This window comes from Teleopsis dalmanni, chromosome 1, assembly GCF_002237135.1.
Source record: "Teleopsis dalmanni isolate 2A chromosome 1, ASM223713v2, whole genome shotgun sequence".
Lineage (NCBI taxonomy): Eukaryota > Metazoa > Arthropoda > Insecta > Diptera > Diopsidae > Teleopsis > Teleopsis dalmanni.
In genome coordinates this window covers 58062792-58134880 of record NC_051846.1, presented here as the reverse complement: position 1 = coordinate 58134880, position 72089 = coordinate 58062792, and the positions used below count along the sequence as shown (strand labels likewise).

General features: G+C 26.7%; 2 protein-coding genes across 5 annotated transcripts; both read right to left on the bottom strand.

Annotated features, from left to right (window-relative positions):
* Window positions 1-19585: 19585 nt before the first annotated feature.
* LOC119682012 lies at window positions 19586-21907 on the bottom strand. The gene is made up of 3 exons (XM_038095344.1): window positions 21634-21907; window positions 19726-20943; window positions 19586-19653 (listed from the first exon to the last, which is right to left on the bottom strand). Exons 1-3 carry the CDS (start codon window positions 21905-21907, stop codon window positions 19586-19588), a joined length of 1560 nt encoding a protein of 519 aa, XP_037951272.1.
* Window positions 21908-25341: 3434 nt separating this feature from the next.
* On the bottom strand, window positions 25342-58888 carry LOC119672497 (glycogenin-1-like). Of its 4 annotated transcripts, XM_038083555.1 has the most exons (7): window positions 58594-58888; window positions 36254-36564; window positions 35837-36126; window positions 35594-35774; window positions 35343-35387; window positions 29489-30106; window positions 25342-26291 (listed from the first exon to the last, which is right to left on the bottom strand). In XM_038083555.1, the coding sequence occupies exons 1-7, from the start codon at window positions 58598-58600 to the stop codon at window positions 26067-26069; spliced, it is 1677 nt and encodes a 558-aa protein (XP_037939483.1). In that variant the 5' UTR covers window positions 58601-58888; the 3' UTR covers window positions 25342-26066. The 4 variants fall into 4 exon arrangements, with proteins under 4 accessions (XP_037939483.1, XP_037939484.1, XP_037939485.1 ...); XM_038083556.1 differs by lacking the exon at window positions 35343-35387; XM_038083557.1 differs by lacking the exon at window positions 29489-30106 and having other exon boundaries at window positions 58594-58881.
* Window positions 58889-72089: the final 13201 nt, after the last annotated feature.

The window sequence follows — 72089 nt, the reverse complement described above, 5'->3', positions numbered from 1 at the left end:
GGTTGAATAGTCTTTCGTTAAAATTTTTTTGCAATATAAATTTTGCTTTCTCATATTTCATCTCAAAAATTTTTTCTCTTAAAATAAAAACAACAAAAGTGACTTGAAAATATTTAATTTTAATTATATTTGACTTATTTGCAGTATTATTAACAGCATTTTATTATGAGAGCAATATTAATTAATATTTGCATTGTTTTCAATTATCAAAGAGTCGTTACCATCGATATTCCTTTTGTATGGAACTTTTATTATATTTTTCATTGATATTTGAAATATTTAAATTATATTGTAGTTTATTTCATCTGTAAAGCGGAGTGTATTATTATTAAACTGCATTTCTACGAAAATCGAAATATTAAAACTTAAAAAAAATGTTTTTGACAGGCAAAAATAAGGTTAGCATCTTGGAAGGCTCCTATTACCAACAATGCTTAACAAATATGCCAAGGACAAGTTTGCAAGTACGACATAAAAGGATATAACATTTGGGCTTGTACATTTTAAGAAATCGAACAATTTCAATATGTTTCAGTTGACCCACTTACAGTTTTGTTAATAATAGAATAATAGAATTTTTTTTGAACCAAAAAAAAATATTATGCATTTATTTATTTGTATATTTGTATATGCAAATCAAAATTTAAGTTTTTGAAGATGGAACGTATCATAATGTTTATTGAGAGAAAGAGTGCTAGAGTTGAATCAAAGAAGTCCAAAGTAAAGTGCAAGAAATGCATTTTTATAAACAATGTCTTCGTTATTGTTAACTATTCATAAAAGTATCGCTTCATAAAGTTCTTTTAGTGGGAAAAAAAGTGCGAACTCTTATCTTTTAAAAAAGAAAAATTTAATTTCTTTGTAGAATTTTTTCAAATTTTACATGATACCACAATTTATATGAAAATAAAATAACTGATTCAGTTGAATAAGAGCCTAATGTGCGATATTTACACTTTCAAATGTATGTATTCTCGGCTTGGTTAAGATGAACTTATAAAACGATCATCTACTGCTTAACTAATCCGTACGCAAAAAATAAAAAAAATAATTTTATAAAACCTCCAACAACAATCTTGATTATTGTAACAATCTTGAATGAAGAAAGCACAAGTCGACTGTATATGGCTGCTCTTTATAAGCCTTAGTTACACATTTAAGTCGAAGATATAATAAGCCTGTTTATCTTAATTCTGTTTCATACACTGCCCTCCGGTTGAATGATGGAAATCTTGTCCATTCTTTCCCAAAATGTAGTTTTAGTTTCACACTGTGGGTTGTCAAAAAAAAGGCCTATATTTCTTATAACATTCTATAATTGTTTTTGTAATTACAATTCTAAAACTATTGTGGCAATCATGCTTTTAAAAATATATTTTTTACTCTACCATTTAGGCTTTTTTTCTTTATAATTCAATAACTGAAAGTGATAAGCAAAATGAAAGCTTCTACTAGAATATTTCTACAATACACAAAAAGATAAAAAGGGAACATTATTGTTATAAATATTGATGAAATTAAACAACTGCCAATATCAATGACTTTATAAGAGCATTGGGCAAAAATAAGTTGTCTCCAACTATATCAATCGCAAAGAGTGCCCTGAGTTGCTACATGATGGTTATGATTTAGTCAGCACCGTTCTATGCCATGCAATTTTGAACCATCATTGCTATTTAGAATCAATTTTGTGTTTTTTATTAAAGAGCCTTATCTTCATCTATTGCTACTTTCTATCGTTTGTTTCCATTTAAATTGCCTTGCTGTTCATTAGGCGTAATTTTTTCTTTCAGAGTTGTAAAAAACAGCATTAAGTCTGGTTGAAGTAAATTGGCATCACTTTCAAAATATGTTAAATGTTTATTTTTAATATATGTATTTGGTGATGTGATGTAAGGTAGAAGTATGGATGAGGAAATAAGTGATGTGATGTTGAATCTAGCCTAACCTGAATCTAAAATGTTGAATCTAAAACAAATAGAACTGGAATTTGTTTACATATTTTATACATATGACATGCCTTACTGATTATTACGAGATCTTCAATATCTCCTATGTACAGTTTCCTTATGAGAAATATTTAGTAGACGTCCATATTTTGTATCTATAGATAAGAACTGCTTTCTCTTATTGGTGTTAAATATTCTCAATTTTGTTTGGCATAGAATAAATAAAACTAAGCAATATTTTTAAGGCAATCCAATATATTTAATAAAATAAAAACGTTCCAACTTTAGCGAACAATTGTCTAACGTCTGGTTTAAAAAAATTCAATAGAATCTAAAAGTGGCTATAAATCAAGATAGTCACTTACTTATATTAAGCGGTTCATATACCCATGTACTTATGTACTACGCTATTGTCATACAGAAAGAACGAATTATTTTTATCTGACTTCAAAACTACAATGCAAATGAAATATATAGCATCGAATGGAATGTAAAAAACCGAAGATGATGTAATTTAAGCTGACTTAAGTGTGTAATTTCTCATCCTTGTCCCATTTTTTTTTAACCAGCCATTTTGAACATTTTATGGCACAACATGCCTACTTGCCTGTGAATAATTCAATTCAATGGATTATAAATAAAAGAATATAAAGAAATATATTTGTTTATTTATTACGTTTTTATTATATTCCTTTTCGAACAAATGTTTTTCAACAAATTTAATAACTTTAAATGTGACAAGATGGTTGTAACGAAACGGAAAATCCATTTTTTTCTGTCAATATGCTGACAAAATTGGCTTAGCATTCGCCGCTTGTTGCGTAAAGTAACAAATATATAAACGTTTCAGCAGTATTCAGCATTACAGGCTTACATAATAGTAAATGTGCAGATACAGATACAGATACAGATACAGATACATTGCAGATATGTCGAAACAACAAAAAGTTACTAAAACTTTTTTACACTTAATATTCTTTGTATGCTTTTGGCATTTTTTATGTCATCGACCAGACCCATATAAGCTTCCCTACAAAAACGCGCCAAAAATAGAATTTTTTTCTACAATTTTAATGGAATTCATTTACTAGAGATTTCATGTTTGGTTCAGCATCTCCAAACTGAATTTTTTCTTTTCAAAAATATTGTGATTTCATTTTGAAGTTGTTTATATAAGCTCGATATTGTTTGCTCACATTTAAAAATGTGAACAATGAACTTTTTTAAATGTTTTTTGAAATAAATAAAAATTCATTACAAATAGTTTCATATGGAATAATAATATTTTCAATTAAAAAAAATAAACTATATATAGTAAAGTATATCATTGATTGCTTTTGAATTTAAAGCCCGAATGTAATGTAAACCACTGAATTGCATTTGAAAGAAAATAACTGAAAATACAATTTGTAAATAAACAAACTATATTTGTATAGCTGAAATATTTGTTTAAAATTTTTTGAGCTTAATTTTATTAATTAAAGTAAGATTAAGAGCCATTTTATTTTTTAAACTGTATAGGTTCAAAATTTCGTTGATATCATAGTTTAACAAGAGAAGAAGACGATAACGCAGAAGATGGATACATTGAAAGCACCTATAGTGTCATCAACTGAAAAGAATAACACAAAACAAACAACAAAAATTTGAAGCTAATGTTTGACAAGATTGCGTCTATCTATAGAGTCTTCGAAATACAAAAAATGACGGATAATAGATAATGAGTATTCTTCTAGTAGCTAGAAACAGATTCAAACTATTCGATATTTTCAAACTATTCGAATTATTATTATAAAGTAGGTTACACTATACACCATGACCCAGATAGTCATTTGTATCAATCCCAATTCTTCTGAACCATCATTAGGCTATTATTGAACATTTGACGGTCTTGTAGTTTTAATACCAAAAATAACATATCAAATCGCATACTACCATTTATTTTCATATAATACGAATTTCTCTTATTTGTTATTGGTGAGATCAAAAACTGCATCTGAAGTGAATGGGAGAACTGTTATTTGAAATAGATGATAGATGATAATTGCATGACATATAGAAATCAACAGATATCGTCTAAAAGGTAATTATTGATAGGAATGGAAATACGAATATATAATAATTTAAACAATAATATAATAATTAAAATCATAAATCATTATTTACTAATGTGACTCATGTGTCCTTGGGGGAAGAATTTGATTAATTTAAGGGACTGGTTAAAAAGGGACTGGTAGACTGGTACGCAGACTTATATGCAGCTTCTTGATGTGTTATACTGCTGTTCTAAAGGACGTTTTTAAGCTTACAGAGTTTTAAAGTAAAAGATAAAACAGAAAAAGATCTTAAAGTTAGAAAAACCTGTGTTTACTGTTGAGATTAATTCACTAAGATAAAACTTTATAGTAGTTATTTTTGATTAGACTAAAAAAATTAAAAAAAAAGCAAAACAACCTAAAAAAACCCAAATAGTCATGATATATTTTATAGTGAAGGATATAATTTAAAAAAAAATAAATTAATGCATACAAATGGATAGATAATAGATATTCTTATAGGATATTTTCTCTAATCTTGAGAGATTGGACTGATACCACACAGAAGTTATATTTTAAAAAAAACAAATTAATGCATACAAATGGATAGATAATAACCTTATAGAATATCTTCTGTAATCTTGAGAGATTGGACTGATACCACACAGAAGTTTCAAAACACGGTAGCGACAAGAAGAGTTTCAGATAAGTACAGTCCTTTATTGTAGCCAGAAATCGCCGCATTTTTTGATTAAGTAGCAATGCCATATTCTTGATGTTACAGAGGCACCTCAGGAAGTTGTCCTATTTCTGCTTTGTCCAGGAAGTGCCTGAATTAGAGTGACCAACCCATTACTTTGGTAATTATAGTTGAATCGGCGGAATTTAGAATACCGACTGTTTTGGATAAGCAAGTCATATAGTAAATATTGTTTAGCATATATATTTTTTTTGCCATTTGTGGTTCGGTATTTCAAAGAAATAGTGAAATTGTTCATAAAGTTAATTTGAATGTAAACATAAAGGTGTGTTTACATATTGTACGTGTACAACTTTTAGTCTGTTTATGGATGCATGGTTGCCAGAAATTACCCTATGATACGTGGAGCATATAAGACTTATAAGTGAACACTAGTTGTGACACTAGGGTGGCTCAGAAAAACTAAAATGCGATTTTTGATGAGCGCACCCCCTAGGAATATGCCATTGACCAAAAAAATGATATTCCCAAAGTTTTCGATCAATAGGATTAAAAATGACGTTGCGCCACTCGAACAAAGTTGGGTTTTCAGTACAGAAAACAGAAATTTTTCAATTCAAGGTCATTTTTTATCTTTGTTACTTGTTTTAACAGTTATTAATATATACTCATTTGATAGATAATTAAAATATCTTTTTAATAAGATATTGATGAGCAAAATCGGTTAAAAATTATGCGCAAAACACAATAATTAGTTGAGCGACTGTGCTCTGTTTTCTATTTCATACCTTTTAGCTGCCATGCACAATGCAATCACAAATGTTTACAAGAAACGGAAGAAACATAAATAAAAAATAAAAATATTATATTTCTACTTAATAATTTATATAGATATTTAAGTAGAATTGAAAATGTAGTCAAAACAAGAATTTTTTCGTAAGCAAAGAGAAATATGACTGAAGTTAATATCCTTTTAGCAAACAAAGCAAGAGCGGCTAAAAATTCCATTGATTTTAATCGGAATAAATTCGATGAAGAAATTTGTCTCAAAATGGAAGCTGAATCTTTAGTCACAGTTCAACAAAATTGGGATAACACAGACAGAACGATTCAATTTATCACTCCTAGTTTAGTTCCCGCCCTTGACAAATGCAAGGTTTCGGATCGCTACGCTATACATATTTTGTAGTAGTAAGGTAAGATTCTCGATGATGGCGAAAATCATGTACTTACTAAAAATGTTTATTTAAAGAAATCAATTTACATATAACTCAGATGATTTGTACAAGATATATACATTTTTATGGTAAGCAAATGTGTGAAAATTTAAACCCACACTAGATTAGGTTATATTTGGAAGGCACATGCTGACAGTTGTCAGCACATCTACTCGGAGACATATATTGCCCATAAGGATGCCCTCAAAAAATTTTACCAGGAGATGCGAGTTGCTAACCTTTGTTATCCTTGTTAAACCATTTGATTTTCCAGATGAAGTTGAGGAGATCCGATAAGTTAGCTTTCGTTATCTATTCCAAGCCAGTAAAAAAAGATCCTCAAGACATTAAAGTAGCTTTGTCTGAAGTACGGACAGAAACACAGGAAGTGGTTGATAGATTTTACCTCCTCATCCTCATGGCAACTCCTGCATAATCCACTTGTTGGAACTCGTCACCGTTGGAGCATAGGCGCAATGGCACAGTGTCCTTTTAGTACTCTAGAAAGCATATGAACTGCAGGTTTGCTGAAGTCTAAAAGGCTTTTCGTTGTATTTTTGTACAACTTAGGCCATAAGATTCTAGCGACCTTACAGACTTCGCGGTTAGTCTATAAATTTTTAGTCACCGTATTGATTTCCTCTATTATCCTAAACAGTTTACATATCGGTGTATGTATTGAGACATCGGCCTCTCTTGTATGCAGTTCAGAACCTTTTCTGGGCATCTCATCGCTAGTTCATTCCTTTCAATATTGCTATGTCCAAGTATTCGAAATGTACTATGTCCAACAAAAAGAGACCTTATGATGTTTGATACTCATTAGTGCATGGCGACATTTTAATACTATCTTGGAATTTAGATTCAACTATCTACAATTTCAGTGCGGCCTATCTACAAAAAATCGTGATATTCGAAGGACGAATTGTACTTCGTTGTCTAATGTTGATCTTTTTTTCGATAGCATATATCTCGCCGTGAAAGACGCTGTAAGTAGCAGGGATTCGGTAGCACTGTCTTATCTGCATATCTTTCGAGAAGATACCTGCTCCCGTATCGATTTCCATCCAAGCTGCTAGCTATCTCTGGTTAGATAAAGAGTGGGAACCCACTAATGAAGTTATTTTCCTCAAAGAATCTTATTGATTTCGTGACCGAAGAGATAAAAAATTTTTTGATCGTTTTTACCTATCTAATAGTTTTATCAGTTTCGATCCTTCGCCATGGATGGAGACGCAAGATTATAGAGATGCACTTGGATTCTGTGCCAGACTTCATATGATAAATGATTGTATAGAAAGAGGAATTAGGCTTATGATGGATTATAATTCGATTTTGACAAAATATGAAGAGGAAAAACAATAACATATGTTCTGCAAGTAGTCGAACATTATTATAAAAATTATCCTTCACGTAGTCAGATTTATGTTATAAAACATAATAAACACAACATATTAATTACTGAAAAAAAGGGTTTTCTTGATATTATAATTTTTTATAAATAATTAACTAAATCGTAGCATATACCTATTACGTAATTGTGCATGCCAGCTAAAAGGTATGAAATAGAAAACAGAGCACAGTCGCTCAACTAATTATTGTGTTTTGCGCATAATTTTTAACCGATTTTAATCATCAATGTCTTATTAAAAAGATATTTTAATTATCTATCAAATGAGTATATATTAATAACTGTTAAAACAAGTAACAAAGATAAAAAATGACCTTGAATTGAAAAATTTCTGTTTTTTGTACTGAAAACCCAACTTTGCTCGATGGCGCAAACGTATTTTAATCCTATTGCTCCAAAACTTTGGGAATATCATTTTTTTGGTCAATGGCATATTCCTAGGGGGTGCGCTCATTCAAAACTTCATTTTTAATATTCCCCCTTATAACGTGAGCCACCCTAATGTGACATACTAAAAAAAAATGACTCATATTCTATAACATTCTATAGTCTAGTCTAGTCTTGATGTAAACATACATTAATATTTGTTTAATATGTATTAGAATACCAATTGAATAAACATTTTGTTTGTGTTATGAATGTTTTTAATTAAAGAACAAAATACGATAGTTGATCGGTTAACAAAACTAAAGCTGTTTCAAGCATATATATTAACATATATATATAATAAATATATTCCGATAAATTTTTAAATTAAGTGGTTCTTTATGACTATACGAAAGGTACTGCAAAAAATGTCGAACAAATTGTACAGTCTACAGTCAGGTGCTGTAAGTGAACATCAGACCTAGGTATGATTTCCCCGATTGCTTCGCCGAAATTTTAATATCAAAAATATACCTCGTTCTGAACAGCCCACCACTAATATATTATTCATACAATTTTGTAAGTGGTGGAACAAGCTCTATGAGAAGGGAACAGAGACACCACTAGTACCCTGGTATCTCTGGTATCTCTGCTGATGAATAAGCTGTCAAAAGAGACTAAACATCAACCATAACGTATGACAGTCCGAAATTATTCAAAAGAGCAGACTGTGCAAGGATACTCAATATTAAGATATCAAATTAATTAAAGCAAACAAGTAGGGTTGAGGGAATTACCATCAGTAAACCGCTGTTGAAATACAACGAAGTCAAACCTTTTTGAAGGAAATCATTATGGATGATAAAAAATAAATTAAATACAAAAATTTATAAAACAAGTGATCAAAGTCAAAAGTCAGTGACACTCAACAAAAAATTTCACTACTTAGATTGACGACAAACAAGGTTACATTGGGTGTTAGGTGGAATAGGATAGGAATTGTCTATTATAAACTTCTCTAGCTTGGTATAAAACTTAATTACTGACTAGCAATCAGATGGTAGTTGCAGTTTCTGTTAATCTCTTTCAGTGATGAAAAATAGACCGACCAAAGAGCCGTTGAAAATCACCTTTCAAAGTTTTCTTGGCAGGCCACTAAAATTCTATGCTGATAAAATTAAGAAACTACCCGAAAATTAGCAAAACATCATGATTGATTTGGTTAATTATAGTGGCAAGCAATCAGATCACTTTCCATACATCTCAATTAGCGATTTTTCGCCACACTCGTCGCACGAAATTCTTAGATAGAAGAATACAGACTTAATCTATCCTGTCGAATTTAGATAATTTAAAAGTTCTTTCGTCTTTTCCGCTAAACAGTCTGATAAGCAGTCAAAGCAATACCTTCCCAAAAACTTATTTCTTCTGGACGCTAAAGCTTGGTTTTCACAGTGAAAGTGTTTAATGGTTTCTTTTTCGTGCAGGTTTCCATAACTTCTGCACTGAAGATTATGAGGAATGTTCACTTTTTCTATGTGGGTTCCTATACACCAATGAACAGAAGGAACTGCATTTAGCCTTATAATCTCTTTTGGTATAAGCTACCAAGATTAAGTTTTATTGTAGGCGGACCATGTCGACTGGGAAGTTGCATATCCCGTCATAAAGCAAAACGTCATAAATAATGATCATTTTCAATAAAAAATATTTGGTTCAACATTGGATCAAAACAGCCTTGATTGGATCTCATAATGGTGGAAATATACTACAACCACGAATGTTACTCATTCTGACGGGCATGTCATTGAAGTCCAGAGGACTTCAATTCCCAATATGCCGCTATGACTTTCAACAAAGCTCAACGATTTTTGCAAGAGTACGATGTGGATTTGGTCAATGAATGCTGTTTCCATAGACATTGATTATATGACCAATGTCGTCCTTATTTCTATGCAGAAAATCTGTATGTAATCCATTTTTTAGTTTAACAATAAAACCGATTTTTAGTGATTAATATTAATTTTGATGTATTATCTCGGTAAATCTATTTTTATTGAAATACATTTATTTACTTCTCTTAAAATTTATATCTGACTTAGTCACTGTAAAGTCTGGCTGAGTTTGTCTAGCCACTATTTATGTGATTTTATTTTAATGTTTAAGAAAACAAGAAAATATTAAAGTTAGTTTTCCTTAAGTACGAAAAAAATAGTTCAAGTATTTATTTTATTCAGTTGGTCGGAATCCAAATATCATTTCCAGTTGCCGGCACGCGAGACCTGCCTTTTACATTTATTCTATGCGCGAACTTTTGTCGGTTGACAACGGTTTTCAGTCCGTTAAAGAGTTAGTTGCGTCCACAAGAAGATGGTTGGCATTTTATTTATAAAGGGATTTCCTTTGACCGGAAATCTTAATCTCTTAGCACTTTGGTATAGTACACAAGATACAGAAATGGAATAAAAAATATGGTGAGTAAAGCATGTTTTCATTTTTTTTTTTTGAAGTCATGACACTGTACCAATAAATCACAAGTGCTTACCACCATTAATGTGAATTGACAGATTTTATTTAAATGGAATTTTTGGATTTAAATCGAATGATAAATGAGATAAGCACAACACGTGTAAAGCAATTTATTGACATGAAACAATAAAAGGACATGTGTGTATAATTAAATAATTAATCTGAAATTTATTCATGAGTTTTTAAAAATCAAATGCTGTTTATAGTACTTCTTATTTCAAATCCATAATAATATGGATAATTTTGATATAATATTGAAGTATCATAATGTTCATACTTCAAGGCCTTTCATTACATTTTTAGTATTTAATAATCAATCAATGAATAATATCAACACTTGCAAAAATATCTACACATGTAGTTTAAAAGAGTTTTGGTCCGAATTGTAAAAAAATTTGAACCGTAGTAGCAGTTTTGAGTATCAGTTTTAGTTTAAGACTAAGGTAACTCAAAACACGTCTACAACATCGTGACAGGTGACTAGTCATGGATATATGTCTATGATCTTGAAACAAAACAGCAATTCACTATTTGGGTCTTTCAAAGTGAACAGAACTCGACAAAAGTTTTTCGCGGACAAAGCAAATAAAAACAAATAGGCTCATGTTTTTTCAGAAAAACCGGTCATATCCCAATTGTACCACTTGAACAATGTAGAACGATCAGTTCTGTTTGGCACACAACCACTTATTTGTCGCACGTCTTCGTTGAATTAAGGAAAAGCAGACATCGAAAGAAGATCATCCTCCATCACGACATTACAAGCTCCCACACATCAATGTCGAATGGACGGATCCCAACTTTACACCTTCTTGTTCTCAAACATGCCCAAACAGGCTGTTAAGATATTCAAAGCCCTGATTATGGAGATACCTACTTCAGAGTGGCAAAACTTTTTCAAAAATTGGTTCAATCAAATGCAAGAATATATTAATCCTCATAGAGAATACTTTGAAAAGTAATAAAATCATTTTTGCTGATTAATCAGAGTGTTTTCATTACTAAGCGGAAGACTTTAAAGGCAATCCTCATATTGAGGGAGATTTTATAATGGCTGTCATCGATCTTTACAACACACTACAGAAAGTTTATTTTTGAAATTTAGTTTAAGGATTTATTAGATAGTGTGCCATATTCCCTTGAATAATACACCTGTAAATTAAATATTGAATTTATGAACACTATTTTCAAAGCTCCAAAAAGTTTAATATAGACGGCTAAACCATGTAGTGTACTTGATATAAAATTGAATATTTTTTTTAAATATAAGTATCAATGTATATAATTTCCATTTGAATTAATATAAAAATTTTAAAATAATAAATAAACAAAGCACTAATTTAAAAAAAACTAAATTCCTTTGAACTACCATTATTTCCATATGTATACTTAATAAAGAATAAAGTCTTTAATTTATTATTGATATAAAATTAATTTGATGAAATATTAGTCATAAACAAAAAAATCCTTTATATTGCAATATATATGAGTTCTACATATACTCAATTTTATTTGTGAGTCCACACCACACACAGGCCATAGAAAATCTAATGGAGGTTTTGTGTCTGACATTTATTAGTTTAATTTATTTCCACTCCTGCCTTAATGACCTTTAACTGTCATACTAAATATAACACAAGAATATATTTTGTTTATTAGAGAAATTCATGGGCATGGAAGTAGTACAAATGCGTCTAGGTTTTTATTTTATTGAACCCTGAATATTTAAAATCTTTATCAAAACTATAAAATAAGCAAATATTTATGTATCCATAATCTTTGCGAAAAATATATACGAAAAATATAATTTTGTAACTGCATTTTTAAACATTTTTATTGAAAAACGTGCTAATCATATAATTTACTATTAATATTATTAGAACGTCAGTTATTTACATGCAAAGTTCATCTATGCATTTAATTGTCTGCACGTGTTTATATTTAGTTCTTATATTTATTACAATTTGTTTGCTTTTGAAATTATTAAATTACTGTTCACACTTTACTTCTTCAGTGTATTAACTTATATAGTCTTAAATAGTCTAGGATCGAGCACATGCTTCGAAAACTTGCAAGCTACATTACGAAACAAGCACTTCGATGCAATCCTCAGGGATCTCGACATTCGAGTGCTCCAACCCATACCTGGCGCAGAAACATTGACTCTGAGCTTAACACCGCAAATTACTCCTGGAATAAAATTTGTTATTATGCTTCCAATAGAGTAAGATTTAGATCTGTTTTAGTGACTCTATGCTCCACGATGGGAAGAGGACTACAGTAAGTAAAGTAAGTAACTATGGTTACACCATTTTCGCTTGAGATTCTAAAACTTAGCAATAATTGTACCGAAATTTTTATAAAACCTGTAAACGATTTTTAGGTTGATGGTAAGTACTTGTTTATTATTATTTATTGCAAAATTAAAGATTTTTTGGTTCTTTTCGATTGGTTTATCAGTTGCATGTACACTATTAGAAAAACTGTGGATTATATTTCTAATAGTCGAATAGAAAAAATGTGGGTTAAACATAAAATTCAATATATATAAATACTGCTTATTATTTAAATAGTATGTAAACACTATCAAACTCATATTATTAACTTTGACAGCTTATCAATAAAGCTGAGCCGATCAAAAGGTTATTAAAACAAAAAAATCCCTGAAGAAAGTGACCTAATTATTACCGAACATATATACCATAAATACTTCTAATGAACATTAGTTTAAATTTTCAACTTTTTTTACATTTCATTTATTCAGCTTTACAAAGCCAATTAAAGAAATACTTCCTATTGGCACTATTTTGAACTAAAAGTTACTAAAAGTACGTAAAAAAATCCCCAGAATATGATTAATATTTTTAAAATAACATCTTCATTGTGGCATGACTTATAATAATTTTTATTACCTTCCATATATTCAATTAACATATCGAATTAATTTGACATTATTGATGGATGTTCAAAACTCTTTAATGTTAGCAACAACAAAAACTTATAAGGTCTTCCATTTCAATTAGATTTCAATTAATTTATTAGATATAAAATTTTAATAATTTAATTGAATTTAAAACGTGATCTTAAATAAAATAATTAAAACGTCTATTTTAACCAAAGAAATAATAAATCTTTATTTGATAAAATAAATTGATTTGTATATTTAATCCTTAAAAATATTCTTATATTGTTAAATAATTGAAGATCGGTTTAAAATTCAATTAATTAAAATAATAAAAAAAATTTTTGATAATAATTGATTTTTTTTAACAGACTAATTGGTCAATAGTTAAATAATAAACTTTAAATAATATCTTTTAAAAACAAAAATTTTTTTAAAAAGTTTATTATTAAACTATTCGTCAATTAGCCCGTTAAAATTTTTTTTTTTTAAATATTGGTCATTCATACAATAAATTATAAAAAAGTTTTTGTGGTTGCAATTTTACTAATTTTTGATAAGAATCTCTCTATTGAAAACAATTGTTTATATTAAGAATTTAGTTTCTTTCGTCAAAATGGACGAAATTAAATCAATTTAATTTAATATTTATTTTATATTTAATATTATTTAAATATTATATTTAATATTTATTTTTTGTGTAATATTTGTGTAACATATTTTAAAAAAGGAAATTACCAAACAATCTACTAGGCACATTCTTTTAGAAATATCCAAATTTAGTTTGGTTTTAGTTTTTAATACTCCCCAGATATCCGTACTTCGTTTCGAAGCAATGAGTGTTTTAAAATTTCAAATATTTTTTATTAAAAATCTTAATTTAAGTGTAAAATATTATATACGAAAACAACAGAAAAAAAAAGTTTAATAGCAACATTAATATTGTGATTAATTTCTTAAATAAAAATATAAGACAAACTATATGAAATAGATTCCTTCAAAATAAGTTTCTGACTATGGAATTGTCTTTATAGGACTTTAACCCTTTTGTTTTTTAATTTTAAATAAAATGTTTTATATTAAAAAGAATAAAATTCATATTGACACTCTGTTAGCGTTGCCAATCAGTTGATAAACAAAAAAATTTAAATTTTTACTTACTTGGTTTGCAGCACAACTCTTGATACCGTTTTTCGTGGACACAGGTTTTTTGTGCTGATATTTTTAAGCATGTATTATGAAGACATAAAAAATAGCGGAAAAAAATAAATGTTATTATTCACAACACATTCACAACTTTTTTGTTGTTAATAAAATAAATTTAATAATTGAAGAGAATTTATTACACTTTTTGCACAAATAAAAAATAATTATTAATATAACACATATAACACACTCCCGAAATTTTTAATTTCAAATTTTACCATCTTTTATAATATTTCAAATTTTACTTATGTATCTTAACATTAAATCAACACACTTTATTATATTAAACAAGTGTAATAATAATTTTTATAAATAAATGCACAACTTTTATTTTATTTGTAATAAATAAATTATTATAATATTTAAAATATTTCCACTGCATAATTTTATTAATCTGCGCTTAATTGAAATTGAAACCGAACTGATCAATAGCATCAAGCGCAGTTAGGACGAAAACCGCAATTTAAGACAAATGGGAATGAAATGATATTGGAACGAGCTTTTATGTTTTTAAATATACCAACAACAATTGGATATCTTCTGCATATACCAAACATAGAAATTGTATTGATGCAGTTATTAATTAATACGTCACTTATTTTGTTTATTTGATTGATAAAAACAAGATTGGAGTACTGAAATGCGTATGAAGCGCACATTTATTACCAATAATTTTAAATATTATATCATTATCAACATATAGTTTCTTTATTATTAGTATATATATTAATAATACATATATTATTATATATAATATATGACCGTATTATTATATATATAATAATTTTATATAAAATACGGTTATAATGTTAAATTTAGTTTTATTAATTTATATTCACTTACTTGGTGTACCATAAAAATAAAATAATGTGGTTTTACTAGTACACCTGATCTAGATGATGTTGAAGTAGATTTAGTGAAGTTTTGACGTGCTTAAGCTATTGTTTGCAATTCGGGGTTCAACCTTAACTACAGAAAACAGTAAGTCAATTTTCGAAGAACTAAAACTGAAGTCAAATCTTGATTATATTCACCAAAAACTTTATAATCAACTAAAACAAATATCTAAAAAATATTTTATTGCTAATATTAATAATATTAATAATATTAAGTAAAAATATAAGATATTATATTTTGAATTTTATTTCCATTTTCGTTATTTATTTTCATTATTTATTTTTATTATTTTTTTTTATTATTTTTTTTCATTATTTATTTTCATATCTTCGCAAATATTGGATATTAAGTGTTCCAAGGTCAGAGACGTAGCTAAACGATCATATATGGGCGGTATTAACCCTCTCCAAAAAATTGAATAAAAGTAATATTTTGCAATAAAAATAAGTCCTATATGGTGATAACGATCCACAATTTTAGAAAAATATAGTTTCGCAATATAAATTTATATAAGTAATTTTTTTTTATATTTTTTCCATATAATTTTTATATTCATAATTTATTTTCATAATATTGTTTTATTTTTACAAAAAAAGAAAATAGCTTGTGTCCTAAGATCAGAAGTGTAGGAGATATATGGCATCGTTTCCTTCGTTCCAAAAATTGTGTTCAAAGCACTTAATATTTTATAGTGAAATCTGGTACCATGAGACGGTATTCTCTCACTATTAAATAAAAATATAATTTGCTTTTAATTTTTTTATATTTTTTTTATATTCATTTTTATATAAAATGAATCCTAAGATCAGGAGCGTAGGTAAGACGATATATGGCATCGTTAAAAATAAGTTTTATGTGGTGATAACGATCCACAATTATAGAAAAATATTAAAAATTGTGTTCAAAGTACATAATATCTTATTGTGAAATCCGATACCTTGAGGTAACCACAATGGAAATAATATAAAATAGTGAAAATAGTGCGGTTAATATGTTAATATGATTTGGCCACAGACTTATCAAGAAGTTTCTAAAAAATTAACGTGATTCACTTATTTTTACACCTACCTTTATAAAAAGATAATATTCAAAATACACAAATGTGGATAAATTTCAATGAAATCATGTAAAGATAACAATTTTTGTAATTTAAATATATTTCCAAAATTTTGTTCGCAGACAGAACTCAAAACCTATACATATCTGCAAGCGATTATAAAGATCCCATTTTTAGCCTATTATTATTTTATTTTTAGAGATATCACCAATATGGGGATCTAACTTATAGGTTCTTAAATCTCTGGAACGTTTTTAATTTAATTTAATTTAATTTAAAGGTAATTTTTTGAATTCAGTTATAAATAATTTCTAATGTTCTCATACTCAATTTTAATGCTTTTATGAAGCAAATTTTTATTTAAAAACTAAATTTTTTATTATATAAGGAAATTATGTGTATTAAATAATTGTAGAATGTTTCTGATAATATTTCATATAAAATAAATAAAACATGAAGTAATTCAGTTGGTGTTGGTATTAGCGTTTAATAATACATAAATTGGGAACGAACACATTTAAGTGTGTTTTTTGTAAAACAAAATATATAATTTGTATAACAAAACTTCATTAAATTAATATCATTTTTTTACATCAATATTCCTTTTTACAGCAGTCGATAGAGCAAAAAGCTTCAATAAGATACTCAATTTTAATGCTTTTATGAAGCAAATTTTTATTTAAAAGCTAAATTTTTATTATAAAAGGAAAGTATGTAACTGAAATGATTGTAGAATATTTCTGATAATATTTCATATGAAATAAATAAAACATGAAGTAATTCAGTTGGTGTTGGTATTAGCGTTTAATAGAACATAAATTGGGAACGAACATACTTAAATATATAATTTGTATAACAATATATATAATATTTTTAATTTATTAAATTAATATCAACAATTTTTTACATCAAAGTTCCTTTTTACAGCAGTCGATAGGGCAAATTCCTTTCATAATGTATGTGTATTTTCTTTATTTCTCTTTCTCTTCCATCACTATTAGATTATATTGATTCTTAGCAACTCAAGCTTCTATAGGCATTTAATATAATTATTGAATAAATCCTATTGAATTAAGGATAAGAATATTTAATATTATGGAATATTGAATAAAATAAAGTGAAATGTAACAAGCCCATAAATATAGAAGAAATATGACAATATAACTACTGACACCATTTTAAAACCTTCATAGGTGGTAAGGTTACCATTACATCATTGCTACTGAGGGGATTGCATACATATAAGTCAAGAAACACTCTCATTTCTTCAAGATTTCAAGATTTCTTTAAGAGATAAGTAAATTCTTCTTTGAACAAAATTGTACGTAAAGAGAAATTGTACCATTTTGAATATTTACCGAGATAGAGGGTTTTCAAAGATAAGCTTATCAAAACATATCTTCTGCTCATAAATTTTCCAATAGTATTTTCCAACTAGTATTTTACATCCTCTACTTATTTACATAAAACCATTTATTAAATTGTACATCCTCACCAAAATCGAGTGGGTCCGGAACATAGACTTATTCGCTTATTATGCTCATGAATAGTTCATTAATAGTATATAATTAAATGTAAGATAAAATTACATTTAATTTAAATAGATTACTATCTAGATAGATAGATTACTAACAGTTGACCAAAAAGAAAAACATGTTAATGATTTTGAGAGCTATTTGAAGTTGTTAAACCATGACACACAAAAATTTTTGCATTGATATGTAACAAAACTATCCAAAACTTGTATCTATGACTTCTCTCCACAGGCAAATCTCGCCCAAACCGGTCAAAAATGCAACAGACATCTACCAAGGTTATGTTGTCCCTATTTTGAAATGCGCCTGGAATTTTGACTACTTAGAAAAAGGCCAGACCACCAATAGCGATCACTACATTACCTAACTAGTGCATCTGAGGGTGGAAATCGCGAAACAAATGCCCTATATAAAAAAGAAAAAATTCTTCTTTCACCAAAATAATGAGCCGTGTCAAAAGCCGTAGGCAACCATGACTAAATTAAACAAATTACGATTCGATTGCTTGCGCACCCATCATATTTGCCTTTTTTGACCCCAGCGATTAATGTCCCTTTGCATACTTTAAAAAAATATATTATATTTGGCTCTGATAAAAAAGTCATTGCCGTAACTGAGGCATATTTTAAAACCAAATCTGGTTCATTTTATAACAGAGGAATCAAAATTTAGAAAAAGCGCTTTAAAGATTATTTTACTCTTGAAGCAGACTACGTTGATATCAAGAAAATGCTACAGGGAAATAGATTTTACTCCGTTGAATAAGCCATCGGTGAAGTAGAGGCATATTTTAAGGCCAAAATGATTTATTCTATAAGAGTTCTATAAGAGTGATATCGGAATTCAGAAGAAGCACTTGTTTTACTGTTAAATGAATCTACGTTGACCTCAAGAAAATGCAACAGAGCAAGAGATTTCGCTCCTATGGAAAAGTTGTCGGCGTAACGGAGGTATGTTTTAAGACCACAGTTGAATCATTTGATAAAAGTGGTTTCGAAATGTTATAGGAGAGTTTGAGTGATTGTATTACTCTTGAAGAAAATTACGTTGATGAATTAAGTGGTAATCCAAAAGTGTTTATTGATTATTCTACGGTCTTATCAGCCCATATACTCTCTCTGACAAATGTTCTAAGACTTTTTAATGTCGAGTGTACTATAAAAAAATGAAAATACAAAATTATAATTTATTTAAAATATGAACAAAACTTTATTTAATACAAATTCTTCAAATTTTTCATTTTAAAAATTTTCTTTTAATACAAACATGAAACATATGCGAAGATATATAAATATATGTATATTATATATAGTATATAAAATAATTAAATTATTATATTTTTGTCGTTGTCATACAATTCATTTTAAGGCAATAAATAACTACAATAATAATTAATGACAAAGCTTACGAAAATCGGTACTATAACACCGGCGACAACGTTTACAACTCCATATTGCTGAAATAATTTTGGAAAAATTTTTTACTGTAGTAAATCCAAACTGTATTTAATTGCTGGCTATAGTTTTCTTTTGTTTTTGCATTGCATTTGCAGCTTACAATAGTTAAGTATGTAATAATTGTGCCGGCATTACAGCATTTTACATAAATGTGTATAAGTGTGTGTGTGTGTATTTGTGTACTTGTGCATGTGTTTAAGAGAGTGTATGTTTTGTGTTTTCAAAAACAAAATAAAATAATAAAATAAAATGATTGATTTTTTTTTTTATTTTTTGTTTCTTTTTAGCAGCAAAAATGTATGCGTGTGTGGTTGTTGCAAAATTTAGTGGCTGATGACCATAGACTTCTTTACCTTCTTCTCCTTCTTCTCATGGGTAATAGTTACTTCCTCTGTAAAATGAGATGAAATCATTTGAGTTAAATATCTTTTATTGTATTACTGTGTATAGTTATCGGACTTACCTTCGAACTTCTTGGGTAGCTGTTTGATAGTTTCAATAGTTCTAATATTTTTCTCGCCTGGTTCAATAATTTCTTCTTCGTATTCTTCAACAATTTCTTCTTCATCAGTTTCATCATCGTTCTTGCTGCTTGGTACAGGATCGTAGATAGTTTTAGTTGCCTTCTTGACAATACCTTCGGCAGTGACGGTGGTATAATGATATTCAGTGCCACCTTCAATTTTGATGGTTTCAACAGTAGTTACATCGCCAGGATTTTCAGATGGTACAACCTTCTTGGTGCCTGATTCGGATCTAAGTTTCTTAGTGGTGGTAACATTTTTATGCTTTTCAGCATCCTTAAGAGTTTTCTTGTATTCTCTAATTTCCTCTTCAGTTAATTCAACTTCTTCTTCTTCATAAATAGTTTTGCTGGTGGTGATGGTTTTACCAGATTCTAATTGAGTTGAGTAAGTGTATTCAACGCCACCGGGTACACGTTTAGAATCTACAGTGGTGGTGTCATTTTCAATAAAATCTGGTGGTGGTGGTGGGATATTAGACTTAGACTTCTTCTTCTTCTTGCCATCGGTAACGTTAGTATTTTGTGTAATAGACTTAACGTTTTGTTCTTGTAATGAATTTTTGCGTACAGTACGATTATTTTCAGTAATTTCAATATTTTGAGTAACTCGTCGTGACTCTTCAACAGTGGTGTTCTCTTGATAGTTCGATTGATTTTTCTTTTGCACAATTTTACGTGAATCAGTGGAATCGGTCGATTCAACTGAAGATTTTCTGGTAATAGTTTTCTTTTTGTTATCTTGCACATTCTTCTTGCTGGAGGGTGGTGCTTGATCAGGTATTTCAGTTGGTACAGAATCAAAGAAAGTTTTTGTGCGCATACTCCTGGTACCATCTTCATTAATGGTAGTGTAAACTTCTTCATAACCACCTTCGATCTCACGTGTTAACATAGTGGTGTTCTTGTCAATACGTACCTCTTTGCCGAAACGTTGTCTAATCAGCTTCTTGTTAGCAGCTTCTTTACGCATATCTTCTTCACTAACTGGTTTAGGATCCCAGAAGGTTCTTACTTGAGTCTTTATGGTACCATTGGGTTGTGGTGTGCTTGTTCTCATTTCATAACCACCCTCGATAACCTTATAGACAGTGGTCGCCTTGGTCTCGGGATCGTATTCGGTTTTGCCATCTTGAATGTCAGCGGATGTCAAGAGTTCTATGTTTTTGTAGTGTGATTATGTTTAAAAAAGAATAAGAAGAAAGAAAGTGTAAAGAAAAAGTATTTGTGTGGGTGTAATGTGTTAGAAATTCATATCAATATCTATGTAAAGAGTGGAGTATATACATTATTCATGTTTAGTAATTATTTGTGCAAGCTTTGTTTATGAATATGTTTGAGCATTTTTTAATTAATATTCATTAATATATACGACGATGTGCGCTCCCATCAAAGTCCACTACAAATCCACTTTCTGCTGAAGTAGTTTAAGCTAGCAATTTTCTAAAACTCTTTATTATAGTTTAAGCTCATAATTACTTAATGTTTTTTTTTTTTGTTTTTTGGTGTCTCATCTATTTTAAACAACTAAAACCTTACATATTTTTTATATTTATTATTTTTAAAACATTAAAATTATTTCTATTATTTATGAACTAAATTAACTTCTCAATTGAAACCTGTCAAGTCTTAAAGCACAGAAATTTATCATCCTAAAAATCTACTAAATTCGCTATTTTGTACAATGTGCGTGTCTGCGGGAATTTTGTTGGATAATTGCTCACATTTGTACACATCAAACATGTACGGGTTCAGGAAACGTTGCCTCGGCCAGCTCATCAATTAGACTCGCCGGCAAAAGGCAATTGTAGAAGGTCAGCATTTTAAGTAATTGTCATTTGAACTTGCGCATCGCCTTTTGTTTAGTGGACTTTGAGGAGGTCTGTTGTTGCTGTTGGTGTTGATGTTGGTGATGGGTGTGGGTGTGGGTCTGAGTCTGAGTCTGGGTTTGTTGTAGATGTTGTGCGTGCGTCTGTTGTTGTCTTTGAGTGGTGGTCTGTTTTTGGGTATCTGTGTTAGTGGGTGTTTTAGTTTCTGTTTCGCTAATGACATGATTGTTTAGTTGCGCCACCGGTGAAGGATTCTGTTGATTCAACAATTTCTTTGCAGTTTGTGTTAGCATTATATTAGTTGAAGCACTGAAACCTGTAAAATGATGTTTAATATAAATAAATTGTTAATTTAACTAAAAATTTAATAATTCGTATAATATTTTAAATAGTGTATGCAGTTTCAAATATGTCATTAAAATCAGTAAAATTCATACTGATGTTATATTAAATGTTTCTATAGGACCCAAGCGAGTTACTTAAATATAGTTTAATTTTAAAAAATAATGACAAAATTGGACGACAGTCTTTTCATCTAAGAACATAGATAAATTTAGTAAATTATCCATATAGATAAGAACATAAGGAGACTAAAATGTTAAATAATCTTTATAAAATACAATAATTAATTCTGTTTCATGTTTGGAAAACAGTAATCAAGATATTTTTTTTTTAAATATTGAATCAACATTTTAGAACATAATAACATTTTATATAATAAAATTAATATTTTAAGGGAAATATTAATAACAAAACAAGCTATTTATTCAGTTTCTTAAAGTATCACTTATTTTTTTTTTGAAACATTTTTTAAGAAATGGCTATAAACCAAAGTCAAAATTTTGAAAATTGGTTTAAATAAAAACACTATTTATTAAAAACTTTCCAAACTCTCTCTAATAAAAACTTTATTTAAAAATAATTAATGGTATTTTAATTAACTGATAAATTATACTGTTTCATAATTAATATATAAATTTGTTCATTAAAATAAAGAGTACTTAAAAAAACAACATGTACTAAATAATTATATTCATAATAAATTGTTATATTAATAACAATTAATAACAATTAATTGTTAATTAATAATAAATAATTATATTTATAAAAAAAAACCTATATTTTTAAAATAAAATAATATTTATAATAAATAATTATATTAATAATAAATAATTAAATTTATAATAATAATATATATAGTAAATAATTATATTTATAATAACTATTTATATCTATAATACAAAATTCTTTGATATTATTCAACAAATAATTATATTCATAACCTTATAACCATCATAACCTCAACCTCAACCTTGACCTAATATTTTTTTGACCGGGCCGTAATAATTTTATATATATATTAAATAATATAAATAAAAATTATTAATGAATTATAATGTTATAATTATTTACTATTATAACGTTTTATTACTTAAATATGTAGACTTTAATTATTATTTGAAATTAACAAATAAAATAAGTATACATTTTTTATACTATTCAGTATACCTAGAAACCAGCAAAAACATACAGATACATATAAATAAAATAAAAAAAAAATAACTTAAAATAGAAAAGAAAAAAATTCAAACAAATATATAATATAATACATAATATATATAATATATTAATACTAACTTGCATTAACAGAATGCTGGGGAAGTTACTTTACTTATCTTTTTGTGTTAGTGGATTTCAGTAAAGAAGGACACTGAAGCAACAATGAAGTATATAGTGAAGCCGATTTGACCTATTATATTATATGTAATTCATTGTTGTCCAGTGATCTTTCTCAATGAAATTGACTATATAAGATTAAATATTTTTTTTTTCAACTTTCAATAAATAAATAAGTAAACAGTTTAAAAAATTGTGTAAAAAGTTTATCTTAAAAGACATCCTATTACTCCAGAACGTGGCTAATCGTAGAACTAAATGTATTTCCAAGCTAATAATAATATATTTTGAATTATCGTTTTTTTATGTATGTGCATATATTTGTGTACAATATATAAACCATGTGCACACAAGACAATGATGAAACTTAACTGAAAAATAAAAAATTAATTAGAAAAACATATATAAATTGAAATAAATAATACATTTTTTATGACCCCAAAAGCTTGTGAATCATAAATTCTTAATAGATAAAATTAAAACCAATCTCAATTATTCAAATCTTCGTTCTCCAGAAAAGCAGGAGTAGAGATTTGTATAATCGAGATTTTTAAAAAATTATTAAATGAGAAATAACAGTTTCACATTTTAAAAGATTAATTGATTATTAGTTTTAAAGTATATTCGAAACAGGTATTCCGCATCTGTCTCGAAATACTTTCGAATCATAGATCTCTAATCTCGGGGACTTAATTGTATAAAATTCACAACCGAATTATTCACATGTTAGAATCTCAAAATTATTATGAAATTTTGTTTGGCAAGATTGATATGTCCGATTAAACTGAGATTTTCGAATCTCAGTTTCTAAAATTATTTTCGTATAAGGGGTTTCCGATCTCCCCTTATACGAAATTATACGAATTATAACCGAAGACTTCCGAATCTTGGTTTTTCTGTGTTTCTATAGTAGGGCATTACACGATTAAACAAATCTATCCAAATCTCAGTTTTTGCATATTTTTGAAATAGAGATTCCGGATATATTTTAACATACTTTTAAATTATATGTTTCTGATTTCGAATAAATAAATAAAAATATTTTTCAACCGATAATTTTCGAATTTGTTTTCATTATTATTTTTTAAGTAGAAATTTCAGATTAAAAAGTGATATTGGAATATCACTTTTTAAGTAAATTTTTAACAATGGTTTCGAATCTTATTCTTAATATATTCGAAACAGATATTCCGTATCTGTTTCTACATATGTTTTAATTACTTTATTTACTTTAATACATTATATTTAACAACTTGATATTTCGGATTTAGTCATATATTATTGAAGTAATGGTTTACGATTTATAGATACATTTATTTCTGAAATCTCTGTTTCGAAACTATTTAGAAACAGAAATAAGAAATATATTTATGTATCTATAAATCGTTAACTATTACTTTTATAAATTTCAAATTATGGATTTCTGACCTCGACTGTTTTAAATTTTGAAATATTTTGCAACTTAAGATTTCCGAATCTCAGTTTAATTTTTATTTTCGAAACAGAAATTTCAGATTTAATAAAGATATCTGTGTGTCAGTTTTTAAATATTTTGAAATATATTTCAAAAAAATATATAAAAAATTTTTCAGAGATTCCAAATCTCTTTTTGTTATCAAAAGGAGATTCTCGATATCTCTTCTCTCAATTTTACAACCTAAGACTTTCGAAACTCAATACTTCTATATTTTTGAAGTTAAGAGTTCCGTATTTATTTTTTTTTTTATTTTATTTTCGAAGTGGAGATTTCCGAGAACTCAATTAAGATTTTCGAAACTCAATTCATCTATATTTTCAAAGTTAAGAGTTCCGTATTTAGGTTTCATAATATTTACGAAGTGAAGACTTGCGAATCTCACTATCTCTATATTTTCGAACCGAAAACATGAAGTCGTTTCAGATTCTAAATATTGATCGTAGAACAATGAAAACGCATTAAACATCACACGTTAGCACTCCACGTTTTAACAAAAATCCACGACAAATAGTTAAATAAAATAAATAAATTAAAATTCAAAAAAAAAAAATTAAAATAAATTAAAAATGCACATTTAAATGAAAACAGTACAAATAATTTTTAATCAAAATATGTAACAATTTTTATGCATATAAATATTTTATAAATATATAAAGCCGTTTTTCATTTTGCTTGATGCCAGAAAACACACACAAATCCATAAAAGTGAAGTGAATAATCTTTATTTTTTAGTTTTTTTTTAATTTAAAATTCGTAATTTATTAAAAAATATTTATAGAAAATATATGTAACAACATTACAAAATGAGTTATGAGACAAATATTTATAAATCGCTTTTTTTATTTTGTATATATAAAATAATTAAGCACTTACAAGATGAATGATTTTATTAGCCAATAAAGAGTGTAAATTATGTTTCCGTATTTTATACAAATTAAATAATTATTTATAAATTATCATACCAATGATATGTAACAAATAACAATTATATTAATTATTATTATTATTAAAAATATTTATGAGTAACATTTTAAATGGCAATAGACAAATTTCGTTGCACATTTTTATTGATTTGGCACATTTTTCTGAAGTTAATTTTGTGTAATTACACAAAATAATATTGTGCATTTTGTAAAAATGTGCAAAATTTTAAAAATTTTTATTAGAAAATTATTAATAAAAATGTGATTCTAATGCATGTGTGTGTGTTTATGTTGTACTTATAAATTTATCATATACATATATATATAAAATATAGCAATAATTTCATTGTTGCGTTATTGTTTATTTAATGTGCTTTATGAACTACCAGACTTATCATCCTGCTGCTCAGTTTCAGTTTTTGGCTTAGATTCCAAAGTTTCGGTTATTTTCTTCCAGATATTCTCAAAGGAATCTTTGCCCGCATAATCAATTTGTCCGGCTTCCCAACATTGACGTCGCATAAGTGCTTCATATGCGTCTTGTTCAGGTGTGCGTTGTTCGCCGAGGCGCAATTGTGACAAGGCACCAGCCAAACCAGCCTGAAATGGATATCAGTAAAATTAATTAAATATATTCTATATAAACCGACTGATAAACATTTTTAAGTATTTAACATTTATATGCAAGAAAGTTGTTGGACAGTCACATAAATATATATACATACATATATATCTAATTTTTCTCTATTAATAATTATGAATTTGGTGCAATTGGGACACAATTATAAGCATAAACATAATTTAATAACTGCAGTCCTATAATTAAGATTATACATAAACAATATAATAGATTACAGATTCAGTATAATAGCCGTGTTTTATTATTAACGCATGTTGTTCTAGTAACCCGTTAGAACCTGCTTGTGTAGTTTCTTTGAGTGGCGCTTGGTCGTCGAGGTCAATGAGTGGCATCGGGACGAAGTCCCGATCGTTCCTGCAACCATTTAGCGCACACTGAAATCTGTATACTTTTTTCTTCTGGAGCTTTGCCACTATCATGGCCTCATAACGTGCCCTCCATATATTGTCCAATAATAATTCATGGACAACAGTCAGTGGTCACTGCAAATTCCCACCTTAGATATATTTATCCCTTACAACTTTCTAAAAATGATGGTTTATACTACTCACAATAAACTAACGCAATTAGTGTAAATATTACTAAATTAACTAACAAATGAATAAATAACTATATAAATAAATTATTAAATAGATAAAGTACCCATCGTCATTCTATGTGAAACTAAAGAAAATATCAACAGATATTTCAAAACAGTGTTATGTTCTCAATCCTCTAACAGTTTCCACTTACGCGATAGTACAAGTTTATTATATACATTATAGTATTCACTTGTTTTGAGAGATGCTTTAGACCTAAAACTTGCATATTATACTCATATTTCTAAAACCAGAGACAAGCACTTATAATTTGATTATAAAAAACTAACTATATTCTATATTTTTTAGAATAACTTTCAGAAATACTTTCAAATATAAATGTCAAAACAATAAAGTAGAGAAACATCCCGTTTCATACTTAATATGTGTGAGATCTTGTTCAGATCCGTTACATTAAATTATCTGACACTATCTTCAACTAAAATTCTATAGACTCTGTATTTTATATACTATAAGATCACATTAACGATGAATGTTAGTAAATTATTGCTTTTTATAATGCCATAAAAACTCCAGTGACCACCACTCATCAAAGATAAATTAAGTGGAATCATACCAGATTTTAAATTCAATTTAAAAAATAAATAGCAAATTGATACACCCGCAATCAAAATTAGGAGATGTGGCGGATTAAGTGGAATCATACCAGATTTTAAATTCAATTTAAAAAATAAATAGCAAATTGATACACCCGCAATCAAAATTAGGAGATGTGGCGGAAGACCGAGCTTGAGATCGAGGGATCTGATTAAAGATCTCTAACCGCACTGGATTCACAAGTCTAAAGAACAAAAAAAAACAAATATGATGCACTGGACCCCCTTATTTGTAAAATACTAGAAAATATTAGACATAGATCGCATTTCTAAAACTTAATATTCAAACTAAAATGGAATTTCATTTTTAGAACCATGTTTTGTTAAAATATCCACTATATACATACTATGGCAGAGTATGGGAGAGAGAGAGGCAAGGAGAGAAAGAGAAGGAAACAGAAAGAGAAGGAGAGAGAGAAAAGGAGATGAGAAGAACAGAGAGGAGAGAGAGAAGAAAAAAAAAGAACGGAGAGGTGGAGAGTGAGAGAAGGAGAGAGATGGAAAGAGAGAGAAAGAAAAAAAGAGAAGGAGGGAAAGGGAGAGAAAGAAGAATTATAGGACAGATATAAAGAGAAGTTAATAACGGAAGCGAAAATATATGCAGTTTTTACACTGCTTCTAATAGGGATATAAAATTCCTTTTCTCTTGAAATAATAAATAATAAAATAATAAATAGTATTGTATTTATCGCATATTTAAAACTTTCAATGTTGAATGTAATTTTAATGGCATATCTCTAGGCATGCGTCTTATGACGAAAAGAAACTAGAAGGATTGGCTGGCCATACAACGCTGTTTCGAGTATTGCCAAGTACTCATCGTCAGTGATCTTAAAAATGAATTCGAATTTTAATTTAATTAGTTTCTAGTCCCTACACAATTTCTTGCACTGCAAGTACCAGGCTTAGAACTCGTACCTGTTAAATTAGAAACGATGACTAACTTTCTTTAGGGCTTTACAAGCTTTCTATGCACTCCAAGGTTTTGGTCACATTATTTGTGACACTAATCGAAGCAATTGTCATGCTTGGAAGCACAAGTTCAACCTAGTTGCCTATTTTTTATTTTAAAGCTGTTCTTTTGAAGGATGTCTCTTCTGCATACATTTACTTACTCATTAAAAATTATTTATAATTATACGTATATTATATATTGTAAATAATATATTATTACTAATATAAAAGAAAGGCAACTGTATAATACCTATAGTAAAATAATACTGTTTTAATATAATATAATTTGTGGAAAGAAAGTCAATAATATTATAGTGATGTCTTTTAACAGCACACTATTTGTTTATACTTATTGTGTCCCATTTTATTAAACATTTATACACTATAAACAAAAATATACATAATTGTTAGAAGCAATATTAAATAGTAGCAAATTTAAATAGTAGTAATATTAAATTGTAGTAATATTAAATAGTAGCAATATAAGATAGTGTTAGTTTAAAATAGCAGTATATTAAATGTAGGTTCTCAAACTTTCAATTAAGTGGATTCTATAGTTTAATATTTAAGATTTTAGTGATGATAGCACAAAAAATGTATATGTTTACCTCTTTGGGAAGATTACTATGAGATAATATGGAACTAATTTGGTGCAATGAAAATAATTAGACAAACTCAGCATGCAAACTATGATGATTGCGACAGATTTCTAAAAATAACAAAATAATACTGGATGTGTTTATTATCGCGACCAGATCCATTAAGAAGAATAAGTGATTATCACAATGAACAAAAAAAATAAAAATAAAAATAACGAATCGCACAAATGTGATGAATGTGGAGGAAGGAGAGATGAAGACGACAGCACCACGATTTTTATAAAACAAATTTTACAGATTTGCATTATTCGTTTTCGTCCTACATGTAGAAACCACGCCCATATATTCTTACATGCAATTCTTTGTAATGTAATAGAATTTTCGTATATTTCACAAATAAAATTTTTACCTCGTTTTCGTTTTGAGTACTTTGTGCTTCTATATTTTCAGTATTAACTGTACAGTTTGAGTTAGAATCTAAATTTTGTACCAAGTCTATATTATTATTGGCAGTGTTTGCACTGTGATTAGAATTTTCATTACTATAGGTGTCCGTATTTCTACTTTGATTCGTACTACTATTTGTAGACGCGTTTGTTTGTTGCTGCCAGTCTGTATTTTGAGGGTTCACAGCCTCTACGATTAACTCTACGATAGGCGTTGAATTATATTCTTCTATTTTGTGCTGTTCATGTGATTCATTTGGAACAGTTTCGACTGTTGCAGTTTGCAATACATGACTTTCATGTGATTCTTCAACTTTGTGCTCTTCATATATACTCTCTACTTGCATTTGTTTGTCCAATTTATCATAGTAATCTTCCCAAGGATCGTGAAAATCTTTAACATAATCATACTCATATTGCGCATCATGATCTTGATAGAAAGGATGTTGGTGATCAGATGACTGTTGATGGAAAAAGCTGTTGTGGTAGTGTTGTTGATTGTTCTGGTGGTGATAGAAATGCATTTGATCGTAATAATTTTGCTTGTAATAGTTCCATTCCAGGACTCCACGCCAATAATTCTTTGTTTTGATTTTAGATTTAGCGTTTATTTTGTTTTGTTTTTATTTTTAGAAAATTTTTTCAAATATGATTTGTTTTGAAAGCAACAACATTATATTTTGTAGTATTTAACCAATTAGAAAGAGTTAGAGAAAAATATAGAAATAAAAATTTACAATTGTTAGTAAAAAGTATATAAAATATTAGTTGCAATTGGAAAATATCTAAACAACATGCAAGTTTCAAATAATTAATTAATTACAATATCTAATGAGGCTTATAATGCGCCTAGAAATGTTTTTAATCTAAATTGATCACTTTTGCAATTGCAAACTGCAATTTATTGGGAGAAAAAAATAGCACACTTTTGTCAGCGATTGCCTATATCTATTTATTTTCTTAAAAATAATTAAATGTGTTGATCTCTCATTGAAAATCTTTATAAATTGGAACATTTGCAATTAAATTCAAAAGAAAACGAAGACGAAGACTAAAACAACATTTTGGCTCAAAGCCAATAGTGCACAGAGATGAATACACAGAACCAATGGGAAAAAAATTAAATAAGATCAATGATCGTGGTGCTTCTTAAATTATATTAAAATATCACACGAAAACACATGGAAACTTAAAATATTTAAAAAAAATTTTAAACTTGGAAAATGATCTCAAAATCTGTTACTCACAGCTTTATATCTACAAAATATATCTGCAAAATTTTTGGGTGTGGCGCAAGAAAACAACAAAAATAATATGCAAAAATCTCAGGAACCACTTTTCAAAATTTTTTATATAAATTGTATGTACATATGTATAACAAAAATAAAAAAACAGATTTTTTTTTTAATATAACATATGTATAACAGAAAAAAAAACAATAAAACTGTATTCAGGGAATGCAATAAAATTTTTAAATTGCCAATTTTTCCACAAATATTGTTTTAATCAAATTAAATTTTAAACAATTTTATTTTTTAATTTTGTAAAATTTTCTTTAATTTGAATTTTTTTTAGAATTAATTTTTTTTCATATTTTAAAAATGAAAATTTCAAAAATAGCGCTTAATTTCTAAATAATTTTTTATTGAAAAAGCTGACAGATTTATTTAAGAAGAAAAATATTTATTTTTGAAATTTATAAAAAAATAAAAATTTATGAATTTTTAATAAATGGCATAATTTTGCGAATAAAAAAATTTAACTTAAATTCAGTTAAAACTGCAAGATTAATGGTTTGAAATAGAAAATATTCTAAATTTTTGGCAAATAAATTAAAATCACACACATACAAACATATATAGCGCATTTAATAATAATAATATTATATAATACGCTACATACTTTAAAGACCAAAATAATAAATAAATAAATTGGAATAAATTTTTAACCAGTAAAAGGTTAATTATATGTTCCAATTAAAGCTTGCTTAAAAAAAATGATATTTAACTGGATTTGCCATAAACAGAATGCAATTATTTTTGCAGCCAAAGTTTAATACACTAAAGGCTTTAGAATTAATATAAAAGAATATTTATATTTAAGTATATATAAATATATTTAAATATATAAAAAAAAGTATCTATATGACTTTTACATTGAATTGATTTAATTGGTTTGTGTCAGACAGAATCAGTTTCTGTCAGATCTAATTTGTTTGTGTTATAAACCATAGCTGTCAGCTTTTCAGATTTTAAACAAAAAAACTGAAAAAAGTGTGAAGCACTTTTGATACGGTTATTATAACCAGCTCCAGAAAATAAGATGTATTGGGTTTTTTGGAAATAGACTAATTTCTAGCCTATTCACACAGCACAATGTCATTTTAACTATAATCTTGTTCTTTTGGTTTGCTTCGCAAAAAACATGTTCACACAGCAAATTATAATCTTATCTTAATTTTGTTAAGAAGGTTTAAAACCTTTAAAATCTGTGCTATTCAATATTAAAGAGAGGTGTTATGTGCTATTTTTTATGCTATTCACACAGCACAAGTGAATGTAATTTTGACTTTTATCTTCCTTCTTAAGTTCCCTTCACAAAAAACATGTTCACACAGCAAATTATAAATTTATCTTAATTGTGTTAAGAAGGTATCAAAAAAATTTTTTATTTAATTAATAACTAATTTATTAAGACTTAAGAAATTTTTGAAAAATTTCTTGAAAGAAAAAACTCAGTTTTTAATTAGCATATAAACAAATGCAAAATTATGGAGTACGCATTTATATGATTCTGTAGTCTATTATTTTTTATCATTTTTTTTTTGGTAGTCAAAATTCAAAAGTGTAAAAGTATACAAATAACCCACATCTAAAATAATTTAGAAAATTTGTGCTAAATTCAATCTAATTCTAAATTAAATAGTGAATATAAATTTTAAAATATAACATTAATGAGTTTTTAAATATAATTGATTCATAGCTATTTGTATTTGAGTTCATGGTACTCTATAGATTTTTTTTTGAAGTGATTTAAACAAGCCTATAATTTCGATAGGTATTTTTAAAGTAATTTAAAAAAAGCATATAATTACACTAAGCAAACACTCAAATATAAATAAATCTACTGCCAAGTTGTATACATATATCCATTATAATCGAATATACTTTAAGTAAATATTAGAAGAGTGAAGTGCTCATCAATGTATGTGTCGAAATATCATAATTTTTATAGCAAATATTGTTGCAATAAACAATGAATTTAGGTGAAAAAATGTTTATTTGTTATAAATATCATAATAAACAATTATTGCCAGTGAATCCATTATAGTTCATTTAAGTTTTTGTGTGAAAAATAAATATTAGCACAAATTTTATGATTACCTATAAATATTTTTTGAAACTACATACAAGTAAAATTTTTATGATTCAAGAATGTTTTTTCGTAATGGGATCGAAGGATAGAGAGAGAGATAGTACTATATTAAAAGCAATATAGTTTACCGTTTTATTATTTTTAAGTGCATATTAATTACTCTTATTAATAGTTTTTTCAAAAATATGTTGGAGAAGTTAATGTATAAATATATTAACAGTGGATTAAATAGTACCAACAGCGGTAGTTTCAATAAAAATTCTGCCATGTGCTAGATAGTAGACAGTAAATACTAATTGACATGAAACTTATTTAATAACAATGGATTCCTCTTTTAATCAAATCTTGCATTTATTAGATGATATACAGAAAATGTTAGTCGCACTCAACCCTTCAAGACAAAGAACTTAATCAATTGCAAAGATTAGTGACTCTAGACGGATCGTATACTACATATTTTCACTCAGGATTTGCAATTGCTAGATGGTTGAGAGAAAATAATTCTAAAGATACATTGAACAAGAAACTTCAAATATTGGATTTCATTAAATCTCGCTTTGGATAGATTCTAGAGAGAAAATACTATAGTTAGCGCGTTTTGCAGAACAAGAGACTTATTAAATTATTGAAATTTGTGACTTTCTACAGAACGAAAATCCCATTTTAATTACAACTAGCCAACTAGGATGATAGATAATAAATACTAATTGCCACGAGACTTATTTAATTACAATGAATAAGTGAATACCATTAAAACCTTGAATTCTGAAATCAAATTAAAATCAAATCTTGCATTTGATAGATGAATTTCAGAAAGTCCAGTCACAGTCCATTCTACAGGATGCAGACTTATTTAATTGCAAGGATAAGCAAACATCTACGGAACGTATAACTTCAGATTTTATATGTGAATTTAGAATCAGAACTTGCATGTATTAAATACATACTATATTAAATGCATACTAAATACATACTAAATGCATACTAAATTCATACTAAATGCTAATGCATCACTAACGGACGAATAATTTCACATTTTTATTTTGATATTGCATTTATTTAATAATAGAGAAGATACACTAACAGCAGACTGTTTCATGAACTAAAAGGTTACCTCAGTTTTGAGAAAGATATATCCATTTTTATAACAATGGATTTATTTAAAAAAAAACTTTAAGAAATAGTTCTATGGTAAAATAACATAAATTTTTATGTTTTAGAGATCAATTTAAAGAAAAGAACTAGTGCTAAAATAACATAAATTTTTATGTTTTAGAGATAACTTAATTTAAAGAAAATAACTAGAATCTAAGTAAGTTCTACGTGAACTCAAGTTACTTATATTCCGAAAACCCAATTCATTGAGTAATTGATCCATTGTGATAACATAAACAGGCTTGCTAAGCTATATTCTATCTGGTATATTGCATCTATAATACTCTGAAACCATTTTTATATATACTTTGATCAAACAAGCAATAGTCTTAATATATAATGTAAAATATCACATAAGCAGTTGAAAAAGTAATCCTTAAACAAAATAAACACCTTAATAAAGTGTCAAAGCAGACTATAATCTACCAAAGTAGATAAGTGAAGTTTTTTTGCATGTGCTATGTGGTTTAAAACCCTAATTTATTCTTATTCTCCTGTACTTTCAAAGATATTACAAAAAGTAAATAATATATATAGTTTGCCTATTAAGTGCAGAAAATTAAACAGGTTATATAGAAAAATGAAGACCAACACCCTTTATCTAGTATAATTACTATAATATAAAAAGACTGTTTTAAAAATTTTAAAAACATTAATATTTTAAAAAAATAATCTGTGAACACGATTCCGATTAATAGATACACCTTCTTGACAACATATTTTAGTAAAGAAAGCTATTTTCAACAATTTTTTTGAATACGCTATTTGATATATAATTCAATTTCGAGATTTTCGAGATATCAGTATTAAAAATTGAAAATTTCTACATTGAAACTACCAACAACTATTTATTGTTATCAATGTAATAATTGTACACACCAATTGACACTAGATGGCGTGCGTAGTTGTTTTTATTAGAGTATTCAATATAAAAGGTACGTGACTTTTAACTTTGATATCTCAAGAAATAAACCATATCGGCATATAGCATAATGAAAGAAATTGCTAAAAATATTCTGCTCCACTGAAATTCGTTATAAAATTGGCATACTCCGGAAATCAGAATATTGTCGAAATGTATTTCATATTTAAATATTTTTTCAAAATAATAATGTTTTTAAAATAAAAAGCAGTGCCTAACTAATTTACATTTATATACAAGTATGTATAATATAATCTATAATCAACTCATAGTGTATGAAATCCTTATCCAGTGCATCACAAAACAGTTTTACTAGTTATAGTGCAATTAATACATTATTATTAATAATAATTCGGGATTCTTACCTCAAAGTTAAAACCAAAATTATCACTACTAACTCCTTTCGTATGCTTGGAAATTGGGGAAAAAATTTTAAAATTTGCTTTTATTAATTAAAAGTTATTTTAAAGCAAAATTAGTTGACAATTAAAGAGAGACTTAAATAAAACAAAACTAGGCGTACAGAAGAACATTAATTAAAAAAGTAGAAATTTAAGAACAAATAAAAAATTTAATTAATTTTCTATATATAGAACGTACAACAACAACAACTTACCATTTTATCGGTCAATGTCTTATGCACATTATCACAGAAAATATTCCACCAAAGTTGTATCAAATCAGTAGCGTGTGCATAATCGGAAGGTGCGGAAGCAGTTCTGCTCTCTGAATTGAACTGTACCAACCATGGTTTCATTTTACCGGCGAAATGTAGAATCTTGATTTTATCTCTGAATCTGTAAATGGGTATTAAAATATAAACCGTTCTCTATGGGCCACTCTCTAAACTACTACATACTGTTTGAATGCGGGCAAATAACAATAAGAAGCAAAGGCGGTAACATTGTAAATGAAAGGCAAATGCTTATTAATGTCAGTGTGTGCCCAATCGGCGAAGTATGAATTCAATAATCCCTGATCGCCGCCATCGAAACTGCCGTGCTTTAATGCAAACTCTGTTATTTTTGCAAATGTATCCAAACTTGGTTTAAAAACGAAAACACCAGAATTGAAACAATCTGGCCAGCTTACATCTGGGGCTGCGGAGAGTTCCTCACGTTCGAAGAGTTCATCGCAATTTTGTAAGACCTAAAATTAGTGGATATGTCTAATATAAGTGTCTAACAAAAAGTTTAAATATATTCTAAAGTATTTAGTTTTTACACTAAATTACTTCATGTATACTTTTTCTTTGTTTCATAGAAATTTTACGTACAAGAGTATCGGAATCCAAAAATACACATTTTTCGAATTGCACTAAACGCCAGCAATGCAATTTTGTAAATGTAATGCCCAATTCGGGTCTGGCCAACAATGCCAAATTGGCTGCATCCTGTGAATCCAATACATTAACCTCTTGTACTACATTGTACACGTCTTTTAATTTGTTACGCATGGACTCTGATACGCCGGGCGTTACGAGGACGGCCAATTGATGTGCAGTGCCGGCACGTTTAAGTGAATGTGCCAGAACCAATGCACCGAGCGAGTATGTGTCGTTCGTCGTTAACGTCACCCACGCAAAATCTGTAATATTTTTTTTATATGAGTTCAATATTATTGAAATTTTAAATTTATAGATAATAAATTAAATTCAATTTATTTTTCAATTTAATTTAGCATTTTTTGATTTTTTTTTTAATAGGTATTATTTACGTCAATTAAGTGGCTATGCATATATAAGCGAGTTATCGTGCAATTGCGAACTGCAAGTATTACACAAACATGATATATCATATTTACATAATATATTACAAGATAAAATAAATTACAAACATAAGAAATAAAATTTATATATTTAATTTATTAATGCTATGAATAAATAATTAAAAAATCTTTTTAAGATCTAATTAAGGAATAAATGAATTACAAAAATAATAAATTTTTTTGTATTTACACAGATAGGGAAAACTATTCTAACGAACATTTCTTTAAAACTGACACCCATGTTAAATAGATGTCCCCTCGAGTTCTTGAATTCTCTTGTTTAGTTTCTTATTATCATTATAAGAAAGGAATAAATGCCTTTTGCCATTTTTTCTTCCAGACCTTAGTCCTTATGACTACCGTTTGTTTCGGTGTACGCTAAATTTTCTTTAAGGTAAAAAATTGGACGATCGTAGACCCGCTACAAATCACTTAGCTATGTTTTTCACCGACAAAAAATAAAAGTGCTAGTACGATGAATTTATGGAACTATCCGAAAAACTACAAAAGGTAATAGTTAATAATCACCAATATTAACTTTAATAAAATTAATTAATAAAGTAAATTTTTCTACAAAAATGTGCCAAAAATTACGAAAACTTTTTTATTATCTAATATATTTTTTATTATATTAGCAATATTTGCCAAATTGTAGTTAAAAAAAGACGTTCTAGACTACCATTAAAACTTTGAAATTAGTAGGTATAATAATAATTATTTTATTATTGTTATTATTATTATTATTATTATTAAACTTCGAAGAAATCTATTGAAATCTATTGTACTATGCTTGGAAAAAGATCTCTAAGCTTATTTGGACAATTTATTACTTTTGGTAAATCTAACTGTGCCATTGGTTTAAATACTGCAAGTCTCTTTCAGTTCACTGAAAGTGACTATAGTGACAACCTCCACAACTCAGAAAAATTCAACATATGCTGTCATTCATAATATTAAAAATAATATTTATCCAAGTCAAAGGAAATCCTTCTCAAGTTTATTTAATAATCTCATTTTAAGCAAATGTTATTGTCAATAATCTAATTGTGTAAACAAAATATCTTCAATAAGTTCTAGAAATAATTTTGAAAAAAATGTATAAGGTAAATAAACCGAATTATAATAAAATTCAAAAAATTTATTAAAAAATTAATTATCCATATATCTAGAATATTCCTTAAACATTATTAAACAATACAAAACAATAAACAAAAACAATATTAAACAATATTCTAACTATAATCTTTACGATTCAATACTATCGAAAAAAATCAAATATTGGAAAAATCATAGAGTATCAAAAAAATTATAGAAAAAATTTACTACTAAATTGTTTTGTAATTCTGAACTGAATATACAAGTTCAATGCTAGGATGTTTTCCTGAGGCTCCACTATAGCCTTAAAAACATATTGAAGACATTATTTTCATACACAATTTTAAGAGGAATAACAATACAATTCATTTTATATACCAACCCGCTTTTCTAGACAACTTCTACTATGGCTATGATGATGATGATGAGTGATGAATGATGAGTAGTTATAACGTAGCCCTTGATATACTTCAAAATGATTAGCTCTCTTTTGAACTACTTTAAGGACTTAACTTTAAACTGTCTCAGAAGTATTCTCTCATCATTCCGCTGTAGAAAGGCTTATTTATGAACCCTCATCACAAAATATACTCACAAGCTAGCACATTTCACTTCATCCTTGCTAATACTCTATTCCTAAATATATAGAATTGCATAGAGACCACGATTTTAAAATGTATTTATTGATTTCTTCCACAAACCATCAATTTAGACACACAACTTGTAGTAAAAAAATAAAATAAATATATTTCACATATCACTTAACTTTAAAACTCTACAACTCAGCAGGTAGAACACTATAGTATAACTGTATGTGGATATGTGATTTATATATATATTAAATTTCACCATATGTGAGCAAAATTAGAAAGAAAAATATTTTTGGGGTTTTGGATTTACATGAAATGTACGCCCCTCTTTTTTTTTTTTATTCAAAATAAAATGATCAATATATATGTATATACGACTATTTTTTTTGCTCCGTTTATGATTTTCTACGGTAACCGATAACGATTCAATTATTTCCATTCGATGACGTTAATTTCGAAATAAAATAAAATAATTGACTTAAATCATTAAAAATATTTTTAATGATTAAATTAAAATTTATTTAAAACTAAAATTTATTTAAAATTAAAATTTATTTATTAGACAAAAACTATTTCGGATAGAAAAATAAACTAATTAATAATCTAGAAAATAAATAATTTAATAACTGACAAATAAATAATTTAAGTAAATAAATTTAAAAAAAAAATTGAATAAGTTAATAATAAGTAAATAACTACATCAGAAAATATAAAAATAACTCAGTAAAGTAAATATATAAGTAAAAAAAAATTAATAATTATATACAAAATAAAAAATAAGTTAATAATTGGTACAGTAAATAAATAAGTTAGGTGAATGATTAGTTAAATAAATTAATACTAAGATAATAAATAAACTAATAAATATGTGAAAATAAAAAAAAAAAAAATTCACAATAAACAAAAATATTTGAAGATATTGATCAAATGATCTAACTACCTCCCTTCTGCATCACTCACCACATTCTTTCCTATCTACATATGGTTTTTGTGATATGTGTATACCTGAACCAAAAGTTACTTGAAATGGATTTAACCAGAATTGTAGCCCTGATTCTACATATCTACTTCTACACAATAGATGAAAGCTTGTAATTCTCCAGCTTTTTTTTAGCAATAGTATAACCGATTTCGGTTCTACTCAAAATCATAATTTTTCTTCTTTTAGACGTGTTTATATATGACCAAGTTTTTTTAGTCTTGGCGCAAGGGATCTTGTTTTTGTTTTTTTTTTATAGGTAATAAGAGTCTATTTTATATTTAGAAATTTTGATTGGTACATAGATTGGTACCTAAAAAACAACTGATATAGTTAATGACTGCGCCATGGCGTATCAAATAATCTGTTATGTATACAATATGACTACATATAACTATATAAACGACGAATAGGTACGTTGACTGAATTGTCCATAGATGCAACACAATTAGATTGAGTATATGAAGAGTGTAAGGTTTTCATTATTGCGCCTAGGTTTTTATAAAGAATTTAGTATCATTATCTGATATATGTCTTTTTAATATTAATACTGAAGTTAACATTGAGTGTTATCAGTTCCTTTTAAAATACACTTTCAAAGTCTGGTATTCTATGTGAGACCATAAGTGTGTGGAATAAGTAAATAGGCAAATAAATAAAAAATGTAAAAAAATACTTAATAATTAAATAATGTATTACTAAGTTTTAATATTTGTTGGTTTAAGATCTTATAATATGTTTACTTGAAATCTCAACAATATATTAAATGCTAATATGTAAATAATAATATTATGTTATTTATGATCTATAGGTAAATTTTTAATGTGTTATGTATTCAATTCATAATGACAGTACATCTTCTATAATTTGAAATTCTGGTCAGTTGGATTTCTCTCTATGTGTATTGTAGTCCTGATCAACCACTAATCCGGATCAAATGTTAAGAACATGTCTGTTCAAAACCCTATTGAAATAAATCACATTTATAGGTTATGTGATCAATTTACATATATATACATCTATATATGTTTGCTATTTGCTCTTTGTTAATATACTTTATTATGAATTTCATGAATATCGTATTTATATTATAGATTAATTTAATAAGGAATAAATTATTGTTCAGTTTTTATTTAGTCCTTGTGTGTAAGATTTTTCCTAGATTCTTAATATAACTCCTGCAATCCGAACTTTTCAGTGTTCTGAATTGACCGTTAATTTAATAGATCTAGATTAGTGGATTTCTACTGTGTATTAGACTTTTACTAGATTTTTGATATAATTACTTTAATCTGAGGTTCTCAGCTAATTGATTTAACCCAATTTTTAATAGATCCGGATTAGCAGAATTCTACTGTAAATGACTTTTCCTAATATGACTCTTTTAATCTAAATGTCTTAGTAATCTGAATCGACCCTAATTTTAATGATTTGAATAAGAAAAATTCTACTGTGTTGCAGACTTGTTTTGAAATATTAATATAGCTTCTGCAAACCAAAATTCGGGTCAGTAATTCGACTTGAACCTAATTTTAATAGGTCTGCATTAACACAGTTCGACTGTATATTAAAAATGTTGCCTGTTTGTTAAAAATATATAAGAATAAAATCAAGAAATAAATAAATAATTGAAAGTAAATATGTAAAATATTAATTACAATATATTAAGAAAATATATATAAAAGAATGAAATTCAATTTTAAGTATTTGTTATTTGAAGACCCGATTATATGAGTTATTATAATCTCTAATGTTTATTAGTCGAAAATATTGTAAGTAATAAGATCTAAGAAAATTAATAAAACAAAAGATTAATTTTATTACAAAAAACAAAAATTTATTTCCAATTTTGATCTAGATATATACAAATTTGATTAAATAATTTTCTTAAAGTATAAAGTTAAAATACATTTGAATTAAAAAAATTGCAAAAAATGATTAAAAATATTATTAAACAATAATGAAATAAAAAAATTAAAGATTCACTGAAGTAAATAAAAGTCCTAGTGACATTATCTGTAACTTCAGCGTTAACTATATAGTTCTAATGAACGTATAGCACGATTTTTTTTTTGCAACGAAAGCCATAAGCATTTTGTTAAAACACTTAAAATGATTTTTTATTAGCATTAAGAATCCTGTTGGGGGCTTCGAGGAGCATTGATTAGTTCAATTTTTTATATTAAATGCATATTCTTCACATAGCATATGGAGTTGATTAGTTCTTTCTGGTATTTAGTAAGGCGTTTGAAGCTCTTTCTGTTAATTGGCAAGATAAGAAATCCATTTTTCTGCACAATTAAGCTTTTTATTAGCTAATTAAGGAAACTCTTTGGCAAAAGCATTAATTTCAAACATTTTGGCACTTGCACACGGCACGGCAGCAGAGGGGGAAGCACATTAAGGACTAGGATTACAACTACCTTTTGTACTTTTTTATGCATTCTGAGATTCGGTAACTAAATCAAACATTTCATTCCAGCCCAGCACGGCTACAGCAGCAACAAAATCACCGCAAACACATTTATGGATTTTTGGCTAATAGAGCAAATGTGCTGTCACGGTGACGGCGTACAGCGGCATTCAGCGGCATATAGCGGCGACATATTTGTAGGACGTACATGTGTGATGTCATGCGTACTCAAAAGAAAAATTCATAAAAGAATTCTCAGGCAAGTTGGTGTTCTTTTTCTTTTCTCATATATATTATGTATATATATATATATATTTGTCGCGTTTCAAATGTTTGTTTATATGATATTTAAGATGTGTGGGTGTGCTTGTGGGAGTGTGGGTGTAGGAGCATTTATTGTGAAATTGCAAAATTCTAAAATAAAAATTTAATCATTCAGCATGTTGACAAGAGAGTTAAATTAAAAAAAACTTACCGCATTTTTAGTACATATATACATACATACATCAATATATATTTTCAAAATTATTTTTAAAATAATTTAATTAACTCTTTTGTATAAAAACACAATATACGAGTATAAATAAAAGAACAAAACAATTTAAAACATAATTTTCGAGGTATTAAAATGATTATATCCACTTTTCACCTCAAATTTTTCTATGAATTTTTTTTATTTAATATTCAAGGTTTCCACATTAGAAAAACTTGTATTTTATTGTAATTTTTTCTTTTTTTTTTTGTTTGTTTTTATTTTTGTCATCGGAAAATCTTAAACTAATATATCAAATTAAAAATTTAGTAAACAACAGATGCGCATTTTATTTCTGTTTGGAAAGAAAAATAGATTAGAATTTAAAATTTCTTGAAATTTCCTTTGGATATTTGTTAAAAATTTCAAAATACCAAAGTTTTTCCATTTTCATTTCCAAAAAAAAAATATAATCGTAAAATTTTATTCGTTTTAAATCTTGAGGATATGCAAAAAAACAAAAAAAAAACATTTGAATTTGTTTTATATATAATTTCTTGGGGCTATTTAAGAAAACTATATTTATTTGACTTTAAAATTTTTTTTATATGTATTAACCATTCAATCAACTTGGATTTAGTACTTTATCTATAGGATTATAAGTAAAGAGAAAAAGAAAAAACAAATTAATCATTTTCTCAAAATAATCACATATACAAAATAATCAGTAAACTCATCCGCCATTATTTTTTCACAAGGAAGCAAACGGAAATATACTATATATTAGAACTATACAAACATATCTAAATATATTTTTTAAAATATTTACGTTATATACATTTATATTTTAATTTTTATATCTTTAAAAAAATGGGAAAATATAAAAATGTAAAAAATATATACACACACATATGCAAATGTATATATATATAAATGTGTAGCAATTGTTTATATCTGAAGTTTATAATATGATTTATACATATACAATATACATATATACATTCATTATATTTTTAATTACTATACATATATATTTATGATATACATACAACATAATTTTATCGGTTTGTATAATATATATATTATAATTATATATCAACTTTTCAGGATTGCTGTGTATTTTAAATATATTAAAAAACACAGATGAAAAATAATACTATTCTCTCCAAACTGTTTCCTTTTTTTTTTAAATTCATTAGATTTTATAAAAATTTAAGACGAATTAAATTTTTTCGACATTGAATACCATTAGATATTAGATAAAGATAAAGTTAAAAATATTTATATAAAATAAGTTCTCTAATCTGGAAACTATTCAGATTTATAGTGCCATAACCTTACAAAACAATTACTGACAATGAAATGGTCTATAACCACTGTAACCATAAAATCGAAAGATTTAAGAAAGAAAACGATTTGGTGTCTCGATCTATTTAAAGCCATCATTCTATAGATGGCACTATATAACTATAGTGCTATAACCTTACGAAACGATAACTGACAACAAAGAGATTTATAACCATTGTTAACATAAAATCGAAAGTTTTACCAAAGAGAACAGTTGAGTTTAGGTTCTATTTAAAACCAACATTCTATCGACTAATAAATTGTATTATTTATATTCTATTATTTCTATTCTAGAAAAAGAAGTCTTAGTTATATAGTTAAAATCACTCCCGCTTAACTTTCTGGTAATACAAATATAGACAAAAATAGAAATATATGCACGATTTCGAAGTATATATCTTGACTATATATAGCAGAAAAACTACTCTCACTTGCCTTACAACTGAAAAGTGTAGAAAATATTTAAATGCTTTTGAAATAGATATGACCGAAGTACCTAGTGTGGCAAATATAGACAGTAACGAATGTGTTCACAATTTTTAAGTATAAATCTTAACTTTAAAGACACCAAAAAAAAGACTGCCTCATATACTCTGACTACTACTCTGACTACTAAAAATTATTTTAATGATTTTAATTTTAATGTATTTAAATATAAATCGTAGATATATACCATACATAGCAAAAAAGAAGGTTGCCTCAACTTTTTGACTACTGTATCAAACTTTAGTCTAAAAAGTGAAGATGATAGATGATACTCGTACAAATTAACGCAGTAAGAAAAATACTTTTCGAATTCCAAGTAGAAATCTTATCTATACAGATAATAAAAATAAGATACTGCCTCATTTTCCTTGACTACTGTGATTTTCCATACGTGTAAAACAATATAGAAGATTTTTAAATACTTTTAATAATGGACATTTAACTAATTTTGATTGATTACGAAGGAAACAAAATATTATCTTGCCAGCTATATTTCTTGACCTTAAGGAATCTAAGATGTCACTAGGATTCTGAGAGACATCTACATAGCAAGAAATGTAACTATAAATGAAAGAGAAACCTACTACAAAAAATGCAATTTACAAAAGTAGGAAAGCTAATCATTTTGATGAGAAAACTAGAAAGCTAATAAAATAATTGATAATCCAAAACAATATCATAATGCTATATTATGCTATTAGTTATTTGACTAACACCAAACCAAATATGTGTCTAAAATTTTTCAAAAAAAAAAAAAAATAAAATAAAACTTTAAATATTTGATTTTGTTTATATGTAAACAAAGTAATGTTTTGTATTTTAGTCAAAGAAAATCCTAAAATAAACAATTGTTTTAAATCACAAATATTTAATTAGAATTTTATCAGTAAAATAATGCTTGAAACTCAAATGAGTGGGATTTATTGTAGTATAGTCGAATGTTTGAGAAAAAGATTAAATTTTTGCTTCTTAAAAATGATAACCTTATGATCATGAATTAGAATGTGATCTAAACAAAGGTAGTGAATGGCCAACTTCAATAGTGGATGGAATATAACAATAAGAGATATTTTTCTATAATAATTACCATTTCTATTGATATATATTGATTGAAATGTGATACTGCAACGGTATAAATACTATCTTATCACCTTTGCATTAAGAACATTTCAAAATGCCCAATGAACCGTCACTATGTCATCACAATAGTGGTATGCTCGACTTGTACGGACTAAAACCAATCACTCATATGTACAAGGTTGTTTCTCTACCATGAACCCTTTTTAGGAAATACTCCAAGCACGGCTTCTGTTATTTATTGTTCTCAATAGCATTTATTCGACTAGACTTTTAGTTCTGTGGGTTAAGATGACAAGGTATACATGATAAAGTTTATTGATTCAGTGCATATACGTTTCAATAGAAATCTATCAAGCAATGGATTATGTTGTACAAAAATGAATGGATCCCTATCAATATAATTTAGAAGTGTCCACAGGTATGAGATACCTTCAAAAAAGTTAATTATTAAAAACTCATATAACACAAAATTAGTAATATGTCACTATGATCTTATTTATTTAGTCAAAATCTTCGTCAAGATCTTATTTGCTCTTGACAAAACATGATGACGTTTATTATTATGATATAGGCTTTAAATTATTTAATAAGATTAGGTAAATAAGATAACATGCCTACTTAGTGTCTAAAAAAAACCCTTGGAACTTTAACAATACTAGCTAGAGCCATAGCTACTAAAACTATAGTTACTTGATCCAACTGAAGAAATTAACAAGTGTTCATCATGTGGGCGATAACATATACAATTAAATTTTTGAATAATTTATTTTAAAAATTTTTTAATTAATATAATAAAAATTTCTTAATAAAACATTAACCATGAGACTTCAAAGTAGTTTTTAAAAAATAAATAAAATACAAAAATATAAAATAAATCTTTATATTCAAAAATATTTTATATAGCTGAAATCTTAAAAATTAATTTTATATTTTTAATAATAGTGTCATTAAAATTTGGTAAGATTTTATTATGTGTCATTAAATGCTAGTCGGAATGATCATTTCAAGAAACAAATATTAGAATTTTTTATATAATATTTGAATTAATATTATATAGACAAAAAAATTAAATGTAATTTATATACAAATACATATGAATAAATATATTTAGTTCTTAAGACTTGAATTCATTTTAATCAATTGATTTATTCATTTGTATATCCAACTATATATAGCCATTTATTTATCCAACTATATATCCATATAGTTGGCTTAAAATTAATAAATGAAAATTTATAAAACATACTTAATTTAAATAAATATTTTTTTGTTGATTTTTTTACTTTTTTATACTTATTAAATTTACAAAAAAATAAAAAATAAAACAAAGTTATATATTCCTTATATATTCTTTATTTTATTTATATCGTAATTTTTTCCCTATAGATTCTTGTTAAAATATTAATAAATATATATTATATTCCTATATCAGATTTTTTACACTTTTGTTAAATATCATATATATTATAAATATTTCTTTCAGTTTTTTTATATTTTTATTATACATTATATATTATTATATTATTATTGCATATTATATATTATATTTATTATTATATGGTATATTATGGATATTTGTTTCATTTTTTTATATTTTTATTATATGTCATATATATTATAAATACATCCTTCAGTTTTTTTATATTTTTATTATATAATATATATTATTGTATATTATTATATGTTACATATTATATTTATTATTATATGGTATATTATGGATATTTGTTTCATTTTTTTATATTTTTATTATATGTCATATATATTATAAATACATCCTTCAGTTTTTTTATATTTTTATAATATAAAATATATATTATTGTATATTATTATATGTTACATATCATATTTATTATTATATATTATGAATATTTGTTTCATTTTTTTATATTTTATTTATAAAACATACATATTATGAATATATCTTTAATTTTTTCCACACTATATATATTTTTATTATTTTATTATATATATTTTTTATTACATAAATTTTTTATTATTAAAAAATAAAATGATCAGTTTTGACCCAGCAATTTAACTTCATTGACATTTGGAGAGAAGCTTCCCCGTAATTGTTGTAGTATTTTGAGTTCTCGAAGCACAGAGACCTAAATTGGAAAAAAATCGTGTGAATACAAAGTCAAAACTGATTAAATTCTTATTTGTTTACTACGTTAACAAAATGACGTTTCGTTGCGAATTACGTCCACTGCCGGTATTCGCGCTTAAAAGTCTAATTTCCTATCAAATTGGAAAATTGTTGTTTAATGTTATTATTTTGCTCAGATTATCAGTCCAGCCTTATCAAATCCAATTGAAAATTATTCAAATTATGCACGTTTATTAAAGAAAATAAAAAACTGCGAATGTTATGCAAATAAATTTAATACAACAGAAATTCTATTTATGGCTCTCAGGCTTACAAGTTCAATGGCGTGATGAAAAAAAATATAATAGGTCGAGCAAAACATAAGTTCTGGAACACTTAAAGCAGGCATTAGAATGTCAGTTTTTTTTAAAAAAACTAATTATACTTAAAAAAATTAAATATTGGTTGATTAAAAAGGAAGATATGTTATCAAGAAATGCTTCTTCGGATCGATGAACGATAATCTGCTTTAGAGGTTTGATGTATAAAGTGAGTTTCAACTTATTGAAATCATGGTAATTTCCATAATTGGTTGCTATGTAGGAAATAGCTTTCCGCTGATCTCAATTAGTGATTTTTCTCAGATTTGACTAATTTTTAAGGAATTTTCACATTTATCACAAAAAACCTGAGACACAAAACGGCAAACTAAATCCATTTCGTCAAATTTAAATAATCCAATACGTCTTTCATTCTATTCGATGCCAAAGCAGTACTTCCTTCAAAACCTGTTTCTTCTGAAGGCCTAAGCGGATAACTGACAGAAAAAAACTTAATAGATTATTTTTCGCGTAAGTTTTCACAACTTCTGCATTGACTACAAATACGCAGTTTTTCTGCGTGGATTCCTATACACCACTGACGGTTCCTTTTAGTGAACTTCTAAGATCTAATCTTGTTATGAGAATTAATTCCCTGCTAACCAGAAAATTACACATTACATTTGTTTTGACAAGCTAAAGAAAATAAAGGTAAACACATCTCTATACTACCTCTAGGAAAATATTTGCCAATACCTCTAGGGAGGTATGTATTTTTATGTCTATAAATACAGCTTTATTAAAAAGATAATTGGATGGCATTTAAGTTTCAATATGTAGCTCAAATTAAATTCAATCCATTTTTGCACCAACTAAAAAATCTGTGTAAATGTTAGTTTTTGACCAGTCCTAACTGGTTTGTTAGAATATAGCAAAAATTTTACTTATACTAATAAAACATATTAATATAGAGAAATGAGTTTATACAATCGTTGAAACCAATTTAAAAGTTAATATAACTTCGCTAATATTAGGTTACAAGTAGTTCAATGTCCCTGGTTTATTTAAGTACACCAGCGACTTCTCTCGCTGCTTCTAATAAAATATAATAGAGAGATGTAAGTTTACACAATCGTGAAAACTAAATCATAGGACCAGAACGTGAAACTAATAGAATGTATTCTTTAATAATTTGATTAAGTCGCGCTATGTATGGTATATTTCGCTGTCTTGTTGAAGAATAGAAAATGATCTCCAACAAGAGAACATAATGGCACTCTGCACTGATCTCAACGGTGCGATTTATTCATGTTAAGCTTCAATGTTTTGAATTCAAAATGTTCCGAGAACATGTTCTTCAAAAAATAACACCCTTTACTTATGTATGTATGTATGTTTATAAGTCTGTCGTTTAGTAAATTCGCTAACTAATTTTATTTAATAAACTGTCAACTTTGTTTATCCAGAAATATTGTTTTAAAATGAATTAGTATGGATTGAATAGATTACTAGTTTCGAAAGGAGTCTTATATGGATATGAAGTAGGGAGGAATACCAAGCTAAAGTAAAGTGAAGAGATAAATTTGAGTTACTAGTCATGCTTTGAGAGAAAAGTGAGAATTTTAAAGCAGTTTCAATAACTTTTTGAAAAAAATTGACTATGTGAAAATAGGATAATAATCGCGAAGATTATATAGTTCCCGTATTATAATATATGTAGATATGGAAAGATTCAAAAATGGTACAATATTAGATTAAAAAAATTTGTTAAGCTTAAAAATCAATCGAGTTCGAAAATAGTATATTAATTCTGCAGATTATATAGACCCCGTATCGTAATATAGATATTTTAGGATTCGAAAATGGAGCAATAACTATTAGACTACAAAAAACCTGTAGAAACAAGTCGAATCGCTTATTCTTATTCTAATCTATATTTGGATTAGACTTCTATGTGAAGGAGTTCAATACAAATTTGAATACTTAGTCATATATTGTTATAAGTCTTTAAAAAACTTTTTTTCTTTGTGAATATAGTACAGTTGATTTAGGAACACATCTCACATCATAGTATATAATGATCAAAATCAGCTTGGTAATGATGCTTTTGCATTTCTTATTATGTTTCCTTATTAGAATTTATGCATTTATATATTCGTTTACGCAAATGAAGAAACATCATCGACAATGTATTAAAAGATACATTTTTAAAGTAATGGTATTCAACTAATTTACCAAAAAAATATATAAATTATAAAAAAAAATTAAAATTAAAAATTGCTAAAGCTATTTTGTTTTTGGCAAACTAAACCAAAACAATAATAAATTATATACAAATATAAACAAATTATATATGTAGACAAGTTGGTACATATGTTCATAAATGTATTCTATATAATTTTTTTATAAATATAAATTTATAAAAATATTATTGCAAAAATCGACTCCCTCAAAGATGAATTTATAATTATTTTTCTGACGCACAACGATGCATACATGGACATGGACGAGTACGAGCCGTACAAGTACTTGTTTGTCAGTATCTGAATCTGAAGCTGTAGGTGCTTGTATCTTTTACTAAAGACATTTGACTAGGAAATTAATCGAAGCAGCAAGCATCTGTGTAGTACATGCATCCAACGGATGCCAACAACGTCATATTATAATTGCTCATTGCCTGCCTGCAGCGTCAACTGTGGATATTAGTACTTGCAACAGTTGCTGCTGCTTTCCACAATAAACAACAACAACAACAACAACAATTAATATTGAAGCAAAAATCAAAAAAAAAAGATATTAAATAAAAGAAAATATTCAAGGGAACGGCGAAGTGTAGCAAACAATCTCATGCGGTAAGGAATGTTATGCTATAAATAGTTGATCATATATGTATGTATGTATACTCATATATGCATGTGAGTAAAACATGTATATAAATTATAAAAATACATATTGAAATTCAAGTGTGGCCATTAAATGTTTCGCTGCGTTGGAGACAGCAAAATCATAAAATATTTCTTTTTTCTTCGCATCCATGAAGCCTATCTACTTGGAAGTACTTATCTTTACATGGAGTCTAAAAAGTATTGACATAGCAACAGTAATAAAAATGCACTTCGAATTAGTACAACACAAATTTTTGTTCACAATAAAATAAATATATTCAATTAAAATTTTAAATTAACATATCATAATATAACATAACAAACCATAATTTCATATATCATAAAGAACCGGATAGATTCCACCTCAAACAGAACGACTGCTAAAAACATCCTCTAAGTAGTAGATTGATATCCGAAGAGTACTCTTGAATGAAGACTATGTGTTATTCAGAAAATTTTATAAAGAATCTGATAGATTTCACCTCAAACAGAACAATTGTTAAAAATATCCTATAAGTAGTGGATTGATATCCGAGGAATACTCTTGAATGAAGACCATGTGTTACTCAGAAAATTTTTTAAAGAATCTAAGATCTATGAGAATAGATCTCACCTGAAACAGAACGATTGTTAAAAGTATCCTATAAATACTGGAATGATATTCAAAGAGTACTCTTGAATAAGGACCATGTGTTATTCCGACTTCATTTTCTTTATATTTTGGAATGTATGGGAGCCAAATAATCTGAGGAAAGCTTCGCAAAAGTAGAATTCAATTTAATGATGTACGACATTTGATCGTTATTGATGATAACATAGATCGGAGAACATGTATTTACAACATCATAATATGTAATAAACTGAAGATTTAGAATATATCATTTATTACATTATATGAGAGAATCGTTTAATATAAGTAGAAAACAAGGAAACAAGGAAAGAAAACAAGTAAAAGTGAACTCAAAATTCAGAATACATATTGCCGTATTATGTCATATACACGATCGTTCGAAAGTAAAATAGGGTTATAATAACAAACAGGAAAACGATCATAAATGGTAGAATGAACTGAAGATTAGGTTCTACAATGCATTATATCTCATATAAATCATAAATTAAATTTTTATTATTTTTTATATATATTTTATATATTACTTTTTATTATATGAATAATAAAATACAATTTATTATATTAAATTTATATTTTATTTGAAGGGATTACTCAGAATAAAAAAATAATTACAAATTGAGAAACGGTAATAAACGCTATAACAAACTGGAGAATCAGAAACTAAAATACATTATTTTTATGAGCGAATAATAGTCATAATGAAATTATGGTCGCAAACATAATCAAAAATCTTTAAATTTAAAATCTATGATTTACAATCTGGTATGCTGGTATCGTTCAGAATATATATATATAAAGTTAGAATAATATGACTGGATATAGATCTATTACGTCCTAATAAAACATAATACCACACATAGATATGTTACTCCCAAATGATATCAAATTAAATTAATCCTCTATGACGATTTTGAAGTACATATTTTTGAATAAGAATTTGAACAGTGGTTAAAACTCTATTTCTGAAACAAACCCAACATTTTTTTAAATTATTTTAAAACGTGATTTTACATCAGACCTTAGTGTAACTTGAAACTAAACCCTACATGTTTAAGTTATAGAATATATGCATCAAGCCCACGATGCGGTCTGCGCAGAACAGGTTTTCTTGATTTTAGGAAATATTGAAGAGAATTTATCACAAATCTTTCATTCATCCTCTAATATCACTTAAATTATAGCCAACTTTTAATGTTGTTATTAATATGTATAAGTACAACATCTCGTTGGAAATTCATTGAGAATAATACTTTGCTTTAAAATTTTGAGAAAGTCGAGGTAAAGATACCTTCTGAATATGACAGTAGTGCTCGTAGTGTGCCCTAGCAGATTTTGATTCCGAAAATTTATAATAGTATGTAGTAGTGCATTTTTCACAGTTATGAACTGTATAGTAAGCTATAATACTTATAAAAATGATTCTTATTTCCATAGACAAGCTCTTTTGGTTATACTTATATCTGACAATGTCTGAATGAGAATGTCCTTTCACTATACGTTATTCAACAATATCCTTAATGAACTCTTAACAAATATAATCAATGGAATCTAAAACACATGTCAATGGACTATTTATACTTAACAAGTTATACGCCCAGGAAGAAATAGACATTGAAATACTGAATGTTTCGACTCCAACGTCTTTCATAAAATGTGAAGTTTTGAGCAAAACTTATTATTTATTTTTAATATTTTTTTATGTGTTATATGGCATTGGAAAAACAAAAAAGTAAGATAATTAAAAATAGAATTAATGTGAAATAAAGGAATTTAAAAATAAATTTCTATTTTTAATTCAGTTTTGTATGTTTGATCTATGTGGTGTAGACTGAATAAAATTATAATCGCCTACAGATCATTATAAACATGCATATATATAATATGCAATGTTATATTATAGATAATTATATGAATGAAATTAATAATGCACTACATTTAATTTGTTGTAATTATTCTGTCACTTTATTATATAAATATACATGGTATTTTTATATAGAAAATGAATAAGACATATATAAACTATTCTTGTTCGCATATATACAATTATTATTATACTATAATTATACACTTATTACATTATTTTTATTAAATAAATAAGTATATGGTACGGTTGAAATCACAACTATAAGACCTTCCATAAAAGAACATGTTTCATTAAAGGTTCATTCAATTTCTATTTGAATCTATTTGAATATTATTAATGACGTTCGAAACCCATTTTGTCAGACTTAAAACCATTTAAATCACATTTCAAAAACCAAAATCGAGAATCAGGAACAACAACACGGTAGATTCTATCGAAAATGAGCAAAAAATAAACAATATGGTCTAGATAGATAGTGAGGATTGGTGATGTTTGCATAAAGTACTAGCTTCCGTGCTAATTGTTGAACAGATTGAAAGGAAATTGAACTGCGTAAAGCAAACACACAATGTTTTTTTAAATACTATGTAAGTATGTAAAGCAAACTCAAACAATAGAACTAAAAGATTAAATTGCCGACCTAGCGATTTGACCAATTCATGTTAGCTTGGTCTATAAAAAAAAACCTTAATGTAATTCATCATCTATGACTGATTCAAACAACAACTGGTACATGCGATTCTCTCAAAAATTGGAAAAATTTAACAATATCTTCCAGATGGAAGGTGATGAAACGGGAAGGTTTACATGAGGTATAAGACTCCTAAATTCCTAACAATTATTAAGCAGATTGAAACTGTGTGAAGCATAGAAATTAGATTGATATAACAAACCATTACATATTCACTTAGTTTAAGATGGATTGTAGATGTCACAGCCGATATAATGACTGAAGTCAGAGTTGTGTTATAACTGATGTGTATGTCATGACTTCCGGTACGATATTTTGGACTTGCTTCTATTGCCAGATCTTGGTTAAATGTTATTTCATAAATTTTTCCTTCAGTATATATCATTAAACCTGATCTTAAACTAAGATATACATTATTTACTTTAAACAACAACCAAAGTGCCAACTTCAAAGGTGCAGGCTCATTTTTATACTGAATAATTATTGAATTTTAAAAAATATGTATAAGAAGTGGGACGTTCTTCTTTTGCATCACTCTTCTCTGTGACAAATATTTCTGTAGCAGTACATTTAACTGACAGTGTAGCATTTTATCCCACATTCAGTGATCCGCTATATAAGCATAAAGTACATAAGTGCATACACACACACACATTATATATGTACAGAAATATGTAACTAAAGCATAACTTATGAAATGGATCTGTTGTTTCCAAGACACTTGAGATAACAGAAACTCTTAAAGGGGTAAAGAGCATTTATAATCGAAGAAAGATGACTGCCTGCAAACTGAACGAAGTTTTATTGTCGTCGCTGTTGTTGTTGTTGTTGTTGTTGCATTTTAATGCAGATAAAATAAATAAGTTTTGACTCATAAGGAATATTAAAATAAATAATAAAAAAAAGTTACTTTTAATGACTAATGCAGAAAATGTAATTTAATATCACAATTTTATTTTAAAAATTTATTAACTGGACGAAAATAAATGAAAAGCTTCGAAATGCAAGCAATTTTACACGCGCCATTTTGCCGGCACAAAATTTTTCTTATTTTGTTTTTTTTTTTTTGTATTTCACTTTTTGTTTTAAATTTTCTTATTAGAAAAATGCTAAAAACAAAGTGGGCGGCAACTAAATCAGCACTAAAAGTAAAAAAAAATATATATTTTTAACACCCATGAAGAAATGTTCAAATGTTCACCGACAACATTAAGATAATTTTAACATAAAAAAAAATTTGCGATATATTAAAATTTATTTCTAATTTAATGGAGAAAAAAAATATTTTCAATTAAAAATTAATATAAAAAATTTTTTATAAATTTTGAGCGAACAAAAACAGTAAAATTATAGAATTAATTAATATTATAAAAATTAATGATACTTCAATAATTTATGTAAATTTTAAATGCACAATTTTATTTTTTACAGAAGGAAGAAAAACGTAAGTAGAAATATTTTTCGCATTTATAATTCATTCATTAATGCAGTTTCTTAATTTTGTTGTTGCTAATAGCAAAGAATTCCAATTGGAAGTGATAAGATTATGCATATGTGGCGGCATGCTATGCTCTTTCTCTCCACAACAGTTTCTAGGTCAATTTGCCGAAAAAGGTAAAAACACAAAAGGCATGAGAACAGTTTTGCGCGTTTGGACAGTTGTTTGCTGAGAGAAATTGCTTTACTACCATGCAAAAATATTCATAATAATCAGAAAAATATTTGTGTTATTGATTTGAAAACCCGTTTTTTGCACATATGAATAGATAAGAAAATTTTAAAACGAAAATCAATTATTATAAATATCTATACGTTATATAGTATTAAAATGTATTTTCATATTCCAATACAATTTTATATATTTTTAAAAAAAATTTATTTCATATACTGATTACAAGATTATTTATATACTTATTACAAGAAAATAAAATTCTGTACTTTACGATGAAATATATTTATAAATTATATAGTATTGGAATATATTTTTTTATTCCAATATATTTCTATATCTCAATTTATTTTTTTATTCCAATATAGTTTTATATTCCAACTTATTTTTATATTCCAATGTATTTTTATTTTCCAATTTATTTTTATATTCCAATATATTTTTATATTTCAATTTATTTTTAAATTCCAATATCATTATAAGTATTTTTAATTAATATTTATTATATGTACTGATTAAAGCATTTATTTAAAATTTAAAAATATATAAAAAATTAAAAACAAAATGTTAGAATTATATTCTTTTAGATTGGTGTCGACGACGATGCGAAGTTTGTAATAACTTAAAAATTTTTAACACAAATCTATTAAAAGAAAAATATAACATGTTTTAATTTTTTTATATATTTTTATTTTAATCTATCATTCGTAATTATAATATAAAGAGTTAAATATTGTGAGCTTAAAAAAATCCACAATGTTAAAATTTTTGTCTTTGTCAATATAGTGTTTTTTGAAATGTTATTTTATAATTTATATTATATATTTTGGTCAACCAAAAATTCAATTAATTAAAATAATATAAAAAGAATTTTTGTTGTAGTAATTCACTACTTTTCGAAACCTCTCTATTATAATAAAATTTATTTTAGCGTAATAATAATATTAAAATAAAGTTTAGAATCAACTATTACTTTAAATTAATAGTTGTTGCAATATTTAACTTAAAGATATAGTCAAATGTATTTCTAAATGGCGAAATTTATTTTGAATTATAGTATTAAATAAATAAATTTTAAGACTTCAATTAATAGGTTTTTTTTGTCACGCTTTAGATCGTTTTTTTCTTATATATTGCTACATATACTTTAAAATATATGTAAATGAACACAATAAAGTTGTTCTTTAATTTCAAAGAAAAATTAAATATAATTTAACAATCTAAAGCCCTTCTACAACCAAATAATAATTTAAAATAAAAGTAAAGCATCTTTGCAGTATGAAAATGCGTATGCTTTACGTACAATGAAAACTAAGAAATTTTATTAAATGATTTTTAATATATAGACATTCATAAAATGCACATATAAAAATATATATATGAAATGGTATATATTGCAAAGGAATACATGAAAAAGTATATTTGAAAATATTTATATATATAAAAATATTTATATATATAAAAATATTTATATATATAAAAATATTTATATATATAAAAATATTTATATGAAATTAATGAAACGAATAATTGATGTATATTAAATTTACGTATTGTCAATTTTATACGTAAATCTTCGTGCAATGAAAATGGTCTACAAAGTAGACAAAAATATCTGTAATATAAATATTTCTTTATAAAAACTAATATATAATTATAATATTTAACACAAATTATAAAGTGTAATTTTTTTGTTTAATTTTTTATAATTTTATGTATTAAATATACATTAGTCATTTTAATTTTGTAATAAAATAACTGTTTTGAAACTATATATATAAATATATATTATAAATAATATAATTATTTCTTTAAAAAAATTAATATATAAATATAATATTCAACACAAATTAATAAGTATATTTTTTTTAAATATCTTTTAATTTTATATGTTTAATGAAGGACCTTAACCTGATAATTATCAAGAAACATACATTAATAATTTTAATATTATAATAAAATAATAGTTTTAAAACTAATATTAAAATTAAATACTTATTTTAGAAATTACCACTTCAACTTAACTACTTATATATAAAATTATTTATACTTAATTATAAACATTAATAATACTATTAATATTGTAATTAAATATTCTTTATATTCTATATCATTAAAATAAGATTGGTTTCCCTTAAGATGGCTATCGAAGATAGTCGAAATATCGAAAAATATCTTAATAAAATAATTTGTCTTATATATGAAAAATAAAATATAATTTTTAAATGACCAATTAATCCGCTCATAAAATATTATATCAATAATAATATTATTATTATAATTAAATATTATATATTCCAATTATTGATATTTATTTATGTAACAATAAAAATTAAATTTAACCTGACTTAACTTAACATTGAAATATAGTTAGCAAAACTATACATTTTCAAATAAAAAATTCTGTACTATGAATTATTAACATTTTTTCTTTGGTGTAAATTAGCGAATTTTTGACAAATGAGCATCAGTGTGGTGTGAAGAGTTTTTGTTTTTGATTTTTTTAAGGCAGAATAATCAAGAATATTGGAGAATCAACATTGAAATTTGAAACATAATTTTAATTTTGTAAATTTTGTTTAAATTTGTACACAAAAGCAACTAGAAAAATTTATACATTTGTACACAAATTAAATATATTTAATCTCTAGAAATTCTGTGTTATTTTTCTCACAATGTGCACACCTAAAAGCACATTAAGAAATGCATTCGAATGAAAGATATATAAAAATAATAAGAAAACACTATTGAAGGTCAGTAAAGGTCGCCGCAATTTTGTCATTAAATTTGATTTTGATTTTCATTTACAACTCACACAAACCACGGCGCGATATCAAACCAGAAAAAAAGCAAACAAATTTATTTATTATAAAATAATATAAAATTGCAAATATAATAATTATTTATAATAATTTTTTTTTTTTTTGATTTTCATATTGAATTCTAAATTTATATGTAAATATATTAGAGAAACGATGCATTGCGGGAGCTTGCTTTCAAAAACTCTTATTAGGGCAGGTCCATACTTTTTATGGGAAGTAAATTATAAATATGAAAAAAAATGAAATAAACTCAGACGCATATGATTTAAAATGAAGTTGAAATGAATTCATTTTAGCCATGCTGCAGCCACTCTCTTTCTATTTTATTCATTTAAAATAAAATATATTTTTTTAAATAATTTTAATTTTTTTTTATTTTGCGTTTATTGTTTGTTTTTGTATTTTTCGAAACTTACTGCTCATTTTGATTTAATTTAATTTAAATGTACACTACTTCAAAAAAGAAATCACTTCAAAAAGTCACAGGACTTTTTAGTAAAAAAAATTAATTTTTTTCTTTAACGTAAAACACAAAAGAAAATTTCTTCCTTTTTATTTTTAGGTGGGCACGTTTGTCACTACAAAACTTGCAGCAGCCAATAATCGAACGATGTTGTTCTCTACACGAACGACGAGAAACTGAACTGGCCACCGTTAAGTTGAATAATTGAAAGCACAGCAACTGCTTGTGTACGCTTTTGGTTGAACGGCAAGTGAAATTGAACTTGCATAAATAAAATTAAATAAACAAATTCAAATACACACCACTTAAGTAAAACATTTTTGTTTTTGTTTTTGTTTTATAAATATGTGTGCTGTTTGGAACGTAATAAGTTCTCTTTGCAATACATTCCACAAGTATTGTGCTTAACGCGTGGAAAATGCGTATGAAGGATAACGTAAGCATCATTTGCTTTGGACTTATAGACACACTTTAAAAAATTTTAATTTAATTTAATTTATTTTATTTGAAATTTAAACAATTAAATAAATATAAATAAACAAATGTTAAAAATAAATTGTAAGTGAAAACTATCTTTAAAATAATTAAAAATAACTATTTATTATGTAGACAATGTTATATGGTGTAATGGTGTAATATGTTATTAATATTTATTATATATATTAATAATAATAATAATTGATTAATTTTATTTTTATTGATTTTTTTTACATTAAGTCTTATTATAATATAAATAGAAGTAAAATATAATATATATAGGGCATATATAATATAGAAGAAAATATACTAGGGCAGTCTTTAAAAAATGTAGACTGGAGTAGAATTGTGCAGCGTGTAGCATACGAGGGCGATTTGATAAATCTGTAATATATTGAAGCTGCCGTACATATGGGCAGTTTTGAATTTTTAAAGAATTTTTAAAAATGTACAATGGTACATGGGTACTTCGAATTTAAAAGAAAGCGCCACAACGATGAGGGAGATTCATAAAGAATTGAAATCTATGTTTGCTTATCCAAAAAATTCCAACTTTTTGATGTGATAAGCTGGGACTATTTCCTGAAGTTATTTGTTTATTAATTATATATTTAAAAATAGTGTTAGATTAGATTAGGTTAAGTTATACCGGCGATCCTAAGGATCCACTTAGGGCTATTGTATTACTCACAAACTCATCCAAATGTTTGTCAAAATAAAAGGCGCATGAAATAGTAAAGTAGTTACCCACCATATATGAGGCACTTTTGTCACCCTCCCTAAAATTGCAACAGGAATGATTAAACGGGAGATTTAATCTTCTACAATGGTTCTTTTATTGATTGTTACTTCTTAACAAACCTACCACAAGACTGATATCTTTTGCGGGGCAGCTCAATGAGGGTACTGGACTTTTCAGCTTAGTTAACAAAACGCGCTCAACTAATACACAGACGACTGCTTATCATTGTCTTTCCATTTTTCGTTAAAAAGTTCAGCACAAAAACAATTCAACAAAAGCTTGCACTATATCAACGATATGCCTAGATTTTTTAGGTGTTCCGAGTGATTACGTAAAGCACTCCGTCTGGCTAGCTCATATGCTTTTAAATTGCAGAAAATATCGCTTTGACCGGGCATCAAGAGTAGAGAAGTGTTAAACTGCGTCGACATCTTACTAAGAGATGTGTAGCAGTAAAAAACCGTTCAAGGAGTAAATTGGACTAAGCTCGAGGAACTTCTCTGATAGCCATCACCTCCGCATGAAAAACTCTGAATTGTTCAGGAAGCCTACAGTAAATAAATGTATTCAGTTCTTCCGCGAAAACTCCATTGCTTACAACTATATATATTTTTGTGTCACTTCCCACCAACTAGGTATCTCTAGGTGGAAAATGTAGTCAATATTTTTTAGACTGAGACTAAAGAAAATAAGAATAAAGCCATAACTGTAGCCTTCTACTATGAATCAGCTTTAAGTCTAAGAGAAGATGATGCTCCCATTTATTTATTTTTGAGATCAAGCGACATTAAGTGCAGCAAACTTAATTGAATATCCTGAAGAAGGAACCTTGCAGATGTATGCATGATCATAGACTTCTATAGTTCTGTTCTACAAAGCACCAATATTGGAAACATTGATCAACTAGGCTGTGATTTTTTGTGACGTTAAGGTTTTAATATAAAGATCTTTCATTTCTGTATAGAAATGAATTAAAAAAAAATAAATTGGCTTAATTTTCTGCAGGGACGAAGTCATAGTATTTACACAGCTTAAATATATACAATTAAATAGAGACTACTTATCAGAATATAACATTTGTAAGTTTTTATAACAAAGTAACACATAATTAAAAGGAATCTTTGCGCTACTGATAAATTAAATGGCGAATATATATACCGATGTATGTTATGGGTATAGCCAGAAGTGATTCAATAAGTACTGTTTTTAAACCAAATGAAATCCTCGTCAGATTTCGGGCTAAGGCCCCAAAAACATGTAAAATCAGAAGCCTTCACAATTTTTTTAAAAAATATATTATGAGTGGAATAGAATAAAAATAAACAGGGTACCAGCTTCCTACGGATCGCAGCACTGCGACCATAGTTGATCTTTTTTGCTGCAACAGACCCTAACCGAACAGAAGACATTCCGCCTTTCTGGTTTATGATTTTGTTCTAATATAATACAGCAAGTGGATTTGTTAATAAAACTTTCACAGTAAATTAGGAAAACTCCAGAAAAATGTGCAAATATAAAAGTCAAGTACGGCTTTGGGTCAGTTGGTTAAGGAGCGCTGACTCTGAGCTTTAAATTTGGCAGGGCACAAGTTCGATTCCTTCAATTATTTACGAATAATTAAATACAAGAATTATTTCCAAGACCACTGAAGTAGCTGTATGGGCAGCCAAATATTCAATTAATTAAAATAATATAAAAAGAATTTTTTTGTTGTAGTTCACTACTTTTCGAAAAACGTCTTAATAAAATTTTTCTAAAATATAATTTTTAATATAGGCTTTCTTTATCACAGGTTTAGTTTAGGCACGCGCTTTGTAGTGTGCAACTTTCCAAGAAACCGATTTACAGAGTCATGGTAACTCTAAATGTGAAAAAAAAAATTAATTGCAGCTTTTAACAATTAAATTTTATTGTTCTACCTATTATAGTTTTCAGGTATTCAAAAATATTGAAACATTAAATATAGTGTGTGCAAATTTAGTTGGTAAATAATAACACAATTCAATAATAATAATAATAATAAAATAATAAAATGATTTAACGTTCGAATTTTATATATATAATTGCTACATATAATTTGCAAACTATATTTACTAAGCTAAGATAAGTGATTATTTATTTAAATTTAGACAAAATAAATAAATTAATGAGAACATTTTTTAAATTAGATATGTATATATCATATTAACAAAATATATATTAATAAATTATATATATTCTGCTTTATCTTTATTAAATTTTATTCATTTGTTATAATGAAGTTATTGTTAATATATTCGTAGTGTAGTATTACCCTGTATATATAATCACACTAAACAATTTCTACACAAAGAACAGCTGTCAATTCTCCACACACACACACTACATTTGTTTATTGCCTTCACAGCTCTCACTTGAGGAACAAGCAATTATTATTCACCCCAAACAAAATCTAACAAGAACGTAAGCACATAACGTAGACGTAAGTTTGAATTCTCTTAAGATGTAACGCACTACACTTGCTTTGACACCGGTTTATTTAACGGATTTTGCTCTTTCTCGTTGCGTACAACGTAAAATAACACTTCCAGACAGGAATTCTTACATTGCGTTTAGTACAAATTTGGCTCTTCAGAAAATTGGTAACGGCGGTGGCCAGTGAAAAAAAGCGTTAAAATGAAATGAATTTTACTTTCCATAAAATTGAGAAAAAAATGTATTAAAAATATTACAAAGATATATATTCATTATTAATAAGTGTTAATATGTTTATTTGAAATGAAAATAATATTTATTATTGATTTAAAATCCAATAAGATTCGAATAAAATATGTGAAAAAAATTGATGAGCAATAAATGCGACTTATGCGATGTAAAAGAAATATCCTTGAAAAAGCGGAAGAGCAAAAATGCTTAAAGGAGATAAGAAATATTTTTTCAAGTGAAATTGGAAATATACTAAACGTTTTGACCTTGATATATGAAATTCGTTAAATTTAATTGAATATAAATTTAAATTTTTATTATAAAACTAATACTTTTAACAGTTTTATTTACACTTTATTTTTTTTTCTATGTAAAATATTATTGAGTTTGGTTTTATTGTGCGTTCTGGCAAACCAGTGATGTCGAGCAGATAAGCACAGTGCGCTCTCTTTAAAAATGATACAGGATTATAAAATTTTGTATTAGACAGTGATTGGGGTATGAAATAATAAAAAATAATTTAACATTAAAAAAAATGTAATGAAAGGAAAATTAGTAAAAAAAATGTATATTATAATAATACATGATATGATTATATTAAAATTATTCAAGATATTAAATTACATAAAATTATTTCAATATGGAAAAAAGTATAAATAATATAGTAAAAAAAAAATATATATATAAATTTATATTATACTTACGGACCTATTCTGTGCACTTTATAAACTTGTCAAACATTGACATTTGTCAAAATTGACTGCTGTAAAGGTTTTGGTATTCTGTGACATAAATAAAAAGCTCTTTTCCTTGTTAGTTGTCAATACTACAAATGCTTTTGACAACTATAAAAATATGCTCTTTTTAAGTATTTTTGATTTTTTGCATGCATGACAAATATTCTTAACTAAAATATACGCTCCTTACAAGCATTTTTTTTATTGTGATTTGAATGCATGAAAAATGCTTTCGACAATTTAAAATATATGCTCTTTACAATCATTTTTTACGAACAGTTACGAACAATTACGAATAATTTTCTATACAAAACACTTTACACCATAGTGTGGTGAGACGCACTAGGTACTTGAGCTTTGAAATTTGTCAAGATGTGTCCAGAATACCAAAAAGCTTTCTACTTTATAAAAATCAAAAATTTTATTAAAGAATTTGACAAATCTGTCAAGTGCACAGAATAGGTCCGTTAATATATAAAAACGGAATACAAGTAAGAAAATAAATATTCTTAATGATACAGACATGCAGGTATAATTATATTAAAATAATTTAAAATTTCATAAAATAATTTTATAATAATTTCTTAAAGTAATAATAATAATAATATAATATAATATAATATAATAATATTTAATATATTATTAATATATATTATAATAATATAATATTATTAATTTATAATTTATTAATTGGTCATTTAAATAGAAACTATAATTTATTATCTATATTTAAAAACAATTTATATATTATTAAAATATTTTTCCGATATTTCGACTATCTTCGAAAGTCAAGTTTCCTCAACCAAAATTCCATTAAAAAAGTATAAGAAGTCTATTAAAGTTTAAGTTGTCCCAATCGCAGTTTGAGAATGAAATACTTCATTTTTATTTTCCGGAACAAAAATATGATTATATTTTTAATAAAATAAATTAACAGTATTAATTGCCCGATTAGTGCTTAGTAGGATAACTATTATTCCGTAAAACTGTTTGACACCGGCCAGGTGAACTAAGTTGAATTGAATTAAAGTTGAGCCCCGCAGTTCTATGATTATTTTTTGATACTTATATATTTACATCTGTACACAGATAAATGTTAAAATATTTAAGTATTTGTTATAGCAGAGCCTATAACCCAGTTTCATGTTAAAAAAATATTTAAAATTTTTAAGTATTGTTTATGATAAATTTATATTTTTTTGGCTCCAAAAAGTTGTTTTATCGTTTTATGTATTGTTTCTCATAAGGATTTTGTTAAAGAAATTATTAATTGGACTAAACTTTTTATTATAAAGGCACAATATTTTATCATCCTAATCACATATGAATACAACAGAAATTGTTATACCCTATCAAAATCAGTTTAAATTCAGGTGTTAATAAAATTTATTGTAACGGCCCTTCTTTAAAACAGCTTTTGACTCTCATCGGATCTGATGAAACCTATATAAAAAAAACAATTTTATATTAAACCAAAAATTGGAGACATTAAACTCTATCACAATTTATTACGATGATAATACTATTTATATAATATATGCATTTAAAATAATGCTGTTATGCAGCATTTAAATGCTTTGTTCTAGCACTTTCCAAATTTGAGTAAAAATTGATAATCATTTTATGAAAATTAAATAAATTTGAATTAAAATTCTCTATTAAGAATCGTTTTTCTTATATAATATATACAATAACATATAAAATACGAATAACAGAATAAATATTGGTTTTAAAATCCGAATCATAAATTCTATTCCAACCTTTTACCGATAATCTCTTTTCTATATATTTACTGTGAATACCGCATTTTTATTTTTATTATTACCATATAAAGAATAGAATTCTAACAACAATGCTATGCTATTCAATGGTTTAGAATATATATACCTTTCTTAGATATATAGTAAAGTCAGATATGAATAAATGGTAAATATGCTATATATTTAACATTATTAAATTAAATATTAACTAAAAATTAAACTAAATATTGAAATTAGTATGGAAAATGTTATAGTCAGCCGAAAGTTAAATCAAACAAGTCGGTTGTACTAAAATAGACCAATAATTAAAAATTTTTTCTAAAAATTATTATCTTATATTAAGCTAGAATATTTTTGATATAGTTAGGTATTATTACCTATGTTTACTTGGTTAGTATTAGTGTCTACAGAGCTACATTCCTCTATCTTTTTCCCATACTCCTAGATTCCAAGTTCGAAAAACAGCCTACAGGGTTGATAAACAATTTTATTTTTATAAATGACAAAGTTTACTCTGAGGTTTTTATAATATGTTATACGTAACAGCGGTTTTGGTAATATTTTTTTCACCATGATTGGTTAAATTTACGGATTCATTTCAAAATCAACATGTTCTAGTAGTTCCAATTCTGGAAGTCTATTATTATTAATGCATTGGTAGTAAATTTTTTTATATTAAAAATTTATTATAACTTATTTAACAATATTAAAAGTATTAATTATTTTAGCAAACTATATATTTTAGCAAATATATAATATACTAATACTTTCAATTTGCTCTGAATATGACAGTGTTAACTTATTGTTTAGCACTAGTGGAGCTTCTCTGTTTTTTCGATTTAACTTATGTGATCGCAGTAGGTTTATTTAATTTATTATTAAAAGTTTAGACGTAAAATCGCTCAACAACCGATACTGTGGCCAGAAAAGTTCTATTGCACCAGTTTCACTATTGATTACATAAAGTCCCTAAAAACTTTGTGAAAAAAGTCTAGAACTAAATCTAGGGCAAAATTCTTAATCTGTTCTGATGACAGAAGTTTCTTCTGACCGTTATTAAAGCTGGCTCATCTGCATTCCGAATTAGCAGATAATTGTGGTTTATGAAGGTGGTATTTCAGTCCATAATGACCTGTAAAGAAACCCGTTAGCAACCTTAAATTACATTTTGAGAATTCAGTTTAATTTAATTATATTTAATTACAAATTAAATTGTACGTGCAATTTCTTTAATTTAATTAAAGACTAAACCTTAAAAATATTTACTTTCAAACATAATTTCATAATTTTTAAAAATAATATTTATTATAGTAATTATTATTATTACTCGCACATAATATTTCATAATATTAAAATATAATATTTATAATTTTTATTACTGTGTCTTTTATATATACATATATAATTTTATATAAAATAATATTTAGCCTTTAATATAAGCACATTGCTTTAAATGGGGTGAATGACTCATTGTGTCGTAGACACTAAACAATATTTTTGCTTGACTGATTACTCTTATTGAGTTCGCACTGTACTTAAATTGGAATTAATAATATTATAAAATATTATTATTTATTTATATACATTTTTCTCATTTTATACTTATATTTTCAAGTAAAAAAATTGAAAAAATAATTTATTTTATAAACTGTTATAAACGAATACAGAATCTAATTAATTAATGCAATAAAATATACGTCACAAAATAACAAAACATTTTTTAGTATGAATCCAATGGTAACAGAGAGAGAATTAACCACGAACAGCTGTTAATTCCAAACATTTGTGCGCTTGCTTACGAAAGTCTCCAATATGGATAAGAGTTGGGCTACGCATTTATTTATGCTGGCTCAACAATAACAGAACACAGCATAAAAGAAAACAAACAAAAAACATTATGCATATCCCGTACTCTTAAATTACGAAGCAGTAGTCTTGTTGCTTGTATGCGCCGGTTGGGTTTTTTTTGTGTGTGCTCTTTGAAACACAAGCCTAGAAACAACAACAAAGGAATAGTTTTCAATGCAGCAAAATTACAACTAGAAGATTTTTAGTACTAATTGGACTTTTCATATGCGTGGTTGTGGTATTCGATGAATGTGGATGCACTGTGTGTAAAGAATAATTGCATTCATAAAATGCATTTAATAAAATAAATTAATTAAATTAAAGTGATAAAAATTCTATTACTATATAGAATCATAAGATAAATAAAATATATATATGGATAAATATAGTGTGTGAAAAAGTACGATTATATGTATATGTGCTGGAAAAACGAGTGAAGAACGAAAGGATCTTTTAGTGCAGAATAAAAAATTAATTTTAATCATTTGTCAATTAATTAAAAATTTTATTTAATTTTATATTTGAATTAACAAAAATTTAATAATATAATAATATTTTTAAAAATTACTAAATTAATGCATTTATATTCTCTGTGTACTTATCAATTCCTCTAAACTGAAGGAGTCCTTAACCTCAAATAATTTTTATCCTTGAAATAGTTTAATACATTTTTTAATTAAAATATTAAAAAAATTATAAAAATCATAATTTTATATTCCATCAACAAAGTTTATTCCCCTACTTTATAAATTATATATAAATTGTCCTTTTCCAGTTAAATATGTGAATAATATATACATAAATCCTGTTATACATAAAAAACTATATCGAGAGAAAATTTCTTCTTAATATATAAATTAATAATAAAAATGTTATAAAAAATGGAAGATTCGCCATCGCATTCCATTGAAAAACAAATTGATAACTTTTTGGAAAACTTTAAGCGCAGCGCTTCAAAAGCCATGGAAGCTGCCGATTGGTGTACAGCAGGGAGTGGCAACAGTGCCAATACACCGTGCAATGGCATTGATAAAGGATTAAGTAATTCCAGTCAAGTGCAACAGGATGAAATTCGGCACCAACAAAAACCACAAAACCCTTTGTTGCAACGTACGAAAAGTCGTTCCAGTTGCTTGGATATATCCGATTTGTCAGGTGAGATTAACTCTTTAATAAATATTATATTCTTACTTTTAAATAATTATTAGAGAAATTAAATCATAAACGACGAATTATGTTATGAGTTGCACATTGATTTAAATTTTAGAAACGGTAACAGTTTTCTTAATCAGCTTATTCTAATGGGTATTGAAGTTATTGAATCGCACCTTGTTAGAACTGTATATATACCATTAATAATTTTTAGTGAATTTTAGTAAATCAATCAAAAAATATATTGAAAAACAAATTTTTCAAGTATATTTTAAAGGCGTATGAATCGCCTTATAGTTATAGTTCATTCTAAAAGTAACAATTTTAAATCGCAAAATAGTAAATCCGCTGAATCCTCATGCATATACCAAGAGGGGGTTCAACACACCAGAATACATCAACACTCTGGTACTTTTTAAAGTCAATCCTTTCCTACCAAGAAATGGAGCTAAGGGATGAAATGAGTGTAGAAAGTTATATTTTTAGTATATAGCGTATATTTCTAAATATACTAAAGAATAGGATAGTGACGTTTTATTGAAACGTCAATAAAACTTTTTTCTTTCTTCAATATAGTTAGTTTTACACAAATTTAGAATATTTTCTAATAATTCGCATTAAATTTTATGCCATGATCTAATGACACCAACGGAGAGTGAACATTATTTGTCAAAACTGATAACCAGTCAAATCATTTAGTGCAGATTCTACAGATTTTTAATGAGATTGCCTATCATTAAGGCTAACACTACTTGTTTTTTAACGCACATAGTTTTATGAGACGATAAATGCCTCCATCGAAGCGATATATTTAAAAATAGGTCCTTTTTGAAAGGTAACGAGATCCCTGATCTTGTTTAGATCACAGTAACCATTTGCAAATTAAAACTCCACATCCACAAAGTAATGAATCCAGTAATTTAATCCGCGTAACTTTGGGATTTAACTACAGCCACCAAATTACTGCTACTTATGGAGCAAAGCCGTATGTCTTGACCCGCACATTACTTGGGTGCCACAATTGAAACTCAGCCCCTGCCATTTATACTCCAAATAGTATTAAGTGATGCCTACTAGACTTTATCTTTTACTACATAAAGTTTTTACCTCCGGTTGAAACCGGAGGTCACAGTTACCATTTGCAAATTAAAACTCCACATCCACAATGTAATGAATCCAGTAATTTAATTCGCTTCACTTTGGGATTTAACTACAGCCACCAAAATACTGCTATTAAAAAAGCCAACTTTAATTGGTCAGGATAGCCAAAGCTGTGTATCCTGCCCCGCTCGTTACTCGGGTGCCGCAAGTGATACTCAGCCCCTGCCATTTATACTCCAAATAATATCGGGTGATGCCTTATGGAGTTTAGTTGCATCTTATGAATGGCATGCGTTATCTTGAGAATATTCTAAATCTTTTCCCGCGGGGGGAAATGTTACTAACAGTAGTACTTGATTTGTAATCTTATTTGTTTAGTTAGCCATTAACATTTAGTTGTGCCATTCTATAAATCAGGGCTGCAATGAAATTAAATAGCTCGTTGATAGACTGAAACACTTTTAACATTAATTAATTTTAAAACTAGTGAATAGAATCTTAATTATTATACCATATTTCTTGTACTTTAAGTTCTTCTTTTAAAGAATACATTTCATTTGAATTTACGTATAATTTACTCAACTGTACTGACAGTATCTGTTATTCTTATTTTATGACTAATGGGTGTAGGTTTTGTCTTATTTTGTCTGCTTTTTTTTAATTTTGAAGGTTTCACTTGTTAGTCTAAAACTGGGTGGTAGATGCACTTCAATGGGCGCTTTAACAAATGCAACAAATTATGCATGTAAATGATTGTTAATGCATTTTCCACACTTTTGGTGTTCTTCCTGAGCAACGCCCCAACCCAATGGTGGGAGACATTTTGGGTCGTTGCGCTTGTAAAAGCAGTCTTTTTTTACTTGTTGTGTAGGTGAAGGTTGAATTTGTTGAGTACAAAATGCTTTTAGCGTAAAATATTTCACAAATTATTTTATATGAAGGGTTCTTAATAAGTCTTGTTTCTATTTCTGTTTCTTTGAAATTCTGTTTTAGTAATTTGTGCAAGTTTTTTTTTCTCTTGTAAATATTTTTATTTTGCTACACGGCCCTGATGATTGAGTTTATTTTACGAATACCTAAAGTTTTAAGTTTTTTATGAGTACAAAAAAAATCGGATGAAAGCATTGCAAAGTCTATAAAAAAACAAATGTAATTTAAGTCAATCATATACGTCATTTAAAAAACAATCCCTTTAACAGATCCCTCATAAAAGTGAACATACTCTCTAAGTGAAAATGTGAATTGTAATAAAAATTTTTAGTAAAATTATGTGAGAAGTAAAGCAAACAGGCATATGTCTTACAAGAAAAATACATCTGATAACTTTTACACCAATATTAAATAATTAGTGCTAACACTTCACTAACCCTTAACCCCATATCCAGTTGCTTTATCTATAGTATTATACAGCTTATTATATTAATTTTGCTCCTGAGTATCAGATAATCGTGTTGATATACGAAATGTGTCACAAGTTGCTTGAGATCAATATTAAATTCGTTATCTTATTAAATAAAACAGATTTACTTAATATCAAAAGCAGTTATATATACATTTTTTTTAATTGAGAGATTTCAAACAGCAGTGAATTGTAACAACAAAATTTTCATTTATTTTTGATTAATTCAATTATTGGCTGTAGATACAACTGTTCCTTGTACCCATCATAAGTGGTCTTAGAATTATTTCTTATATTTAATTATATGTAAATAATTTTTTTGAGAATGCAAGTACCAAGGATTGAACTCGTGTCCTGCCAAATTTGAAGCTCAAAGTCAGTGTTCATTAGCCAATTGATCCAAAATCGTATTTGACTTGTATGTTCGCACTTGGAGTTTTGTTAATTTGCTGTGAAAGTTCGTGCGCTAATTTACTGGACATGGTTTTATAAAACCAACTTTTTTTGTTCAAAAAAGTACTTTATACAACGATTGTTCCAGTATAAACGCATATAAAACGAATGTTTTTAATTGTTTACCAGTATATATCTTTCAGGATACTAGTGCAAACTTTAAAAACGGCCTCTAACTTGATAAGTTGTGTTCGAAAATTAATATTCTGATTATTCTTAAAAGTCAAACAGAATCAAATCCAGTAAATACGGCAAATGGTTGATTTTATAGATGCTTGTGAATCCCTATCCACTTTGGATCAACGAACATAATTTTATTAATATATCTAGAGATACTGATTTCGAAAATAAATAATAAGTAATGTTCTTTTAATTACACTAAATTTACTTTATTTGCAATAATGTAAAGTATATGTCTTATATATATATATATATATACGGACCTATTCTGTGCACTTTATAAACTTGTCAATCATTGACACTTGTTAAAATTGACTGCTGTAAAGGTTTTGGTATTCTGTGACATAAATAAAAAGGTCTTTTTCTTGTTAGTTGTCAATACTATAAATGCTGTTGACAACTATTAAAATATGCTCTTTTTAAGCATTTTTTATTTTTTGCATGCATGACAAATATTCTTAACTAAAATATACGCTCTTTACAAGCATATTTTTTATTGTAATTTGAATGCATGAAAAATGCTTTTGGCAATTTAAAATATGTGCTCTTTACAAGCATTTTTTACGAACAATTACGAACAGTTTTCTATACAAAATACTTTACACCATAGTGTGGTGAGAAGCACTATGTACTTGAGCTTTGAAATTTGTCAAGATGTGTCCAGAATACCAAAAAGCTTTCTGCTTTATAAAAATCGAAAATTTTATTAAATAATTTGACAAATCTGGCAAGTGCACAGAATACATCCGATAGTATAGATATAGTCTAAAAGTTCTATTAAATTAATATACAATATTGTACCGCATTATTATCGAATTATACCTCACTTTTAATAAACTTTTAAAGTTTTAATAAACTATTAAAAGTAAGTAAGTAAGTGATAAACAATAATCCAGTCAAGGCATAAAGAGGTAT

Bases quoted from the DNA above. Each gene is read 5' to 3' on its own strand.
- LOC119682012 (XM_038095344.1), bottom strand. From the start codon at position 21,907: ATGCTAACACAAACTGCAAAGAAATTGTTGAATCAACAGAATCCTTCA. The intron at 20,944-21,633 runs GCAAGTTCAAAT...ACAAAAACATAG, and splicing joins CACTAAACAAAAGGCGATGC to AACTCTTGACATCCGCTGAC. The intron at 19,654-19,725 runs GTAAGTCCGATA...CTCATTTTACAG, and splicing joins GCTACCCAAGAAGTTCGAAG to AGGAAGTAACTATTACCCAT.
- LOC119672497 (XM_038083555.1), bottom strand. The intron at 35,388-35,593 runs GTAAGTTGTTGT...CCAATTTCCAAG, and splicing joins AGACATTGACCGATAAAATG to CATACGAAAGGAGTTAGTAG. The intron at 30,107-35,342 runs GTAAGAATCCCG...ATCAAAACAAAG, and splicing joins ATTTTGGTTTTAACTTTGAG to AATTATTGGCGTGGAGTCCT.